This window comes from Arachis hypogaea, chromosome 17, assembly GCF_003086295.3.
Source record: "Arachis hypogaea cultivar Tifrunner chromosome 17, arahy.Tifrunner.gnm2.J5K5, whole genome shotgun sequence".
Lineage (NCBI taxonomy): Eukaryota > Viridiplantae > Streptophyta > Magnoliopsida > Fabales > Fabaceae > Arachis > Arachis hypogaea.
In genome coordinates, this window is record NC_092052.1 from 81,624,678 (window position 1) to 81,696,766 (window position 72,089).

The window sequence follows — 72,089 nt, forward strand, 5'->3', positions numbered from 1 at the left end:
GGAACTCCTGTGCTCTCCTCTTGATGGGTTCGTCCTGCACTTGTTGTCCTTCCATAGACTTTTTGGTGATTGGTAGCTCAACTGGGATGTACTCATCTACTCCCATTTTTATTCCAACATCTTTACATAACAGAGAGACCAAGCTTGGATAAGCCAATCTGGCATCTTTGGAGTTCTTGTTTGCAATTTTGTAAAGCTCACAAGCAATCAGGTGATGAACTTTCACTTCTTTTTCCAGCATAATGCAATGAATCATTACTGTTCTTCTGATGGTGACTTCAGAGCGGTTGCTAGTGGGCAATATAGAGTGCCCAATGAAGTTCAGCCAGCCTCTGGTGACTGGTTTGAGATTTCCTCTTTTGAGTTGGTTCGGGGGACCCTTTGTGTTGGTTGTCTATTTAGCTCCAGGGAGACATATGTCCTCCAGGATTTTGTCTAAGTTCAGGTTTGATCTCATCATTCTCCTATTAAAGGAGTCTGGGTCATCTTGCAGTTGAGGCATCTTGAAGATCTCCCTTATTTTATCAGGGTGGGTATGAATAATCATCCCTCTGACCAGAGTTCTATAGTCATAGAATGCGGTTCCCGCTATTCTCTACCTGTCCATCTGCCACAGATTTGCGTAGAATTCCTGAACCATGTTTCTTCCCACCTTTGTTTCAGGATTAGCTAGGACTTCCCAGCTCCTGTTTCGAATTTGCTCTTGAATCTCCAGATATTCGTCTTCTTTCAGATCGAATTTAACTTCCAGGATCACTGACCTTAGACCCATTATTTTGTAGTAATGGTCTGAATGTTCTTTGGTTAAGAACTTCCGTTGATTCCAAAGTGGTTTTGGAATACTCTCCTTCTTGCCTCTTGAGTTGGTTTGTTTTCCCTTAGGAGCCATGATCTTAGTGGGTATTGGCTTAGTGATCATGGATAAACACACCAAACTTAGAGATTTGCTTGTCCTCAAGCAAAAGAAAAGAAAGGAGAGGGATATGAGGAGAGCCAAGTCCGAATTGTGGAGGTAGGGGGGAGGCCGAACTAGGATTTAATGGGAAGGGGGGGTGGGTTTTCGAAAATTTTGAAGAAGATATGATAAAAGATATGATTTGTAAAAGATAAGTATGATAGGAAAAGGATGCACTTTAAAATTTAAAAATATGAATAATATGGAAGATATTTGAAAAAGATAACTTTGATTTGAAAAAGATGTTGTGAAGATTTGGAAAAGATATTGATGAGTTGAAAAGATTGTAGAAGAAAAAGAGATAGATTTGTTTTGAAAAAGGATTTGAAAATAATTTGAAGAGGATTAAAAAAAAGGGTTTATGAATTAAAATACATTCGATATCTTTTGAAAAAGGATTAGAAAAATTAGGATTTGTAACATGTTTGTGCAAAAAATCATGAATTGAAACATAAAAAATAGAAAAAATTTGAATTGAAAACGAAATTGCCTACTCCCCTACAATCCTGGCGTTAAACGGCCAACTGTTGCATGTTTTGGGCGTTTAACGCCCACTTGGTGCTTGGTTTGGGCGTTTAACGCCCAGCTGTTGCTTCTAGCTGACGTTAAACGCCAGAAACTCCTTTGTCACTAGGCATTTTTCTGAATGCCCAGGATGCTGTAAATCTGGCATTAAACGCCCAGAAGTTGCTTCTTTCTGGTGTTTAACGCCCAGATGGCTATTTCTACTGGCGTTAAACGCCCAGTAGATGCTCCTTTTGGGCATTTAACGCCTAATTGTGCCTCTTACTGGCGTTTTCTTGCCAGTGAGCTCCTTTTTCCTGTTTTGTGCTTTGAATCCTTCTATAGCCCTGTGATATTATGCAATTGATTCTTTACCTTGTTAATATTGACCTTATATGCTTTAAAAATAAATAAAATGAAGAATAGAATAAAATAAAATAACAGAAAGAGTTTTGCTAATGACTGGGTTGCCTCCCAGCAAGCGCTTCTTTGTTGTCTTTAGCTAGACCTTGCTGAGCTTTTTAATCTAGCCTCAGCTTTGAGCATTCTTGCTCAACATTGCCTTCAAGATAATGTTTGATTCTCTGTCCATTAACAATGAACTTCTTATTAGAATCAGTGTCTTGAAGCTCCACATAGCCATATGGTGACACACTTGTAATCACATATGGTCCCCTCCCCTGGGATTTCAGTTTCCCAGGGAATAGCCTGAGCCTAGAGTTAAATAGCAGAACTTTCTGTCCTGGTTCAAAGACTCTAGATGACAGCTTTCTGTCATGCCATCTTTTTGCTTTCTCTTTGTAAAGCTTGGCATTTTCGAAAGCAGTGAGTCTGAATTCCTCTAGCTCATTCAGCTGGAGCAATCTTTTTTCTCCAGCTAATTTGGCATCAAAGTTTAGGAATCTGGTTGCCCAGTAGGCTTTGTATTCCAGTTCCACGGGCAGATGACAGGCCTTACCATACACAAGCTGGTATGGAGAGGTCCCGATGGGAGTCTTGAATGCTGTTCTGTAAGCTCACAGAGCATCATCCAAGCTTCTTGTCAAATCCTTTCTACGGGTACTTACAGTCCGTTCCAGGATTCTTTTCAGTTCTCTGTTAAAGACTTTAGCTTGCCTATTTGTCTGTGGATGATATGGGGTTGCCACTTTGTGGCTAATTCCATACCGGACCATGGCAGAGTAATGCTGTTTGTTACAAAAGTGAGTGCCCCATCACTGATTAGTACTCTAGGGACACCAAACCTGCTGAAGATATGTTTCTGGAGGAACTTCAGCACTGTCTTAGTATCATTAGTGGGTGTGGCAATGGCCTCTACCCATTTAGATACATAGTCGACTGCAACCAGAATATAAGTGTTTGAGTATGATGGTGGGAAAGGCACCATGAAGTCAATGCCCCATACATCAAACAACTCAATCTCCAAGTTCCCTTCTTGAGGCATGGCGTAACCATGAGGCAGATTGCCAGCTCGCTGGCAACTGTCACAGTTATGTGCAAACTCTCGGGAATCTTTATAAAGGGTAGGCCAGTAGAAACCACATTGGAGAACCTTGGTGGCTGTTCGCTCACCTCCGAAATGACCTCCATATTGTGACCCATGGCAATGCCATAAGATCTTCTGTGCTTCTTCTCTAGGCACACACCTACGGATTATTCTGTCTGCACATCTCTTAAAGAGATAGGGTTCATCCCACAAGTAGTACTTTGCATCAGTAATTAATTTTTTCTTTTGTTGCCTGCTGTACTCCTTGGGTATGAACCTTGCAGCTTTATAGTTTCCTATGTCTGCAAACCATGGTGTTTCCTGAATGGCTAACAAATGCTCATCCGGAAAGGTTTCAGAGATCTCAATAGGGGGGAAGAACGCCCCTTCTACTGGTTCTATTTGGGACAGGTGATGAGCCACTTGGTTTTCTGTCCCTTTTCTGTCTCTTATTTCTATATCAAACTCTTGCAGAAGCAACACCCATCTTATGAGCCTGGGTTTTGAATCCTGCTTTGTAAGTAGATATTTAAGAGCAGCATGGTCAGTGTACACAATCACTTTTGATCCTACTAAGTATGATCTAAACTTGTCAATGGCATAAACTACTGCAAGCAATTCTTTTTCTGTGGTTGTGTAATTTTTTTGGGCATCATTTAAAACACGACTAGCATAATAAATGACATGCAAAAGCTTGTCATGCCTCTGCCCCAATACTACACCAATGGCATGATCACTGGCATCACACATCAATTCAAATGGTAGTGTCCATTCTGGTGCAAAAATAACTGGTGCTGTGACCAGCTTAGCTTTCAGAGTTTCAAACGCCTGCAGACACTCTGTGTCAAACACAAATGGCATGTCAGCAGCTAGCAGATTGCTCAGAGGTTTTACGATTTTTGAAAAATCCTTTATAAACCTCCTATAGAATCTTGCATGCCCCAGAAAGCTTCTGATTGCCTTAACATTGGCAGGTGGTGGTAATTTTTCAATTACTTCCACTTTAGCTTGATCCACCTCTATCCCCTTGTTTGAAATTTTATGCCCAAGGACAATCCCTTCAGTCACCATAAAGTGACATTTTTCCTAGTTCAAAACCAGGTTAGTCTCTTGGCATCGTTTCAGGACTAGTGTCAGGTGATCAAGACAGGAGCTGAATGAGTCTCCATATACTGAGAAGTCATCCATGAAGACTTCCATAAATTTTTCCACCATATCAGAGAAAATAGAGAGCATGCATCTCTGAAAGGTTGCAGGTGCATTACACAGCCCAAATGGTATTCTTCTGTAGGAAAATACTCCAGATGGACATGTAAATGCAGTTTTCTCTTGATCCTGGGGATCTACTGCAATTTGGTTATAACTTGATAGCCATCCAAAAATCAGTAAAAATCATGACCTGCTAGTCTCTCTAGCATCTGGTCTATGAATGGTAAAGAAAAATTATCCTTTCTGGTGGCTGTATTGAGCCTTCTGTAGTCAATACACATGCGCCACCCTGTAACTGTTCTTGTAGGAACTAGTTCATTTTTTTCATTATGAACCACTGTCATGCCTCCCTTTTTGGGGACAACTTGAACAGGGCTCACCCAGGGGCTATCAGAAATTGGATAAATAATCCCAGCCTCAAGTAACTTGGTGACCTCTTTCTGCACTACTTCCTTCATGGCTGGATTTAACCGCCTTTGTGGTTGAACCACTGGCTTAGCATCATCCTCCAATAGGATCTTGTGCATGCATCTAGCTGGGCTTATGCCCTTAAGGTCACTTATGGACCACCCAAGAGCTGTCTTGTGTGTCCTTAGCACTTGAAGTAGTGCTTCCTCTTCTTGTGAATTCAAAGCAGAGCTTATGATCACTGGAAAAGTGTCACCTTCTCCCAAAAATGCATATTTTAGGGATGGTGGTAATGGTTTGAGCTCGGGTTTAGGAGATTTTTCCTTTTCCTGAGCAGTTTCCAGAGGCTCTTTCAATTCCTCTGAATCCTCCAGATTAGGCTGAACATCTTTAAAGATGTCTTCCAGCTCTGATTCGAGACTCGCAGCCATGTTGATCTCCTCTACTAAAGAGTCAATAAGATCAACTTTCATGCAGTCTTTTGGTGTGTCTGGATGCTGCATGGCTTTGACAGCATTCAACTTAAACTCATCCTCATTGACTCTCAGGGTTACTTCCCCCTTTTGGACATCAATGAGAGTTCCTAAAATCAGAGTAGCACTCTTGTGCTCCTCTATTTCCAACACTACAAAGTCAGTGGGGAAGGTGAATGGCCCAACACTGACAATCATGTCTTCAATCACGCCTGATGGGTATTTAATGGAGCCATCAGTAAGTTGGAGACATATCCGGGTTGGTTTGACTTCTTTAGTTAAACCAAGCTTTCTGATAGTGGATGCAGGTATTAGATTGATACTCGCCCCATGATCACATAAAGCTGTCTTGGTGCAATTACCCTCTAATGTGCATGGTATCATGAAGCTCCCAGGATCTTTAAGCTTTTCTGGGAAGCTTTTTAGGATGACTGCACTGCATTCTTCAGTGAGGAGAACTCTTTCAGTTTCTCTTCAATCCTTCTTATGACTCAAGATCTCTTTCATGAACTTAGCATAAGAAGGTATTTGCTCAAGTGCCTCTGCAAATGGAATCTTTATTTCAAGAGTCCTGAGATAGTCTGCAAAGCGAGCAAATTGCCTATCCTACTCCTCTTGGTAGAGTTTTTGAGGATAAGGCATTTTTGCTTTGTATTCTTCAACCTTGGTTGTTGCAGGTTTATTTCCTACAAAGGTGGTTGAAGAGGCCTTTTTAGAGGGGTTGTTATCAGCACTTGTGTGTGTCTGATCCCTCACTGGCATTTGAATGCAAGAGGTGGAAGCTGGATTGGCATTGGACGCCAACTCCTTACCTGTTCCTGGCGTTTGAACGCTAGAACTAAGCTTCCTTTGGGCGTCTAGCGCCAGCTCCTTGTTTGTTTGTGGCATTTAAACACCAGAACTGAGCATGGGTTAGGCGTTTAACGCCAGCTCTCCATCCTTTTCTGGCGTTTGAGCGCCAGAATCATTCTTCTCTGGGCTCTTACTGTCCTCAGAGGGATTTTGGATGATATTTTGCTCATCCTCTATCAGTTGTTCTTTCCTTGGCTTTCTGCTGTTCTGAAGCGAGGTATTTAATGTTTTCCCACTTCTTAATTGAACTGCCTGGCTTTCTTCTGTTATCTGCTTTGATAACTACTGTTTTGTCTGATTCAATTATGCCTCCATATTTTTATTAGCATTTTTAAGGTCTTGTAGCATCTCCTTGAATTTTGCTAGCTGTTTTGTTAGAAAGCACAATTGTTGATTAAGTTCAGCAACTTGTTCTGGAGGACCAAGTTCAGTAGATACTGCTTTGGCTTCTTCTTTTATGGAGGACCCATTACTTATGTACAGATGCTGGCTTCTGGCAACTATATCAATAAGCTCTTGAGCCACTTCAATAGTTTTCCTAATGTGTATAGATCCACCAGCTGAGTGGTCTAGCGACATTTGAGCTCCTTCTGTAAGCCCATAGTAGAAGATGTCTAACTGCACCCACTCTGAAAATATTTCAGAGGGGCATTTCCTTAGCATCCCTCTGTACCTTTCCCAGGCATTATAAAGGGATTCATCATCCTCTTGTTTAAAGCCTTGGATATCCAACCTTAGCTGTGTTATCCTTTTTGGAGGGAAATATTGATTTAGAAATTTGTCTGATAACTGTTTCCATGTCCTTATGCTTGCTGTGGGTTGGTTATTTAACCACCTTTTAGCTTGATCTTTTACAGTAAACGGAAACAATAACAGTCTGTATACATCCTAATCTACCTCCTTGTCACGTACTGTGTCAGCAATTTGCAAGAATTATGCCAGAAACTCAGTAGGTTCTTCCTGTGGAAGACCGAAATACTGGCAGTTTTACTGCACCAAGACAATGAGCTGAGGATTTAGCTCAAAACTGCCTGCTTTGATGGAGGGTATATAGATACTACTCCCATATGCAGCAGTAGTAGGGTTAGCATATGACCCCAGAGTCCTTCTGGACTGTTCATTTCCACTTAGATCCATGACGGAGAAAGGGAGATGATGTGAATTACAAGTAAAATATATTTTTTTTGTTTTATTTAATTAAAAATATCCAAAAAAATGAAATAAAATAAAGTAAAATAATTAGAAAATAAAGTATAGATTTCGAAAATTAAAAGGGAAAGAAAATAAAAAGAAATTTGAATGTTGAATTAACTAGTTAATTGAAAAGATTTGCAAATTTTTGAATATGATTTTTGAATAAGATTTTGAATTTTGAAAATATATGATTTTTAAAATAAAAATATGAATTTTTAAAGGTGATTTTCGAAAAATCAATTAGAATAAAGGAAAAAGATATTTTTGAATTCAATGAGAAAAGAGAAAACCAATAAAAAGACACAAAACATAAAATTTTTAGATCCAGTGCTCCTTATTTTTGAAAATTTTGGAGGGAAAACACCAAGGAACACCAAACTTAAAAATTTTAAGATCAAAACACAAGGAAGACTTAAGAACACCTTGAAGACTCACAAGAACAACAAGAACATGAAGATAGAACACTAAACTTAAAATTTTTAGAAAACCAAAATAAAATTTTCGAAAACTAAAGAAAAACCAACAATAAAACACCAAACTTAAAGTTTGGCACAAGATTTATTCAAAGAAAAATTATTTTTGAAGAAATTTTAAAAAGAAGATAGCCAATTACCAAGAACATAAGCACAACGCTCTAGCCAATTGAGCTTTTAACGTGTTTTAATAAGGTATTTAATAAATAAAGATTTTTTTTGAAAACTGATATTTTGAAAAAGCACAAGAAAAACAAGAAAAGACACAGAACAAGAAAAACTAAAGATCAAACAAGGAAAATAAACAAGAATAACTTGAAGATTAGGAAAGAACAATGAACACAAATTCGAAAATTTAAAAGAAAATAAAAACATGCAATTGACACCAAACTTAAAATGTGAAACTAAACTCAAACAGAAAAACTCAATTTTTAGCTTGTAAAAATTTTCGAAAACATTTAAAAAGAGAATATAAGGATTTAAAAAAAAATTCAACCAAAAACAATAATAGAAGACTCTAAACCAAAAAAAGAAAAATTTTTCCTAATCTAAGCAACAAAGTAAAGCGTTAGTTATCCAAACTCGAACAATCCCCGGCAACGGCGTCAAAAACATGGTGCACAAAATTGTGATTCACACTTTTCACAACTCCGCACAACTAACCAGCAAGTGCACTGGGTCGTCCAAGTAATACCTTACGTGAGTAAGGGTCGATCCCATGGAGATTGTTGGTTTGAAGCAATCTATGGTTACCTTGTAAATCTTAGTCAGGAGATTAATTATGATTATTAGTTTGAATTGCGAAAAATAAAGAAACATGAAATAAATACTTGTTATGTAGTAATGGAGAATATGTTGGAGTTTTGGAGATGCTTTGTCTTCTGAATCTCTGCTTTCCTCCTGTCTTCTTCTTCACACACGCAAGGTTCCTCCTATGGCAAGCTGTGTGTTGGTGGATCACCGTTGTCAATGGCTACCATCCGTCCCCTCAGTGAAAATGGTACATGTGCGCTGTCACCGCACGGCTAATCATCTGTCGGTTCTCACTCATGCTGGAATAGGATCCAGTGATCCTTTTGCGTCTGTCACTACGCCCAACCCTTGTGAGTTTGAAGCTCATCACAGTCATTCAATCCCTGGATCCTACTCGGAATACCACAGACAAGGTTTAGACTTTCCGGATTCTCAAGAATGCTGCCAATGGATTCTAGCTTATACCACAAAGATTCTGATTAAGGAATCCAAGAGATACTCATTCAATCGAAGGTAGAACGGGAGTGGTTGTCAGGCACGCATTCATAGATTGAGAATGGTGATGAGTGTCACGGATCATCACATTCATCATATTGAAGTGCGAATGAACATCTTAGATAGAAACAAGCGTGTTTGAATAGAAAACAGAAATAATTGCATTAATTCATCGAGACACAGCAGAGCTCCTCACCCCCAACAATGGAGTTTAGAGACTCATGCCATCAAAGAGTACAAAGTTCAGATCTAAAAATGTCATGAGGTACAAAATGAATCTCTAAAAGCTGTTTAAATACTAAACTCGTAACCTAGGTTTACAGAAAATGAGTAAACTAAGATAGATAGTGCAGAAATCCACTTCTGGGGCCCCCTTGGTGTGTGCTGGGGTTGAGACTTGAGCTTTACACGTGCCTAGGCTATTTCCAGAGTTAAACGCCAGGTTGTAATCTATTTCTGGCGTTTAACTCCAACTTGTAACCTGTTTCTGGCGTTTAACGCTAGAATGCAACATGGAACTGGCGTTGAACGCCAGTTTACGTCGTTTATCATTGAGAAAAGTATAAACTATTATATATTGCTGGAAAGCCCTGGATGTCTACTTTCCAACGCAGTTGAGAGCACGCCATTTGGACTCTTTTAGCTCTAGAAAATCCATTTTGAGTGCAGGGAGGTCAGAATCCAACAGCATCTGCAGTCCTTTTTCAGCCTGAATCAGATTTTTGCTCAGCTCCCTCAATTTCAGCCAGAAAATACCTGAAATCATAGAAAAACACACAAGCTCATAGTAAAGTCCAGAAATATGAATTTTGCCTAGAAAATAATAAAAAAATACTAAAAACTAACTAAAACATACTAAAAACTACATGAAATTACCCTCAAAAAGCGTATAAAATATCCGCTCATCAATAGCTTTACCCTTGACTTACCTCATAAGGAAGGAAGTTCCATTTGAATGGATAAAAGAGTGTAAAGAAAGTTTTGAAACTTTAAAGGAAAAGTTGATGACGGCGTTAGTTTTGGGGTTACCAGACCCACAGGAATCTTTTGAGGTGTAGTATAATGCTTCTTTTAAGAGATTTGGATGCGTATTGATGCAGCATAGGAATATAGTGGCATATGCTTTGAGACAGCTGAGACCTCATGAAAAGAATTATCCGACACATAATCTAGAATTCGTGGCAGTGGTTTTTGTACTCAAGATCTGGAGACACTATTTGCATGGAGCTCAATTGAAAGTTTTCTCCGATCATAGGAGTCTGAAGTATATCTTTGATCAGAAAGACCTTAATATGAGATAGAGGCGACGGATAAATTCTTGAAAGATTATGACTTTAAGTTAGGTTACCATTCTGGAAAGGAAAAAGTAGACACAGATGATTTAAGTCAGAAGAATCTGGGCATATCCTGGATGATGATGAAGGAAGAAGAAATGATCTCAGCCTTTGAAAGTTTAAAACTAGGAATAAGAGAGACAAAGTTGCATTTTAGTAAAACATAACACATACAGATTGATGAGTAGATAGAACGAACAATTTGTACTTTGGAAGATATGTTGAAATCTTGGGTGAAAGATCAACAAGGTAACTGGGACAAATATTTGTCATTTGTTGAGTTTGCTTATAACAATAGTTATCAACAAAGTATCGGAATAGCACCGTATGAAACCCTATATGGGAGAAAGTTTTAATCACCGTTATGCTGATATGACAAGGATGAAGGTAAGATTTTGGAGCCAAAATTAGTACAAGAGACTGTTGAATGGATTAAGCACATTCGAGAGAAGATTCAAACTGCTCAAAGTCGACAGAAGAGCTATGCAGATATTAGGCATAGGCCTTTAGAGTTTAGTGACGGTGACCATATTTTCTTAAGAATGACACCTACAATTGGAATAGGTAGAGCTCTTAGAACTAAGAAATTGAGTCCACGATACTAAGGTCATTTTCAAATTCTTAAAAGAGTCAGTCCAGTAGCATACCAAAAAGCCCTTACTCCTTATTTGTCAAACCTTCACGATGTTTTCCATGTTTCACAATTCAAGAAATATAATCCCTACAAAAGCCACATTTTACAACCAAAGACAGCACAACTACGAGCTGACTTAACATATAAAACTTTACTAGCCAGAATTGTGGAATGAAGTGACAAACAACTGAAAGGGAAAACAGTACCATTGGTTAAGGTGGTGTGGGAACAAACTAGTATTGAAGAGTACAAATGGGAACTAGAAGACAAGATGAGGAAAGACTATCCATTTTTCTTTAGAGGTAATTGAAATTTTGAGGACAAAATTTTCTTTTAGGAGGGTAGAATGTAACGGCCTAGCCTTTAGCCCAAAAGAAACGACATTTTTTCGGGATCAAATGGAGATTTTATGGAATTTTTAGTAATTTTAGTGCATATAAGCACCTCCACTGCACAGGTGCTATGTCATCAAGCTGCTGAATCAGCAACTTGACTGCACCAGACACCTCTCCTACTCTAAGCAGGCACGTCGCGAAAAGTTGCATTTTTGAACCACTTCGGGTCCGAATTTCAAAATTCTGATTTCCGTGGTTAGTCTCTATGTGATGAGCCGGTCTCAAATTTTGAGAGAAAAAATATACTAATATAATACTCATATATTATTATTTTACTTGGAATATTATGTTATTATTTTCTCTAATGTGGTTAATGTTGATCTGTGTTTAGTAATATAATAACTAAGCTAGAAATCTACCGGTAATGGGTAATACCGGCATTCTTAGATGAACTTAGCAATGCTAATGCTTCATCATATATCTTTTATTCTCATGATTATTATGTTACTAGTATCATTTATACTAGTAATGCTCATGCTTATACTTAAGTAGTATAATCTGATGTATCAAATTTTTGTAATTATCTTCAGAATGATATTTTATTATTAAACTCTCATGAATCAGCACCCTGTGACACGTGGCTCTCCCAGAGTTAGCAACCACATGATTCCTTTCTTGCTCTCAAGAAAAGGTTTCTTAAGGGAAAAGTAAGAAACGCTTGTATTCTAATACATCTAGCTTCAGTAATTATCTTTTCTTGAGATATTTTTACACCAAACTTTAGGATAATGCTTATCCTAACCCCATGGGTCCCAAGACTCATCATTAACATCACCTTTTCTTCCAAGACAAGCCGAAATTCAAAAATTCCATGAGAGAAACCAAGAGAACTTCCATGAAAGCTTGAAGATTCTTTCTTCGTTCTTTCTCAAACTAAAACCCTATTAAAAATCTAATCCGACCAAAATGATCACCTCTTCCTCCTCTTCATTTCTATATCAATTTTAATGGACTAAATCAAGGCATGATGGCTGCTCCTCCTCCTTGAAGTTTCAGCCATGGTGGAAACTCAAGCTGATGATGTTTTCTCCATGTTTTCTCTTAGGATCTCTTGTTCAATCACCATAGGCTCTAATAAAATGTGATTTCTAGCTCTCTTGAGGTGAGAAAAACCTTATTTTCATCATCATGAAGCTTCAGCCTTCATGGTTCATATGGTTCTAAAGTTGTTATTGATGTTAAAATAGGCGTAAAAGTGCTTTTGGAAGCTGTAAAGGAGGTAAGGTTTGATAAATTAATCAATAATTGGTTGTGTTCTTAAAGTGTTAAATCAGATCTTGTTGCTTGAGGCTTGATTTTGAGTATTTGTGTGGTGGTTTGATCATGAAATCTTGTTGTTTAATCCTTGAAAATCAAGTTATTGATGGTTGTGAAGTTGCTATTGTTGCTGCTGGAAAACGTGGCTTTCCAGCCATGAAATTCATGATATTTGATGCATCTTTGATATGTATTTGATGGCTGAAACGTTTCTCTTTGTTTTGGTCAAAATCAGGTAAAAATCGGTTATCAAAAAGATTGAAAAACTGGTTGAAAATCAAGCTGAAATCTGATGAACTTTTGGGAAAATGTTTTTAGTTTTTGAAGGACAAGAAAAATGTTGGTTTTGATAATTTTGGGGTCAAATTATAATTATTAAAAATTTTGGGGTTGAAAGTTAATTAATAATAAGTTAAGGGGCCAAAGTGCAAATATTAAAAGTTAAGGGGTTAAAATGCAAATTCCAAAAAGTTCAGGGATCAAAATGCAATATTTGAAAGATGAATAAAATATTATTATTTTAATATTAAAATATTAAATATTATTTTATTGTTAATATTATTTTATTAATAATATTATTTTATTAATAATAATAAAATATTCATAAAAAGACAGTTTTTCCTAAAAGCCTCAGGAAGTTAGTTTTGAGTCCAGAATTCTTTAATTCTCTTTATTAAACACCTAAGAAAAAGTTCAAGAGAAAGTATTGAGGTATGTATGGTAATGAAAAAGGATTTAAAAACTTTCATACATGTTAGAAAGAAAAGGAGTTAAGCGTTGTATGGCAGTGCGCTTGACCTTACAGAGTAAGCAGAGAATTGTGAAGTGAGCTCACTGTGATGTTGTGATGCTTGATTTATGATTGTGGAAAGATGATGAAGATGATTGCTAAGTGATGAAAAGTATGGTTATATGTGACTTATGAGCCTTCGGGTGATGCTTGTGAATATTATGCGGGCACGCCCGTATTGTGATGTTGCTTCCCAGACAGGCTACGGTACAGAAGTACCAGCCCTGCAAGCTGAATGTTTGGTAGAGGCCTGATTCGCATACCTACGGTATATTGAGATTTGAGTAAATACCAGCCCTGCAAGTCAAGAGTACTTGGTAGAAGGTATGCGATACTTAAATCTAGGATTAAGTTCTGGGAAGGCCTTATCTAACCTGGAGGGTCGGATTGCGTCAGGTGCGGGTCGAAACCGACAAAAGAGCTCATTACCTGCAGTAGGACCAGACATGCATCATACTTGTTTGTGCATATTTTAATTGGTTTGCCTATGTGAACAACTCTGTTTAATTGCTAACTGCTATACTTGACGTAACTGCTCTTCATTGTGTTTGAACCTCATTACTTGGATTGTGGTGATTGGATGTTTATTGAGTTGTTTGGGCCTGAGGCCATGGCTGGTATGTTTGAGGTTTAGTTCTGTATAAAGTATCTGACTGGTTCAGCATAGACTTAATGAACCTATGCTTGGAACAGGATGATCATTTATACCGCGTAGGTAACTTCTTTTATGTTTATGGTCTAGTAAAGTATGAGAAATCAAACTCTTACAGCATAGACTTAATTGAACCTATGCTTGGGACAAGTTGATCATTCATACTATTAGGAAACCTTTAAGATTCTTATATTTGGAAAAGGGGTTTGGATTTCTGGTTATTTAACTGCTTTCTTTTAAAAAGGTTTTGAATATTTGATTATTAAACCATTGATTTTCAAGGGATTTAGAAACTTGTAAACGGACATTATAAATGGACCTAACTAAAAATCCCGACCTTACTAAGAACTCCCCAGTTCTTACCCCTTACACCTCTTCAGATGGACACGGGTGTCCTGCCCTACGAGATTAATCATCCGTACATCCATGATGACCCAGTGCGCAACTGCGAGTATTACATCCGTTGTGCGGCACCTTGTGTACGTAATTATATAGTAGGTGACCCTGAGATCGAGGATATCTCTTCTGGAAGCAATGAGCCAGATGGGGCACCAGCGAGGAGGCATCATCACCTACCCAATGGTTTTCTGTGAGGGGCTTTTGGATTGCAGACGAGGAGACCTTTGAGGCGTCCACTCTAACCACGGTACCTTAGAGTGTCTCCCTCACTTGTACTAGCATGCTTAGAGGGAATAGGCATGTCATAGAGTTAGCCTAGCCTGGGTGCCAGCTTAGGGGCTTTTGGACAGGCCAGGCCCCGAGATGTCTTATGTATATATGTGTATATATTATATGAGTCACTAACCGAAGGATGCTGTGTTATAATTCCTTACTGGTATAACTGAGCTGCTTCTATATTATGATGTATATTATGGTGTGATATTCTATGTATTACCTTCTACTATTCTTTGAATGTCTGTACTCATGTTTCATTGTTATACTATATGTATGCGACTCTAAACTACTATTGTTTTAAAAAAAAAATTACTCGAACCTCACGAGGTGTTAACAACGAACAGGCTTATATTTATTAAATATTACTTAAGTTGGAAAAACAAGTTGGTAACGTTCAACTTTTAGTATGATCATGACATGCTGGAAGTTGGGCCATTACACCAAGTATAAGTTCATTAAGTCTATACCAAAACAGTTTAACTTTTCATATAATACCTAACTCTAGTCGCAACTCAATGACTAACTATGTTGCCCTAATTCGTTCACTGATATCTATCTGTTTTTCTGTCATTAAAACTTTACAGACTATTCTTTGGTTTTTATCTTTTCTTTAACTTTTTATCTTTCATTTATCTTTGCCTCACTAATATGTTATTACCACTCCCTAAGTGTTTTATGAAGGTAATTATGAGATTCTGCGCTTAAAGTTGTCTTTCTAAAGTTTTTACGGAAAATTGCCTTTTTCGTATTATTTTATTATTTTTATTAAAATATTATTTTTAATTAAATATTATTATTCAGTATTTTATTATTATTTATTATTTTATCATTAAATTTTAAAAAATTAACCCACTTTAACTTTTAACCTTTAAAATTCACTTTTTACCACCCATAACTTTTAATATTTCTACTTTAACCACCCTAACTTTCAGAAATTACCAAATAACTCCCAAACACCATAAATTTTACTTCCTTGCCCTTTTCAAGATCTAAGGCCTGTTCTTCCATGTTCTTCATCACACTCAAAGTGTTCTTCATATTCTTCGCAAATTCTTCAGATTCTTTCTCTGTTTTTACCCATTTTTCAATCTTTTCAGCAACCGATTTTTACCATAGTTCAAAATAAATTTCCAGCCACTAAAACCCCATCTTTTCTTCATGATTTTAACAATAATTGAACCCCAATTTAGAGCCTAGGGTTTCGTTTTTACAGCAGCCATGAAGAACATAAGTTCAAAGTTGAATATCATCAAATTTCATCAAATTTTCACCAAAATTTCAACAAGAATCACTCATATAAACCATCAATTTCAAGCACAGCCAAACCATATCATAATCATATAACTCAAAAACAAATCAATCAAGATTAATTTTGTCAAACCCTACCTGGTTTTGTTGCTCCAAATTCGGTTATACTTTCAGGTGGTCCTTAAGCAATTTTTACTCCTAAATCACATCAAGAACAACTTTAAATTCAAAAACCCTCAACTGACCAAATCGCACTCATCACGTTAGGAAGGCATTTCTTGCCCCTCATGTCAAGTTAAGCATGATTCCTAAGGAAGAACATCAAGAAAACACATGTTTAAGCATGTTTCCTTGAAACCAAAGCAAAAGGGAGATGGTGTAGCCAACTCACCTTAATTCCAGACATGATAAGTCATATGATCATGTAGAGAAAGAAGAGTGGATCATTTTGGTCCAATTAGAATTTTGATTTGAGTTTTAGTTCAGCAGAAATCAAACTTTGAAGATTTGGAACTAAGAACTTTTCTTTCTTTTTCTTTCTTGGAAATTTTGTCCACAAAGTGAAAATGAACCAGCCTTGGGGTTTTTGGGGTGTAGGGTGAGTTGTGATTGGTTGGTTTGGAGGTGGATTAAAATAATATTAAAATATCTCAGGTGTATAACTACTAAAACTAGATGTATCGGAACACTAGCATAAATGACACTAGTAACATATTTATTATGAGAATAGAACATGTACGAAGAGGCCTTAGCATTGCTAAAGTCATCAGAGAGTGCTGGTGCTAAGCTGCACTAATAAACTATGAACCCGGTTAAACCAATTTTCTGTTTTTAACTAAAATTGACCAGGTAACCTTATAATATCATTCAAGACGCTTCAAATACTCATATAATGATGATATTATACTATTATATCTCTTTTATCTTGAATCGAGTCCGGTTCATCAAACTGAGACTATTTACAAAAACCAGAATCAAAACTCCTAACCAATACAGTTCAAAAACTAGGTTTTTCGCGATTGCATTGTTGAGCTGGCCGCAAAAGAGGTTCTAGCTTAAAGATGACATAATGACAATGAGGCTTGAGATGCTTGATGATACATCAGAGGTGTTCTCTTTATTGATCTTCCGGAGAAATCCGTACTTTCAGAAAAGATCTCACGTACTCGAAAATCAGGGTTGTTACAATTGCTCATATGGATGTGGCTCCCTTCTCAAGAATTCATCTTTCCCATAATATTAGCCATCATTAAATTTTTCATCACCTACAACATAGTCATAACCATATCCAAAACCACAAGGATGAGAATTCATATGGAAAAGAGGAAATCAAAACAAAAATCTCAAAATGGCAAAGAAAAAGTAAACTCCTAATTACTAACAAGTCCTAGAAATAACCAAAAAGCTAAATATTCACAATATGAACATATTCACAATAGCCAATAACATAACACCATTGCAATTCCCTGGCAACGGCGCCAAAATTTGATTTGGGATTTTATGTCGGTAAAGAATTTTCACAAAAAATGGTTACGTTGCAAGTATAGTTCTAAACCAACAATGAATCCTCACATCGAAATTTAATATGGTTGTCACTAGTTCAACCCCAATGAAATATCTGAGTGTATTAATCCCGGGTCGTTCTCCCTAGGAATTGCAATGAAGTGCTCAATTATTGGCTATGAAGGAATATTTTGGGGTTTTTGAAATAAGGAACAAGGAATGTAAATTGCAAAAGAGATAAACTAACAACTAAGAAGGCTCTTGGCAAGGAATGAGAACTAGAAGTCATATCCTTATTATCCTCATCAATTGTGACAAGAATTGTTTATTGCTCCACTTAGTCAACCTCTAACTATGAAGGTAAGTCAAGTGGATATCAACTTCAGTACACAAGTCCTAGTTAAATCATAGTGAAAGACTAGCTTTAGTGGCATTCAAGTCAACTAGCAACTTCCAATTACTAATCAACAAAAGAGTTTGATAACTCAAGAGTCTCCCATTACTCAACTCAAGCCAAGAGGAAAAAATCTACTCTAAAATCCAACCAAGCATTTTATCAAACACTTGGAAGGCATAAAAGGAAAGTATAATAAAACAAGAAATATAAAATTTAACACTACCAAATGTAAGAAAATAACAATAACAAAGTAATTAAACAATAAAGGAACATAAAACACGAAATTGCATTAAAGAAAATCAAAATCAACAAGGTGCTCATAGACATGAAAGTAGTAAAATAGAAGAAATTAACAAGAAGAACTAAGAGAGCAAATGTAACATCCCGCGTTTTTGGAAACCTAAATATGAATAAATTGTGAGTTTATCTTATTAAGTTTAAACTTTATAATTTTAGAAATTATTTTAATAGAACTAATTAAATAGATTCGGAGATAGTTTTATTTTGAATCAATTAATATTCTTAAGTAATTTTATTATAACAGAATATTTTGTATAAATTTAGTAATTGAAAAATAAGAAAGAATTGTATAATTTAATTCAAGTAACTTTTATTCTGAAAAGGTTACGATTTATTTTATTAATTTGATATCTTATTTTATAAATTAATTAATTAAGAGTAATTAAATTAGTTTTATTAATATTTGGAGTTTAAGTTAATTAATATATTCTTATGTAATTTTTATAATTGGTTATTTTATATAATTTCAAATTAGAATTTAGTAATGAAAGTATTATATAATTTAATTTAAGTAATTTCTATTATGAATGAATTATGGTTTATTTTATTAGTTTGAGCTTTTAGAGATTAATTTATTAGGAATGATTAAATGGATTTTTATAAATACTCAAAGTTTAAGCAATTTTATTATAATTAGATATTTTGTAAATTGAAATTAAAGTTTTGGTGATAGAAAAATAATGAAAAGTTATATCATTTAATTTGACTAATTAGTATTGAGTTTAAACTATATTTTATAAAAATATGATTAATATGCTTATCTTATAATTTAAATTAGAAATAATCAATTCAACTTAGCAATATGTTGATAAATAATGTTCTTAAATATTTTTAAGAGAGTATATTTAGTTTTAAAATTACTCTACCTTTCAATTTTATCAAAATATCTATTCATATCTATCTATATTCTTTTATAAAATCTTAATTTCAAACCCTAATTCCCAAATTAATTGGGAAACCCTAACCCTAGCTTCCCTCACCACACAGCCACAGCCTTACCCTTCCTTAACGTAACAAACACACACACGCGCAGAGAGGAGATCGGAGGAAGAGATAGCGCCGGCGGAAGGGAAGAAGAGCGTCGCCGGCCCAGTACCACCATCGCCGTCGCGTCCTGCCATCATTGTCACCATGAAACTGCCGAATTCAGCTGAGGAAGAGAAAGATCGAAACGGGCTTCGAAGGAGAATATCGCACGAGAAGGAAGAGGGAGAGTCGTCGCGGGCTGGCCGTAGGGGGAGCCGCTGCTGCGAGCACGCGTCGTCTGCACCGTTGCACCCTGGCCGTCTCACTGTCGCTGTTCGCGGAGGAAGAGAAGGCAAGCGCGCCCGAGGAGAGCGAGAGGGGAAGACCGTGACGGGATACTTTGCCACCGTCGTGTATCGCGAACAGAGGAGGAAGGAGAAGTCTTCTGTCATCAACGCCACGTCTCTTCACCACCGCCGCCGCCGCCGGAATCTCTGGTTGCCGCCATGATTAATGGTGAGTCAGTTAAACCCTAGCCATGAGAACTACCATCTCTGAACCTTTATTGCTCTGTAAATACCCTGTATCTGCCTCTGATGTCCTTGGTTATATGATGTTTGCTGGAGTTTGTCCCAATTGGAGCCACTGGCGAAGGTGTTGCCGCTGCCGGAAGCCAACGCCGGGCTGTTGCTGGTTCTGATTCTATTATCTTGGTACTAGTCTAATCTTTTCTTTGGGACTTGTCCATTTGCACGCTCTGTTTTGGCATTGTTATAGTTGTTATATTCTTGTTTTAATTCAATTTTAGTTTTTACTTTGTCGTCAATTCCCAGGGCTATTTTCTGCCCTTGACTACATTAGATTCAAATTCTTGTTCTGCTGCAACCATCATCATTGCCGCGAAATTAAAGCTGTTGCTGTTCCAGTTGACGCGGTGTCCTTGATTGCATTAGGATTGTTGTCACTGCTGTAAATTAGAAACGAAACGGGGGCAGTTGTGTTCAAATTCTGCAATTGCGACATCGATGTAGGGGGTTTAAAACGATTTTAATTTAAGAATGCCTACAAGGTTTATTGAATAACTGCAAATAGATTTAATAGCTGTGAGTAATTGATTAATTATATGAATGTTGAATTGTGGCTGAAATTATGGTTGGAATGATTGAGATTTTGATTGGGACTTTGGTTGAATTCGTTGATTTTTGTGAAATTGAATTATGAATTGTTTGATGAGAGATTATTGTGATTTCTGTACTTTGATGGATCAAATTGAAATTGTTGCTGTTGAGTTGGTTTACTGTAACGGACTTAGTTAGTGATTAATTGAAATTGGGTTTAAGGAATAATTGGAAGACTGAATCTTGAAATACTGAACTAATTGCTGAAAATCTGATTTTTGAAACTAAGACAACTTTGGAAGTGAATCAGTTATTCAATAATGATCGAAATGATATGAGAGTAAAGGCTGAGTAAACTATGATAAAAGTTGTTATTGGAATTCAATTTTGAGAAGTTTGAATTGACGATAGAACTAGTTATGATTTTTCAGAGTTAAAATGTAAAACTTGATTTTCTGCATTGCTTTCAAACGAAGCTGGAAACTTTGAAAATCTATAACTAATTCTATGATGATCGGAATTGCGTGGGACCAAGTCTGGATTTAGCTTGGGGATATAGGAAGCTGGACTGGTGAATTTGATACTTTTTCATTAAGTTTATGATTTATGGTGAATTTTCGAATTATGGATGTCAAATCTGGTTTTTCTGCAGAATGTTTAACACAGCAGCAACTTGTTTACTTTATTGGAAATTCTTCAGTTTGAATTTTGAAATGGAACCAATATTAAATGAAACTCTGGTCCTAATACTTTAATTTCATAAAAATTTAGAATTTTTAGAGTTGTGGTTTCAAATATTTAGATTTTTAAAGTAAGATGTATTATGCAGTAAAAATCAGGTTTTGTTTTCTAAGTCAGTCACTTTGAGACTTTATAATTTTTAATTCTGGAATGATATTGAGATGAAACCAATTGGAGGTGAAAGTTGAGTATGTTTAGTATATATGATTCAAATTTCAGGGTTTTCCATGTTTTAATAAGTGAGTTATGGGACTTGGAAGAGGTTGTGTTCAATGATTTGTAAAACAGAATTCCTGCAGAAAATTACCTAACTTCCAAGCTACGTAACTCCTTTATTAAAAATGGTATGACCCTGGGACTAATTGAGAAAGAAATTTGAATAAGTTATGTTTAACCATATTAATTTTCAAGGTGGTTGGATTTAATTTGGATTTTATATGAAATTTCGAAGGTTGTATGCTGCTGCTGTCTTCTGGTTTTAAAACACTGCAGAACAATCACGATTTTGCTTATATTCCCGAAGCTAGAGCCAGTGAAAAATTATGATTTTTGATTTAATAGAAAGCTTAATCTGAGATGGTCGTATGGATATAAAGTTTGCGTGATTCTGAATTCATTTGTAATTTTAAAAACAAAATGGAAATCAGGTTGCCAGGTTGTGTTGGCAATTATTTTGGATATGGAATTTAAGAAATAGATTTTCTATACTATTATCAAATGTTTTTGAGAATATATATTGTTGTGGCAACTGCTGAAAGAGGCTGATGAAATGTTAAGAAAGAAGGAACCCGTAAGGGTGGCTAAGTCTTATTTTTAAAGGAGATTATGTCCAAATTTTTATAAAAGTATAAGGACTTAATCAAAATCAATATTTAAGGCTTATTTAATGATAATAACTTTAATGATTCTTTTAAGAAAAGAATATTTGGTATACGAGATTGTTGACAAGGGCGTGGGTCTTGTCCCGCTTGCGTACTTGCAATTATGAAAGAAAAAGGAAAGAGTAAAGTACTTATTGTATGATTATCTGTTGCTTGAGGCAACCCAAGAGATATTTGTTTATTTGTTTGTTGCTTGAAGCAACCCAAGAGATGTTTGTTTGTTGCTTGAGGCAACGTAAGAGATATTGTTTGCTTATTTGTTGCTTAAATGCAACCCAAGAGATAATATTTATTTATCTGTTGCTTAAAGCAACCCAAGAGCTTCTGTAGGGAAACTAGGATACCGATAGCAATTTTCTGTTCCCAAGAGTATATTTCCTGCGAGTAGAAAGCAGAGGCTGTCTCAATAGAGCTGCTAATAATTATATGCGCATTTATTTGAACGGAAAATTATATTCGAGATATCATGAACTCATGACCGGATAAATGTCGGGAATGTAGGTGCTAACCGACACATGAGCTCATGGCCTGCACTAAGACTAGACATTCATTATATGCATCTATGTGACATTGTTTGGGTGTGTATATTGTAATTGGTTTGCCTAAGTAAATAATTCTTTTTAATTGCTAATTGCTATACTTGATGTAATTGCTCTTGGTTGTGTTTGAACCTCATTACCTGTGTTTGTAACTGATTGTTTGGATTGTGGTGATTGGATGTTGATTGAGTTGTTTGGGCCTGAGGCCGTGACTGGTACGTTTGAGGTCTAGTTCTGTATAAAGTATTTGACTGGTTCAGCATAGACTTAATGAACCTATACTTGGAGCAGGATGATCATTTATACTGCATAGGTAACTTCTTTTATGTTATGGTCTAGTAAAGTATGAAAAATCAAATTGGTTCAGCATAGACTTAATGAACCTATGCTTGGAACAGGTTGGTCATTCATACAGTCTAGGAAACTTTTAAGAGTTTTCTAAAGAAAATATGGGTCTAGGATTTTGAATAATTAACTAATGCTTTTAAAGGAGGTTAATTTTCTTTTAGATGTCTCCGAATGAAATTAACTATTTGCGCTTTATTTTTACTTTCACGGCATTCTCGACCTCTACTGAGAACATGTGGTTTGGTTCTCACCCCCAAATTTTCCACCCTTTCAGTGACACAGGTTTGAAGACGCAATTTGAAGCTGCAAGCGATTACTAGGTTTTCTTTATGGTTTTAATTGCTTTCATAGAGTCCCCTCGCTCTTGTCCTTTGAGGTTTTATTTTAACAGAGGGGTAGGTGTTGTTTTTGGGTTTATATGACTTCTTATGTATAAGATTTACTATTAATAATACTTATATGATTGTTATTATTATTTGCAATGCTTATCTTTGATACATGTCTTGAATGAATAAAAATAAAATTTTCTGGCATTTTCTTAAAACTGAAACGCGAAATCGATACAAAGGCTCAGTAATTAAGTAGTTAATATTAGAAAAGGTCACGTAACGTTCTTTCTAGTAGAAATACCCTGACTTAAGCAAGGTATTTTGCTGGAAGGGATGTTACAACAAAGATGTAGCAATAAAGAATTGAAAGGAAAAGTAAATGGAAACAACAATTAAAACTAGATCTAAGAAAATCTACCCTAATTCTAATCTAAAATTTAGAGAGAAGAGAGAGCTTCTCTCTCTAGAATTCTAGCCTAAAACATGATGAAAACTCCCACTAACACTATTTGGTTCATTCCCGTTCAATCCTTGGACTTAACAGCATCAGAAATGAGTTGGATTGGGCCCAAAATGAGCTAAAAATTGCTGGCCACGAGTTGCTAAAAATGGCCCACGCTGATCCTGCGATGCGCACGCTTGGGCGACGCATGCACGTCATTTAAACGCCAGGCAACTATGACAAATTTTATATCATTTTTAGAACCGTCTCATTTGGACCTCTATAACTCAAGTTATGATCGATTTAGTACGAAGAAGTCAGGATTGACAGCTTAGCAATTCCTTCATTTCTTCATGAGTTCTCCATTTTTACATGCTTTTTCTTTATTCCCTCAGTCCAGTCTTTGCCTTCTAAACTTGAAATCACTTAACAAACATATCAAGGCATCGAATGGAATCAAGGTGAATTAAATTTAGCTATTTTAAGACCTAAAAAGCATGTTTTCACACTTAAACACGAATAAAGAAGAATTTACAAAAGCATGCTATTTTAGTGAATAAATGTAGTAAAAGTTGATAAAATCCTCTAAATTTAACACAAGATAAACTCGAAAAATACGGTTTATCATTTCTTCATATTTCCTCCCTCTTGCATACTTCTTTTCCATTCTTACCAAGCCATTCCTACCTATTACATCTAAAATCACTCACCAAAAACATCAAGGTATCGAATGGAATGCAAATAGAATAAAATTGATTAAATTAAGCATGAAAGAGCATGTTTTCACAATCAAGCACAATTTAGGAGGAAAACTCAAAGGCATGCTATTTAAGGGAATAAATGTAGGTTTACATGATAAAATCCACTCAATTCCAACCAAAAATTACCACCAAATATGGATTCATCAATTCCTCCACACTTAAACACTAGCATGTCCTCATGCTAATCTCAATCAAAGGAGAAGGGTAAAAAGGGCAACACTCATTTAATGTACTAACTACATGCATGTGAAAGAATGTTACCGTCGGCTTAGAATTTATTCTCGGTAAAAGAAATCACTTTGTTGCAAGTATAGTTCCAAACCGACAAATAACACTCAATCAAAGTTTAATTTTTGGTTGTCACAAGTTTATCCCAATAAAAATAACTTAGAGTATTAGTCCCGGGTCGTTCTTCCTAGGAATTACAATCGATTGCTGAATATTGGTTGAGGTTCAGGGGGTGGGTTGATAAAGAAGCAATAAATTTAAATGACAATAAAAGTAAATCAAACACTTAAAGATAACAATCACTAAAAAGAGGCATTCATGACAAGGATTGAGAATCAAGGCTTTCTATCCTAGTCATTAATCATAATACAATAATTACCACGAGCTAAAGCCTATTACGTCATCTTCACATCAGAAGAAAGTCAAATATGCCTAGTTAATCTCAATCCATAAGTCCTACTCAACTTAATAATTGAATTAGTAAGAGATTAGAGTCAATGAAAACAATGTTAACTAACAATTCTAGATCAACAACATAAGTTGAGTATTAATGACTCAAGAGCACCTAACCAAGCATTTTGTCAAAAACTTGAAAGGCATAAAAGGAAAGCATAGTAAAATTGCAAGGAATAATAAATTCTACAGTATGGAGTGTAAGAAAATAACGATAACAACTCAATTAAACATCAAAAGAACATAAAACATGAAATTGCATTAAAGGAAATGAAAATCAACAATAGTTCATAAACTAAAGAGAGGCATAAAAGGGAAATTAACAAAAAGAACTAGAAGAATAAAGATGTAGGAACAAGAAATTGTAATAAAAACTAGATGAAAACAAGAATTAAGTCTTAAATCTAAGAGAAATTAACCTAATTCTACCCTAATTCTAGAGAGAAGATGGAGCTTCTCTCTCTAGAAAACTACGTAAAGCATGATCCTAAGCTACACTAATTGCTCCTCCCTTGACCCTTCTTGATTTCTGCATCAAATAGCCTCTTAAATGAGTTAGATTTGGGCCTGTATGGCTCAAAAATCGCCCCCATCATATTCACTTTAATGAGGTCACGTGACCAACGTCATGCGTGCGCGTGGGTGACGCGTGCGCGTCGCCTGGAAAATGTCCTTCTCGTGTGTATGCATGGGTCACGCGTGTGTGTCGTCTTTAGTTAAGCAAATCCTCATTTCTTCATGAATTCTCCACTTTGCATGCTTTTCTCTTCACTTCTTCCACCCTGTCCATGCCTTATGAACCTAAAATCACTTAACAAACATATCAAGGCATCGAATGGAATTAAAGTAAATTAAATTTAGCTATTTTAAAGGTCTAAAAAGTATATTTTCACTCTTAAGCACAAATTAGGGAGAATTACAAAACCATGCTATTTCATTGAATAAATGTGAGAAAAGTTGATAAAATCCACCAAATTCAATACAAGATAAACCACAAAATTGGGGTTTTTCAGCATGCAACTATGCAAAATATTAACTACATATGTCTATACTATAGTTTCCTATTGACTTTGGTAAAAAAGACAAACAAGAAATTTTCAATTAATCCAAGATAGATCATTAGGGCCAAGACAAGGAATTAATGCAATGTGAACAATATCCCAAGATTTGATTTGAAGTTTTCAAAAATTAATTCCAAAACTTGCAAGAAAACTCAAGGTAAAAGATGGAAGCATAGAATTGAGCAATCGAACCCCTCACCCGATGTGTATACACTCTAATGACTCAGTGTGTAGGGTTTAATCACTCCATGCTCCTTTAATCATGTTATTTTTGGATTTGCTAATCATCTAACAATCAACAAATATTGATGCATGAATACAAATTACATGAGGTCTTTGGAGGGTTGTAACGAGGTTAGGGTAAAGGTAGGATTAATATGGTTAAGTGGACTAGTAGATTGGATCTTTGATTAGCTCAAGTAACCCACCTGATCCTATATCATCCCATGTACACATAAGGAAAACAACCTAATTTCCCATTTATCTCCTTTCTCACATTCACTCATGCATTGTCTTTCCAAGAAACATACATATGCATTCTTTATTTAACTCTTTATTTCATATGCTATTATGCACAAGATTGATATTAAAATTTTATTTTTTACAATCAAAATTTCTTTGTTTTTGTCAACAAAAAGAAATGCATATGTTTTAAACTATGAATGCATGAGTGTTCACCCATTTTCCAAAATTTTTCTCGATGAAAACCCAATGTTATTTCATTACTAATATTTCCCAACAAATTTCCCCTACACTTTGAATAACACACACCACTCAAACCAAGCTAATCAAAGAAATAATCCATGGACATTAATGGGTTTTTGCTTTAGGGAGAATGATATGCTTAAAATCAAACAAAATGAGAGTTAAAATGCACAAAAGTGGGTTACAATGGTAATTGTAAGGGTTGGCTATATGGGCTAAGTGAGTTCAATTTCAAAAATATTCTCAATCATACTAAATGCATTCAAGACATCAATTATAGGACATAAAGATTTAATAGATATAAAATCACAATCATAAAGGAGTATAGCACACAAGAACAAAATTTGTGGTTGAAAATGTGCAACCACACAATTAAAGCTCAAATCTCAATAGATGTTTTGTTCTAGCTGTTTCTATGTTCCCTAAGAAGTATATTTCAAGCAAGTTAAAAAATAAATTTTCAAATCTAATTAATGGAATACCCTAAGAGATTCCTAGAAAATGTCCTCATTGTTACCTTAGAACTATAAGTAACTAAGATATATGTATAGGGAAAACTAAGTAAAGTGCCATAAAAATGAAATTCTAACCAATATTCACAAAAGACCTAATTCTCTTAAGAGTAGAAAGTATTGCAAAGTATTTAGAAAGAGAACTTTACATCCCCAAAGTTGCGGATCTTCCCCCACACTTGATCATTGCACGGTCCTCTGTGCATGCATGCAATCTGAGAGATGAGGATCTAAGAAGCTCCACCTTCAGCTGGTGGATACTGGGGCTCGGGTTGTTCATCTTCACCATCGTCCTCCCAAACCGGCTCAGGCGAGGCTGCTGGAATTGGGCCAGGATCTCTTCCCTCTAGCTTTACCGCGACCCATTTGAAACGCTTGTGCTTAAGGTACTCAATGTGGCAGATGTCATGCAACAAGTCCTGGATCAAGTCTAGAAGAGACTGGATAAAAGGTGATGGTGCCAATGATGATGGCTCAGGTGCTTTCCTCTTGGAGGGTGTCTTCTTTGTGGACCCATCTAAATCTCCATTTGGAATGAATTGGTTACCAATTGGAATCTTGAACATGATGTCTGTAGGTCGCCTCTCTACCCCCGCTAGTATAGCAAATCTCATCACAAGTGATGGAAAGAGAATGTTGATTTTTCTTCTTTGGATTACATTCCACTTCGATGTGCGAATCAAGGGCAAGACAGTTATCTTATTGCCTTCCATAATAGCTCAAAGCAATACAACGGTTTTAAGTCGGATATGGGTACCATGGGTGTTGGAAAGTATATAATCTGCCACTATTTGTTTCCAAATACGTGCCTCGGCGGTCAAATCAGAATCAGCAATGCTAATAGGAATAGCTTTTTTTCTCTTGCTATATTCCCAAGATGCACCGGGACGGCCGATTTTCTTCAGAATTGGAGCGAAGGACATCCTCTCCTTAAGCACATCTTCTTTGATTCTTGAGTATGGATCCATAGTAGCTGGAATGTGGGGAATCTTCAATAGAGCTTCGAAAGCTTTGTTGGAAGTATCCAACATCTTCCCTCAGAGGAATACGGTCTCTATTTTCCAACCTTTATATTTTTTACATAAAACTCCCGCACTATAGACTCATTAATTTCAATGAGGTCTTGACTAAGAAATTCTTAATAAAGTGAGGCAATTCTTTTATGGATGAGCACCGCATATTTGCTTGGAACCTTAAGCTTCCGCTCCCAATGGATTGACCTCTTTTCAAGCTTGGCATATTAGAGGTCAGCTCTTTTATTGGCAAAGGTGTTCAGTTCTATGCTCCGACAATCGGAGGGGTACAGAAGAGTATTTTCTGGGTCTACCGGTAGTGGAACTGGCTCTTTGCCTTTTCAGTGCATCCTAAAAAGGAGAGATAAAAGAATAGATTTTAAGATCATATGGTAACAACAAAATAAGGACAATTAGGAAGCACAAATAATATGAAGAAACTTTAAACTCCTAATTGGGGATCTTGTCAAAAATGGGTATTGGAGTTGTGGAAAAGAAGGCTCATTGATGTGAATATGCACAACAACAATAACCATTTAAACCAAGTTGGATATCATTTGTTCATCCAGAAAATACGAGAATCACATAGACAATGTGCTTGAGTTAAAGCAAAAGATGTGTGATCAAGACATCAAGAAATGAACACTTGTAATGTGATTACTTAAATTCAATTGCTTAGATGAACAATGAAAAATTGAACCCAATTAAGATCAATGTGTTCCTAAACAAGTCACCCATTAACAATAAGGGAAAATTATGCAACTCATGGGTGTTTGAAACTTGAAGTTCAAGAACAGGGAAATTCATTGATAAATTCAAGTTTAACATCATCAAGAACCATATTTGATGTTGCACAAATCATAGAATATGCCAACCAAGAAGATGTTGAAAATATATGATGGCCATTTCATATTAATCAAACAAGAATTTCACTTAGGCATTTCATCAAACACTTAATGTTCATTGTGCAAACTTATCACATTCAAGCTCAAAATTAATCAATAATAACCTAATAATTCAGAGAACAAACACTTGCAATACAATGATAATTAAACCAAGCAATAAGATTGATCTAGTTCATTCAACTAAATTTGAAACAAGCTAACAAATCAACATAAAAATAAATAAAACCTAAAAATAAAAGGATGAAGAATGCAAGAGGAGAATATGAAACAGTGGCACTTGTGATAGCCACTGCGAGGTCACGGCGGTCAGCTTCACCGGAGACACACCGGAGCTCCATAGAGGATGGAGAAGCTCGCCGGTGAAAGGGAAAAAAAGAGAAGAAGAAGAGAGGGAGAAGAAAGAAAGAGGGTAGTAGCGGCGGCTGAACGACGGCAGTGCGCGCTGGCGGCAGGGTAGCCAGAAGGGGCTGGAAGGGGCTAGAGCACAGCAGTAGGAAGAAGAAGAAAGTGATGGAAGCTGCTGGCTCGACAGGGTTTTCTCCCTGATTAACGTCTAGACCGATGCTTCTGCATACACACATACGTTCGCGCGTACTTACAAGAAGCAAGAACAAAGGAGATGCGGACGCACAAAGGCATGCGAGCACTCCTAATAGAGGGGGAGCGAGCTGGTGTGCGAAAGCACAAGGCTCTGCGCTCGCGCAGTGGACAAAACACCATTTTTTATAACTTGGGGAATGATCATGTGTGCATGCGCACGTAGGTGTGCACATGCACAAGAGCAAAAATTGGTTGGGGTTCATACGCATAGGGGCATGCGAACGCTCCCAACAGAGGGTGTGCAAGAAAGTTAGCATACACACAAGCGGGTGCGTTCGCACAGTGTGCGTGAAAAAAGGATGGTGTGCGTAAGCACAAAAGGGGTGCACATACACAGAGCATAAAACATAAAGAGATGCACACGCATAGAGAGGTGCGAGCGCTCCTAACAGGGTGGTGTGCTCGCACAAGATGCAAAATTTTGTGATTGTGTTTGTACGCACAAAGGTGTGCACACGCACGATGCCCTGTTTTTTCCAAAAATATTTCTTTCCAAATCTATGGTGTTGAAGCTTAGCTCAGTCAAATTTCAACCCCAAAAATCTAAAAATTCATACAATCATGATCCATATGCAAATTAACCTATCTATGCTCAAAGATTAAACTAATCCTAAGTAAACCAACATAACAAAAAGTAACTAAGTCAAAATATAAACTAAAAGAGAAGGGTTAGAACAATATTACCATGGTGGGGTGTCTCCCACCTAGCACTTTGGTTCAACGTCCACAAGTTGGATGTGCATGAATTCATTGATCAACATTTGGAGCATCTCCAAGGAGGAAGATCTCTAACTCCTTGGCATGCTTGGATTGTGTCTGCTCCAATGACTTAGGCTCCTTGACAACCTTTTCTTCTTCATGCTCCTCATTAGACTCAATCACTTGTTCTTCAATTAGGTCACAACCAAAGATAGAGTATACTTCAACGGTGGATTTCTTGGATCCATCCAAAGTGAATTTCACTACTTCCCCCTCGGCTTTAAATGAGTAATCTCCCAAAAATGCATCCAACTTGAATTAAGATGTCTTCAAAAATGGTCTCCCAAAGAGAATAGAGGATGGCTTGTCCGAGTCAATTGGAGGGGTCTCCAAAATGTGAAAATCCACCGGGAATAGCAAATCTTGAATCCTTACCAATACATTCTCTGCAATTCTCACAACTGACACAATACTTTTGTCTGCCAACACAAATCTTGCTCCGGACCGCTTCAATGGTGACAAGTTTAACTTTTCGTAGATAGGGAGGGGCATAATGCTCGCACAAGCTCCCAAATCACACATACAATCCATAAACTCAATCTCACTAATCACATAAGTCACCAAACAAAGGACTGGGATCATTACACTTCTCCGAAATGAGAGAAGAAATAGAGTCATTCACCGGACCTTTATCTAGCTCATCAATCTTCTCCTTGTGAGTGCAAACATCCTTTAGAAATTTAGCGTACTTTGGAACTTGTTAGATGGCTTGAAAAAGAGGGACGGTAACTTCTATATTCTTGAAAATATCCACCACATTGGGGTCAAAGCCTTTATGTCTTTTAGCCTTTTTAGCTACCGTTGAAAAAGGAATTGGTGTAGGCTCTTCGAGGGAATTTTTCCTTTTGGGTTCCTTGGCCTTCAATAGATCCTCCATTTCTCTTGTAATATCCTCCATCTCACCTTCAACCACCTCCACTTCTTCTTCCATTTCTTCATTGTGGGGTTGCTTGGTCAAACTTGTAGGCTTAATACTAACTTCATCTAGCTTGGTACCACTCCTTAGGGTGATAGCATTAATGCTTCCCTTGGGGTTTGGTTGAAGTTGAGAAGGTAGACCACTAGAGGTGGAAGCTTGGTGGGTATTGTGAGTGTTTGAAGGTGAAAGAGTCAAATAGGATAAAGTTTCGACAATGGTTGTCATGTATGTTTCTTGCTTCTTGTAGAACTCTCTTTTCTCATATATGAAGCTCTGAAGTGCATCATTCATATGAGGTTGGGTTGAAGAGGAAGTGTTATTATTTTGAGGGAAGGTAGGCCTAGTGTGTGGTGGTTGATACCTTGCTTGAGGTTGGGAATGTGATTGTTGATTGGGTTGGGAATGAGGTGGGCTTTGGGGTTGATATGATTGGTAGTAAGGTTATGGTGGTTGATGGTAAGGTTGTTGGATTTGAGAAGGTTGATGATAATAGGTTTGTTAGTTGGAGCAATGTTGAGCTTGAGAAGGTTGATTCCACTTTTGATTGGAGTTGTCTCTTTACCCTTGACCTTGGTTTCCTCCATAGTGATAAGATCCTTGATTCCCTTGGTTGAAATTGGACCTTCGTGGATAAGGGTTTGCCACCGTCAATGTGTTGTCCTCTTGGATTTGAGGACACTCATCGGTGTAGTGACCATTGCAAGCACAAATACCACAAGATCTAGAAGGCCCATCAATTCTAGGAGGTTGGGGAGGAGGTAGCAACATTTGTGGGATTTGATGACCTTGAGTAATTTGCCTTAGCAAGACCGTCATTTCACCAAGCGTCTTAGTCAAGATAGCATCACTGGAAGGTGAGACTTCTCTTATGGCCTTCGGTTGGGTATTCCTTGTCCTTAAATGTTGAGCTGAATCAGCCAAATCTGCAATGACCTCCGAAGCCTTTTCTGCGGTTTTGTTCTTAGTAAGAGATCCTCCACTTGAGGCAACAATAAGGAGCTTGTCTTGAGGAACGAACCCTTGGCAAAAATAGCTTATGAGCACCAATTCATCAATGTGGTGGTGAGGACAAGATTCCAACAACTTCTTGAACCTTTCCTAATATTCATAAAGGGTTTCTCCATCTCTTTGCATAATGCATGTGATTTCCTTCCTTAAACAATGTATCTTTTTCGGTTGGAAAAACTTCTCAAGAAACTCCTTGCGCAACAAATCCCAATTAGAAATCACTTCTTCAGACTGGGTGTAAAACTATTCTTTTGCCTTCCCTTCCAAAGAGAAAGGGAAAGCAAAGACCATGACGGCTATCTCATCCGAGCCATGCCTTCTTGCAGTAGAGCACACAACTTGAAAATCTTTCAAGTGCTTGAGGGGGTCTTCACCCGGCAACCCATGATATTTCGGAAGCAAGTTGATCATACTCATCTTGAGCTCAAAGATGACATCTAGATCCGGGTACTGAACTTGTACTGGTTGCAAAGTGATGTCCGGGGCTCTGGCCTGCCTTAGAGTAATCCTCCGAGGTGGTGCCGCCATATTGTTGTAACCTAATTCACTCACAGAAATTTCAGCACTTCCAACAGAAGAATACAAGGTTCCTTCTTTTATTGAAGAATGAGAATCACGGTTAGAAGGTGATGGTGAATCGGGTTGCTGTTCAAGAGAATCTGATTCACTATGCACAAATGCTAACCGCTGCCGAGCTTGCCTAAGATGTGTTAAAGTCCTTTCTATTTCAAGGTTTAAAGGGGCCAAGCTTGGGTTTGGAAGTGACTGTGTCAATCAACTGAGGAGTCAATGGAATCATGCAATCATCAAAAGCAAAACAAGAATAAGAAAATGAACTAAAAGGATCTAATAGTCTAGAACTACCAAATATACTTAGATAAAGGTGTTAATGTCAAATGACAAAGAAAAATCAAATATTCACACCATTCACATATCCACAACAACCGAAATTATAGCACTTATTGCACTAATGTCCCCGGCAACGGCACCAAAAACTTGGTGCTCGCCGGATCGTCGGTTAGGAATTCTCTTTCTCACAGGGGAGGAAAAGTGGGTTTTAACGTTGCATGTATAGTCCCAACCATAAAACTAATTTAATTCGGGAGTAGAACCCGGGGTCGTCTTCCCAAGGAATTAATGACTACAAGTGCACAATTTTGGTTGTGATAATCAATGGGGTTTTTAATACAGAAATTAACAATTAAAGTAATAAAAGAACAATCAAAACTACACCAAAGCTAAGGTTAAGCTAGGGAATCCTTTTCTTGTTGTAACCACAACTATGACACTTATGATGGATTAATCTCACCTAGTTATCCCTTAACATCAAAGAGTAGATCAAGTGAGTATAATTGTTCTTAATCCATAAATCCTAGCTCACTTATTAATTGTCTTAGTAAAAAGCTAGCGTTAGTGAAAACAAGAACAATTAACAATCTAAGAATTATCACTAAATATTGGACATTACAACTCTAGTATCCCCTATGCTCATTTTTCCCAATCCAAGAGGTGGAAATTTACCTCATAATCAAAATTGACATTTCCACAAATACTTGGTTGGCATAATCATAAAACATGGCAAAATTAGAAAAATGCTTGAAACTATAAGCAACAAATGATCAAAACCAACATTAGTAACTCAACCAAGCATATAATAATCATCAATCATCAAATTCATCACCAAGAAATCAAAATTGCAAAAAGTATATATATTAACAATATGTCTTTAACTACAAGAAAGAGTATCAAAATTGTAGCAATAAAATAGAACAACTAAGAAATACATACAATGGAGGTAAGCAAAAATCCAAGATCAAAAATGGAAATAGCATTTTGCAATATAAACCCTAGTGAAAACCCTAAGAAAGTTGAGAGAAAACTTAGAGAAGAAAACTAAACTAAAAGCTTCCTAAAACTATCTACTACTACTCCTAATCATATGCTATGTTTCCTCAAGTGTTGCCCCCTCTATATTAGCTCTAGGCCATCAGATTTGGGCCTACAATCCCTTCAATTCGCAAGCCATGTGACTTTTTAATGAAATCACATGCTGGTACCTGTGCGTACGCACAGGTGTGTCCGCACGCACACTTCGCAAGGCTTTTCTCCTTTGTTTCATCATGTTTCCTCCCTCTTGTATACTTTTCTTCCATTCTTACCAAGCCATTCCTACCTATTACATCTAAAATCACTCACCAAAAATATCAAGGTATTAATGGAATGCAAATAGAATAAAATTGATTAAATTAAGCACAAAAGAGCATATTTTCACAGTCGAGCACAATTTAGGAGGAAAATTCAAAAACATGCTATTCAAGGGAATAAATGTAGGTTTACATGATTAAATCCTCTCAATTCCAACAAAAAATAACCATCAAATATAGATTCATCAGAAACCCCGATCCACAACTAACTTTTCGCATCGACGCACTCGCTAGCATCCTTGCAAGGATTGAATAGCGTCTTGATGACATGGATTCCAGAATCAATTCTTTTTCCCATGGTCGAAGAGTGCGGTCCCAAGGATCTATTCATAATCATTCTGTGGAGTCTGAGAAGGGGACTTCGCCCAGATGTTGATAGTAACCTCAATGCTACCAAAATGTGCATCCTAGAATTTAAAGGCCGAAGTGACCCTAAAGCTTACCTAGACTAGAGCTCCTATTTCGGTGTCACAACTACTCTACTGTGAAAAAGGTAAGACTAGCGGCTGTGAAATTCTCAGATGGCAAAAAGAGAAGATGGAATGGCAAACCACCAATTCAATCTTGGGAGAAGATGAAGAAGGTCATGCGACAACGATTTGTCCTTTCTTACTACTACAGGGAGCTACATCAACAGCTAGAATGGTTATACCAAGATTTTAAGTCTGTAGATGAGTATCATAAGGAGATGGAGATGCTGCTAATCCAAACAAATATTGAGAAGGAGTTTGAGGCTACTATGGCACGTTTCTTGAGTGGGCTGAACCGAGCCATTACAAATACTGTTGAACGTCACGCATTTGTAAATATGGAAGACCTGGTGAATCTGGCTATCTGTTCTGAGGGTTACCTGAAACGTTGAGGTCGATCTCGGACGAGATCTTTTGGTTTGGTTGAGTCTACCGCGTCTGACTTGCTGGAGCTAAGGTGCCGCGGGTCTCGGTCTCTACGAGAGGGGTGGTGTTATATGCAAGAGACTCTGATGCTTAAGTCAGTACGGGCTTTAGGCAGGTTTTTTGTAAAATTGGAGTATGAGTTATACCTGGGTGCTCCAGTGTATTTATAGTGGTGTTTTGTCGATCTTCCTCGAGATAGGTTTGTTATCTTATCTTATCTTTTGTGGGTGAGATCATATCTTTTGTCAACTGCTTCCCAGTAGGCGTGACTCTTCGATTTGGGCCTCTTTGGGCCTCTTTGGGGGTCTTCCAAGCTCTTTGCGAAGAGGTCGGTTAGTAGGCCAACCTTTCATGAGGTCGGTCCTTTTGTCTACAGCCAATCCAGCCCTATAACTCGGGCCGAGGTATGAACAGTGCCTCTGCTTGAGCTTCAACATCTCCACGAGGTTGTGCTCAAGCATCTTCTTATTGGTTGTGTCCCGGTTTGTTGTCCTTCTCGGGTAAATTTTGCATCTTTAATTCTTCCAAAATGCAAAGCGTTTTGCTTTTAAATGCTGCACCATTTTCGAGCGTAGCAGTTTTTTAGATATGTGAGAGCGCTTTTAAAGCCTATTAATTGGGCTTTTATTCTTTTGCCATTTCGCTTTCCCTCTCTGTATTTTGTTTAAAATTAGAGCGGCTTTGCTTTCTTCATTTTTGCTTCCATCTGCTTCCATTTGTTCTCTGAAAAAAGAAGCTTTCTTTCGTTTTGTTCTTTGGTTTGCCCCAAGTTTTTCTTCCCTTTGAAGTTTTGAGGCGATTCGTTAGTGTGGATCATTCGTGAATCTGCCACTTGTTCATCGCCATTTCTGCCTCTTCTTTTCAGGTTGGTGCTCGCTTTATGCATTTCATGTTTTTGTTGTTTGATGGCAGTTGTGATCCTTCTTTCTTGTTTTGTGTTTGCTTCTGGTGATGTTGCATGCTTTTGTTTCCTCTAAAGTTTTGATCTTTTTACTGCTACTAAATAGCTAGGGCTTTTGATCTTCTTTGATCTTTTGCATTTTTCTATCTTGTGCCTGTACTGCCTCCAAAGGGAGTCTCTAGGTTGTGGTGGTAATTTGTTTTTGTGAACCTTGGGGCGCCCTTTGCTGTCTTGTTGCTGTTTGCTAGTTATTTCTTCATTTTTCGTATTTTAGCCGAGTTGTTTGGTAGTGACGCCTTTTCATTTTCTTGCTGTAGGTATAGTGTTTATATCTCATGAAAATATTATTGAAATGTCCACAAAGGTTCCTCTTGGTATGGCTGACTGGTTAGATTCTGTAGTATTAGGTTGTGTTACTGTAGCAAATCAGAAGTACTGCGAGAAATTTAGGAGATATCATAGGATTTGATGGAATAGGGAGGATGAGAAGGAATATATGTTAGTGTCACCCGACCTCGAGGAGAGGGTAAATTTTCCTCCAAACCTACTGACAGCTTCCCAAGTGACACAGAGAAAAACCCGAGAGGTGAAGCAAAGAAAGTAAGATGGGAAGAGTGCAAGATGGTCACTATAAGTGATAAGGGGACTGAGGAAGAGCTGAACAAACCATTCAAACACTCTGGAGATACTTTAGCAGAGAAACAGAAAGATGGTCACCAAGAAACCAAAACTACACAAAAGGAGATTCTGAAACTCTCTGCACGTTTTCCCCAAAGACTCAAGGGTGGTGTAGAAAAGAGAATATACTCAAAGTTCCTCGACATGTTTGCATCCCTTCATGTGAACATACCATTCATCAAGGCACTTCTACAAATGCCCTCATACATTAAGTGTATGAAGGAGCTGCTGACCAGGAAAAGCTCACTCAAAGGAGGGCAAACAATAGTGATGAATAAGGAGTGCAGTGCTCTCATTCAACTAGAGTTGCCTATAAAAAGGACGGATCTAGGGAGTTTTCACATCCCCTGTGCCATAGGAGAAACAAGGTTTGATAAAGGACTCTGTGACCTAGGAGCAAGCATCAACTTAATGCCTTTATCACTCATGAAGAAGCTGCAGATCAATGAGCTAATGCCCACAGACGTAGTCATCAGGCTGGCTGACAAAACTCAAAAACAAGCAGTAGGAGTGGTTGAAAATGTGTTGGTGAAGGTTGGGAACTACTTCCTTCCTACAGACTTTGTCATATTAGAAATGGAAGAAAGTAACCTCCATCCAATCATATTGGGAAGACCATTTCTGGCTATAGCTAGAGCGCTTATAGATGTGGAGCGAGGAGAGCTAATACTGAGGATATATGATGAACAACTCGCATTCAATGTCTTCAAACCCTCACAAGAAGCAGATCAAGAAAACAAGGAACCAAGAAAAGAGCACGACAAGGCACTGGTGGAAGAAACAAGCATTGAAACACAAACTGTACACCTGGGAATCCCTTTGGCTGGTATGCAAAACAGTCAGAAGGTACCACAGCTAAAGGAAATCCATGAGGAACCAAACCCACCAGAGTCATATGAGACCAGCAACAAAATTTTCCTGGGAAAGGAGGCCACAAAGAGCAGGGTAACATTAAAAGAAACAAAGAAGAAGTCACCAAGGAGATGGAGGAACAAGAATATCCCTACAGAGGATTTCTCTCCATGGGATAAAGTGGTCTCAGCTTATCTCCCAGTTATCCCACCTCATCTCCCCACCATCCCATCTCAGATGCCTAAACTTTTCACCGTCAGTAGAATTCTCTCCTTAGAACATGTGGAGATCCGTAATAAAGCCAATGGAGATAGATTCACTACTAGGGGGAAGATTTGAAGCTTTACCAACCACCTTGACAAAGGCAGAACATCAAGATAGTGACACTAAAGAAGTGCTTCATAGCATGCAACCCATGTTTTATGTGTTTTTAAAGTAGTTAATAAAGCAAGGTTCATGAATCCCAAATCAACTTTGACATACACTTAAATGAATCCTTGTATGCAGAACATAGTGAACAATAAGTTTGGTGTTCAAGGCACACTAAGAGAACATAAATGCAATTCATATCATGTTACTCTTAGAGCCTTAAACAAATCTTTTTTTTACACCACATGGCCACAAACTAAGTTTGGTGTCACCAATGTTACATACATGGACAATTAAATAGTCAGTTGGTTTGCATTCATGAATAGCACTTAGTCATTTAAAAACAAAAATTTTAAAAAGTATTTATTCTTTCTTTTTAAATTTTACCGCCATTATCCAAAAAGTTATTAATTGCATTCCTTTTTTTTTGTAAGAGAAATGAAAGGAAGATTGGAAGGAATTGATGGGACACTTGAAGAAGGAGGGTTCGGCCACTTCACAAAAGGGTACTATACACATGTCTTCAAGGGGAGTGCATTGGAAAATGTTGGTTTGCAACATTGGAAGAAGAATACCCTTAGAGACCGAACCAACCCCATCATAAAAGTGATGATCCTTGTGCCCATCCCATGCTAAACCCCATCCGTTCATCATAGGCCTACACCATCAATCCACACCTTTCATTTACTCACCACTCTTCTATATAAGTGGTTCCTAGTCCGTACCTCTTTACATTCCAATTCCCCTTTCTTTGTACCTTTCATTTTCAGAACTCAACACTTCTTACCCCCATTGAAAGTACTCTCATCAATCATCCATACTTCGACAAATTCAAATTTAAAAGTCACTCATGGCCTCGTCTAGCTCTAAAAAAAGAAAAGGGAAGGAACCTATGGAGCAACGCCCTTTTGATGAGAAGAAGTTCAAAACCTTTCAGCATGCATTACAATTTGGGTGGATGGCCGATAAGGAGATCATATATGAGCTAGGCTTTCAAATCAAGAAAACTGAGTGCCCCGAAATTGCAGAGAAGGTGGAAAAGAGAAGATAGGAGCTCCTCACTGATCCGGTAACAAAAGTAAACGCAACTCTTGTGAGAGAGTTTTATGCAAATGCAGTCAGGTATGATAAGGCAGATGAGTCCTATATAAGCTTTGTAAGAGGAGTGACCGTGGATTTTAGCCCCATGAGTATCATGAGGGCGTTAAAGCTACGAACCATAACATTTGCAGAAGAGAGCTATCAGTCCAAAATAGATAGCATCCCCAATTATGACTAGATTGCACAAGATATTTGCATACAAGGAGCTGATTGAGTATGAGATTCCCAGAGGAAGCCCATGTTCATCAAGAGAGGGGATCTCACTCCCGAAGCAAAGGGGTGGTTCAAAATTGTAAGGAGATCCATCCTCCCCACCGGAAACAACTCAGAGGTGAATCTTAAAAGAGCAACAATGGTGCAATGTATACTTAAAGGGGTAGAGATCAAGGTGCATGAACTCATAGCCCAAGGCATTAGGAAGATGGCTGAGAAAAGTAATTCTGGGTGAAGGTTAGGCTACCCCAGCACTATTTTCCGTCTGTGTGACATGGCTGGGGTGGTGTTCGAAGATGAGAACCCCGAATGGATAAAAGCCGGCATCCCAATTACTGTTCGACGGATGCATGCTGTTACATCTCCCCTACCTCAACAAAGGCTAAGAAAGAGGACAGCCCATCAAGTTGTAGAAGGACAAGACCCAGAAGAGCAAGCCCCAGCCACTTTGGACATGCACTATTTATAGGAAGCCATTGATGGCTTATCTAGACAATACGTGGAGAATCAAGGGGCACAGAAAGAACTTCAACTACAAATGATGAACCACCAAGAAGAATCATTCTCCAGATGGATGAATCAACAGGAGAAGTGGCAAAAGCAATTGATGGAGCAGCAACTGGAACAAGGGAGACAATGGGATGAATCTTTCCAAAGGATAAATCAAAAGCAAGATCAACAATAAGAAGCCATCCAAAAGCTAATCAACATCCAAGCATATCAAGGTGCACACATACATGAGATGCATCAAAAACAAATAGAATAGGCAGAACTCTTCGACGAATACAGGATATTTTCAGAAGGAGTTTACATGAGTGAGACTGGACATCATGTGAACACTCAAGCCAGGCTCGGATACTTAGCCGGACAACTGCCTATATTGCATCCGGGAATCACAAGATATGAAGAAGTGAAGGATGAATTAGTACGAGAAGAAAGAGAAAAAGTCGAAAGGAGTCATGAATCAGTAAGGAAAGCACTTGAGGATTGGAAAAGAGCCAGAATGACACGGATACAAGGAAACACAGGTGGACACAAAGAGGACAAGCAAGAGAGAGAGCATGGACATATCCATGAGTAAAAGGTGGTGGAGTTCCCTCTTCGTTTTATCCTTTTCAAGTCTAAATAAGGAAAATCATATATGAAATAAAACATGCTTCTATAGTAGCTTAGGAATTTTCAATTCTGTCTCTAGCATTTTCAGTTATTAAGTCTATGTGTGCTGGTCCAAGTTACCTATTTTTATTTTCATCTTACTTACTTGTGTGCTTGCCCTTTGAATTTAATAAAAAAGAATGTTATGAAAAGAAAAACCAGAGTGGGATTCATATTGTGGAGTAAGTTCTCAAGGTTTGTGGTGTGGTAATAGGTTAGCTAAGTTGGTACACCTGTAAGGTATAATAAGAACTTGTTTCTCTTGTTCTTTCATTCATCATTCTGATGTTTCAGTACTTGCTTAGGGACAAGCAAGCTTTAAGTTTGGTGTTGTGATACCAGGGTATTTTGGCCAGTTTCACTGACCTTTTCTTTACTGTTTTAGGGTAGTTTCATGCATTTTCTTAGTAAATAAGCAAGTTTTGGGTAGAAATTTACTTACATCTTGATTCAAGCAAACATTGTGAACTTTACATGATTTCATGAGAATTATGCATGAATTGAATGATAAAATGGATGATGCATGATCTCATGATCTATAACCAAGCTTTGATGCACTTTATTTGCTTGATTTCAGGACAAAGGAAGCAAGGAAGAGCCACGTTAGTAGCCACGTTAGTATAACTAAAGTGACCACTAACGTGGAATGGGAGCTAGCTTGCAACGTTAATAGAAAAAGTGATCACCAATAACGCCTTCGAAAGCCATCGTAGCCCACGTTAGTGGCCATGTTAATTACATTAACGTTGAAGCTAACGTGTAGAAAAAGGAAAGCCCCAACGTTAGTGGTAAAAGCGAATACCACTAACGTTCCAAAAGAGCACAATTGGCCACGTTAAGAGTCACGTTAATTACATTAACGTGAACTCTAACGTGGGAGGAGCAAGGAGTCGCCAACGTTAGTAACACTCACCTTTGTCACTAACGTTGGACTAAGCCAATATTGCCCACATTAGTTGCCACGTTAATTATATTAACGTGGAAGCTAACGTGGAGGAAAGAAATGATGGGCCAACGTTAGTGACACTCACCTTTGTCACTAACGTTGGACTAAGCCAATATTGCCCACGTTAGTTGCCACGTTAATTATATTAACATGGAAGCTAACGTGGAGGAAAGAAATGATGGGCCAACGTTAGTGACACTCACCTTTGTCACTAACGTTGGAGATGTCAATCACCACCACGTTAGTGGTCACGTTAATGCAATTAATGTGAGGCACTAACGTGGGAAGGGGCATTTGGAGTGTTAGTGACAAAGGTAAGTGTCACTAACGCTCTCGAAGCTTAGGCATGCCCACATTAAGGGTCACGTTAGTTATACTAACGTGAACTCTAACGTGGGGAAAAGGGGCAATAAGCAACGTTATTGGAAAAGGTGAATGCCAATAACGTTTGCGAAGGACCAAGAGGCAACGTTAGTGGTCACGTTAGTGCCACTAACGTTGAAATTAACGTGGATCATTTTTGGCTTGGAACGTTAGTGAAAAAGGTGATCGTCACTAACGTTCTCGAACCCATATTTTCACTTAACGTTAACACCAGTAATGTCCTAACTAACGTCCATGCCTAACTCACACTTTTTCTACAAGCAAAGCTGAGCCCACTGAAGACTGTAACTGCTTCAACTAAAGATCCAAAGGCCCATATCCATGACTTGAAGAGCCAACTAGAAGATCAGAAGAGTAGTATATATAGGAGTAGTTTTGAACTAGTAGGGAGCTTTTGGCTTTTTGGAGAACTACACTCTGTATATTTTACTTTCTCTGCAACTTCTAGTTTTGGTTTTCAGAATGTACTTTTCATTTAAGCTTTCCATTCCCAGAGCGATGAACAACTAAACCCCTTTCATTGGGTTAGAGAGCTCTGTTGTAATTTGATGGATCAATACTAGTTTTCATTATTCTTCTTCTTTCTTTTCTCTTGATTTTACTAGAAAGCTTTCAATCTTCATCCAATTGGGTAGTTGTCTTGGAAAAGAAGCTATTCATACTTGGATCCCTTCGGAACCTTGGAAGAGGAATGAAGAGATCATGCTAGAAATGCTTTCTCATGTTGGACCAAATTGGGGTTTGCATGGATATAGTGACATATAATCCTACTAACACTTTGATTTGGGAATACATGTGGTATAATCAGTGACCAAACTTCATCTCTTCTCATGAGCAATTAGACCAAAGAATTGGCTATTGATCAAGATTTGAGAGATTGAATTACCAAGGAATTGGAATTCAATCACTTAAGATTGCCAAGGAGATCAATGAATGCATTGATTAAGGAAGAGATGAGAATAAATTTGATCCGGAGAATACAACATCTCCTGAGCCTAATGAATCCCGCATTTCTGATCTTACCCATTCTCTTTACTTTCTGCCATTTACTTTTATGTTCCTTTCCCAAAATTCCCATTTAAGATTCTGCAATTTACTTTCTGCCATTTACATTTTGCTATTTATTTCCAGCATTTACACTTTCTGTTATTTACTTTCCCGCCATTTACGTTTCTGCAAATATCAACTCAATTTCTGCTTAGCTTAACTAGAACATTCCTCTGATTAAAGTTGCTTGACCAATCAATCCCTGTGGGATTCGACCTCACTCTATTGTGAGTTTTTACTTGACGACAATTCGGTATACTTGCCGAAGGAAATTTGTAGAGAGACAAGTTTCCGTGCATCAGAAGGCCAATTCAATATTTGGAGCTCAGTTATGGTGCAAGATTCAATTTAGTGGATTCCGGGGAGTGTACAAGTGTTCTAATGTTAATTTGAGACAATGTTCATCTAAGTGCAACAATGAAGATCAACAAGAAGATGAATAAGAGACAAGAGTATGGGATTCGGTTAGTTTCAAGAGTCAACACTTATGGGTCCTAGTTGCTAGCTTGGAATTTCTCTAGAGTTTGATGCAATTCATTTGGGACCCCGGAGGTCAAATCAAGAGCAAACTTGGGTGGAGATTCAAGGAGGAGTGGAAACATAAGCCGCCCTAACAAGAATCTCCTCAAAAAGTTCAACTTAAGGACTTTAAACCAAAGTGCTAGGTGGGAGACACCCCACCATGGTAATATCCTTCCAACTTTTTCTCTTTTAGTTTTTATTTCTTGAATAATTGGTCATTTTGCTTGGTTAGGTTAGTTGCATTTTGATGTTGGTTAGGTAATTTTAGTGGAATAATATGTTGTTTTGACATGTTTTGGGACTTGAAAATCTATTTTGGATGCCATGTTTGGTGCCTTAGAGGAATAATTTTTGTTGCAAGAACAGAGTCCTATGCGTACGCACAGCATCATGCATGCACACATTTCCCTTATTTTTTGTTACCTGTGCCTACGCACAGAGTTGTGCACACACACACTCCTTAAACACCTACTCTGTTCACAGTGCTCGCACGTCTTGTGCGTCTGCACCCTAATCTGTTTTCTTCCTGTGCGTATGCACACACATTGTGCACACGCACACTTCACCTTCTCTTCTCTAAAAAAAAAGAGCGCCATCTGTGCATGCGCATAGCAGTGTGTGTACGCATAACTTTTGGCAACCCCTCTGCTCGCAGCACACGCACACAGTGTGCGTGGGAACACCCCCTCTTTTCCCTTCTGTGCACCCGCACACGCCCCTTTACGCCCGCACAGGCCGCGGGACCCCTTCTGTTCGCAGCGGCCACACGCTGCTGTGCGCGCACATACCCCTCTTTTTCTCCTGTGCATCCACACACAATCTTGTGCATACGCATAAGTTTTTTTCGAACGTTAATTCAAAAAGAGAACCCTCTCGTGCTTCAGTTTCTTCCAAACCCTTTTCTCTTCTTCTTATCTGAAGCATCACTGAACACAAACCCGGCCCAGACCAGTCCGCCGCACCTGCGTCCGACACCACCACCGGCGACCACACCACCGTCGCCCACCCTCTCTATTCCTTCTCATTCTTCTCCATTTCTCCATCTCTTTCTGCACTGCGCCAAGCCCCTATTCTATGCGCCACCTCCGTCGTGTTTCAAGCACCGGGGAGCAACCACCAGCGGTGGTGAACTTCTATGCCGTGCCACCCCTCCCTTCCATTCTATTTCTTCTTCAATCAACGCAGGTTCTACTCCCCTATTCCCTACCCCTGTTCCAGATTTCTTTTATCTGTTTTTAACTGATTTTAATTCTGCTTTTTAGTATTAGGAGGTGTTAGGATAGATGATTTCTTGTATTTCTGGATTGAATGTTGTTGTTGGCTGATCTTTTTGTAATTTCTAGGTTGATTGATGCTGAAACTGAACGAGAATTACTGTCTGAAATTACTGCATGCCACATGTTCGGTGAAATGCTTGAATGAAAATTTTTTATTTGATTCTCTTGTCTGATCAACTTGAGCTTTGAATTTTGTTTTTATTATGCATTGTAAATCATACTTGTGCAGTTTTCTGAAATTTTGGATGATGATTGAGCTTGAAATTTGATTATGCACTCAATGTTGTTCTTACTTAAACACCAAACTGACTTTAAACTTGTAGATTTTGTAATCTATTTGGTAAATTTTACAGCAGTGCATACCATATTTTGTTTAGTAAATTGATTGAGTTGCTCACTCATGTGTTCTTGAACATAAATGATCATATATAATAACTTGTTCTTTGAAATTCTTTTTGAGCAACACAATCTGATTTTAATCAATTATTGCTTTTGAAGAATAGTTATGTGTGTGCGATTATTTTCTGTCTTTTTAACATAAGTGAGCAAAGGCTTCAATTGTTGATTGATTATTGCCTTTGTGCTAATTTTTACTAATCCTTCCAATTTCAACGCACAATTGCAATAGCCAATTCTCTTGATTCAATCCACTTGCATTACTAAACCTATGTTAATTGCGCTTTCTTGTTGTTCATTGCCTTTAATTGTTACTTAGGTTCCTTGACTGTGGAAAACTATTTTTTCTTTTGAACATATGACTTGTTTTGAACATATTTTCATCGATTAAGTGTCTGTTTAATTTATTGGCTCTAATTTGCATTATTTGACTATACCCTCTTTGCATTATTTCCTAAGTTGTATTCCATTTTTGTTCTCTTTCAGGATGCGTCGTAATGGTAAGGAGAAAGACAACCCTCTGGCTCCTCCTCCTGCACGTTCGAGCACTCAGCCAGACATTTTTATCAATTAAGAAGCCCAAGAGGAATATAAAAAGCTAGAAAAGAAAGCTTTCTACTATGAGGGGAAGCTCAACGTACCATAGAAATATGCGAAAGTCATGCATAACCGACTCGATTTCTACCAGTGGAAATTCGTGGAATTCGACCCTGTGGAAACTAATGAACACCAAGCAAAAGAATTCTACGGAAATCTATTGAAGAGAGAGGCCACCACTGTTTTTCTGAGAGGTGTCACCCTAGACACCTCTGATCATGCTTTAGAGGCCCTCTTACAGATTCTGCATATTCTTCCGGCCCGTAATGCTTACCCTAAGATAGTGGCGGACTTGATATCAGGAAAGCTTTTCTTGGACGTTGTTCTGAAGAGGATTGGCCTACCAGAGGCCCGATGGGAATACAGCAGAGGAGAAAACACGGTCCCACAGAGCATTGTATGTGCTCATCTCTATCCTGAGGCGAGGATCTGGCAGCAGATCATTGCCAACTACATCTTGCCGAGCACGCATGCTACTCACATTAGGGTCCGTGTGGCAGTTCAACTTTGGGCCATTTTGGAGGGGAAGTGGATCTCTGTTCTTCCCATCATCGGAAATTCGATGTGGAAGGTGAACCAATAGCAGAAGTACAACATTCCCTTCCCTTCGATGATCACCCGCATGGCTACTTTATCTAGGGTGGAGAGACGTCTAATAGACCGGACGTCTGTCTCTATCAGCAACTAGCCATTCCTACCATACGGAGAATATGATGGACCACCACCGTAGAAGAAGAGGAAGACCACAGAGCCACCATCATCATCAGAGCCATCAGCGCCTCCAACACCTTCAGCACTTGCACCTAGACTTCAGACACCTTATGAGCTGGGTCAGGAGATTCTTCAGGCCATCCATCGCTTTGAGCGCCACAATGCGTGCCGCTTTCAGTGGATTGTAGCGAGGTTTGAGGGTAGAGACCCTGGGCCACCTCCTCCGAATACACTAGAGACTGAGCCCGAGCCTGAGACTGAGCCCACAGCAGAGGAGCAGACAGTCGAGCCAGTAGCAGAAGCTGGGCAGGCAGTCGAGCCCGCTGAGGAAAGAGCTGAGGAGAGAGCTGAGCAGCCAGTAGTTGAGAGAGCTGAGGAGAGAGCGGAGACAGCAGCAAAGCCAGCTGATCAGGCCGTTCAGGAGCCGGCAGTTGAGACCACTACAGAGCCGACCCGTGCGATCATTGTGTATCAGCGACATCAGCACCTACTGCCGCCAGACAGTGGAGCTTCTCAGAGTTAGCCACCCCCGGTCCAATTTTTTGGCACGGAAGACCGTGCACCATTTAAGTGTGGGGGAGGATCTACGATTTTTTGGGTGTAAACATTCTCTCCCGAACACTCTTTATATAGTTTAGTTTTAAATTTAACATGATCTTGTGGATACTTTTAGTACTTTGTCTTCTGCTACATACTTCTATTTTGATCATTTGTGTATATATTAGTTGCTTCTAGTTATCTTTAGCATTGCACTTTTATTTTGGTATATAAATATATTGCACTTTATTTTGCTTGATACATATAGTATAGATTTTGGTTGTGATTGGATGATGTGAATAGCATATGCTTTGTTTAATTTTGATTCTAATTGTTCATGTTAGTTTCTGGTTGTTCAAAATTAGGAAAAGAACTTGGAATTTTGAAAAATTTGCATCCATCACAACATACATACATACATATGGGAAATAATTTTGGTGAAAAATAACAAAGATTTCCAAGAATTTTGTTTTAGGGAATTCTATTGAATTGATTTGGAAAATTATTTTTAAACTTGCTTGAATGACTTTTATGGAACATAGAAGAGGAAAGAATAAATACCTTGTGAGTTTTTGGGCTTATATTGAGTGCTTACACATTTTAACCACTAATTTTGTTCATTGTGTGCTATATCTCTTCTATGATTGTAATCTTAGTTTTGCTTGATTCTTTCTTTCCAAGGATTGATGTTTTGAATGCATTGAGCATGATTGAGGCCATCTTTGATTAAAGCTTACTTAACCCATATGGCCTACCCTTTGCATCTACCATTGTTAACCCCTTTGAGTTGTATTTATCCATTGTTTTTTATATTAGCATATTACAACCTTAAGCGGAAAACCATGATTTACCATGGATTGTATCCTTGATTAGCTTAGGTTGAGAAGTGTGTTACATTTAAGTGTGGGAGGGGGGGAATTTTGGGAAACATTGGTAGTGAATGAAAACATTTGTTTTGGGTACTTCATTGAAAATTTTGGAAAATGAGAGCACTCATGTATGAACTACTAAACCATATGCATTTATATTGATTAAAAAAAAAGTCTCATTAAAAGGGGACAAAAGTTACCCCAAAGAGAAAAGAAATGAATAAAGAATGCATATGTTATGTAAATGAAAAAGCATACATGAATGTTTGTGAAAAAGAAATGATGGGAAGGTTAGGATTGCATGTTTTTGCTATTGGGCCAATAAAGGTTGAGTTGGATACTTAAACTAATTAAGGATTCAATTGAATTGGTCCACTTAGCCATATTTATCCTACCATAGCCCTAACCTCATTACAACCATATGAAGTCCTCATGATAATTGCATTCATGCACCACATATTTGTTGATTGTTAGATGAAATTCAATTCCTTGAAAGCATGACTAGAGGAGACTTATGTGATTAAAACCCTACACACTGAGTGATTAGAGTGTATACACACATAGTGAGGGTTCAATTACTCAATTCTATGTTCCCATGCCTCTTATCATTTATTCTTGCAAGTTGCTTCATTTTGATGAGTTGAATCAATTCTTTAGATTTTGCTTGCACTGGATTATTTCCTTGCTTAGCTCTATATGTCTATACTCTTGCTTAGAAATTTGATTATTTATTTTCACCAATTCCATAGGAAACTATAGCATAAATAGATAGATATAGATAGTATATAGTATTCTTGCATGCATATAGATAGTTGCATTCAATAAGTTGTTTACCCCTTTGATCATTCTCCTTGTTTGGTTAAGCATGAGGACATTCTATTGTTTAAGTATGGGGGAATTGATGAGTCCATATATGCTGAGATATTTTAGCTTGATTTGGATAGATTTCATCACATAAACCTACACTTAAGCACCAAAATAGCATACTTTTGTGATTTCTCCCTAATTTGGACTTAAATGTGAAAATATGTGTTTTTGTGCTTAAATTAGTCATTTTAATTCCACTTGTATGCCATTCGATGCCATGACTTGTTTGTTGAGTGATTTCAGGCACTAGAGACAAGATTGGCTTAGTAGGAAGTGGAAGAAAACAAAGGAGAAGCACACACTAACATGTGCGTGCACACAAGCACCTGTGCATACGCACAGGTAAACATTTAGCAAAGTGTGTGTACGCACACATCTGTGCGTACGCACATGTACCTGCGCGTGGTTTCATTAATGAAACACGTGATTTGCGATTTTGGAGGTCTTTGGCCTAGTTTTGGAAGGCTTGATGCTGAATAGGAAGTGCTATATCAAGGGGAATTGAAGACATATGAAGGGAGCTCACTTCAGATTAGGTTTTTATTAAGTTTTTTTAGTTAGAAAGCTTCCATAGGAGTAGGAGTAGTATAGATAGAATTCTCTCCTAGGGTTTATCAATTTCCATTGTAGCATTTTATAGTAAGCTTTGATTTTGGATTTTGCTTCTTTAACTGTAAGTACTCTCAGTTTCCTCTTTAATTACATCTCTTTTATTTTCACTTTTCTTGGTTCAAGTTACTTTGTTCATATTTGTAATTTTGAGTTTCTTGAAGTTTTGATTGATGAATTTACTGTTTTATGGTTTATATTTGCTTTATTGCTTGTTTATTGTGTATATTGTGAATAGTTGGATATAGTTTTCTATTTTCCTTTGCAATTTCCCATGTTTTGGTTTTGTGCCCACATGCTCTTTGTGAAAATGCCAACTTTAGATTTTGAGTAGATTTTCACACCTTGGCTTGGGGTTTGAGTTCCTAGGATACTAGAGTCATAATGTCCGACATTTAATGGTAATTCTTGGGTAGTTAGTCAACTCTTGTTTCCATTGACACTAGCTTTTTATTCACTAATTTGGTAAGTTAGCTAGGACTTATGGATTAATGTCAATTATGCTTGCTTGACTTACTCCTCGATGTTAGAGGTAGACTAAGCGAGATTGACTCATCATAATTATCATAGTTGTGGTTATGGCAATGATAGGATTCCTTAGACTCTCATTCCCAAGTCAAGGCTCTTTTATGCATTTATAGCATTTTTACTAGTTTTGATCTTGCTTCCTTTTTAATTACATTGATTCCAATTTTGATCATTCCTTAGTTCTTTAATTTCTTAGTTCTTTTAATCTTTTGTTCTTTAATTGCAAACCCCCTTTTCTCCTAACAACCGAAAGCGTAACACTTCGATTGCGATTCCTAGGGAGACGACCCAAGTTTGAACTACTCTCGGTTTATTGTTTTGTATTGGAAAATATTTAAAGTTTGATTGTGAGAGTTTATTGTTGGTTTGGACTATACATGAAACGAAGAAATTCTATTTTGAGAAAATTCTGAACCCACGATAAATCCTTATCTATCAGAGGTCGGGCGATTTATCCCCTTCTCCAATGTGGTATATCTCTTTGAGGTGCCTTTTGCGGGATGACTTTGAGATCCCTCCCCTAGCGAATCCTCTGTTGATCATGTGAATGTGCCTCTTCGGGGTGTGAGAGGGGCGTTCGGTCCATCCTCCCTCTACGTCCCGCATCTTTTTCCTAGGATTGTCCGATCTGCTAGCTAAGAATCGATCTAATCTTCCTTCACGGGCCAACTTTTCTATGATGTTCTTTAAGTCGTACCATTTGATGGTAGGGTGCCCGTAGATTTTGTGGTATTCACAATATTCGGTCCGACTTCCTCCCTTTTTTGCTTGATTGGTCAGGGTCGGGGGATCTTTTCTGTGTTGCATATTTCCCTTTAGACGTCTACTAAGGATATCCGAAGGGGGTATAGTTATGGTACTTTCTAGGTTTCTCTGTATGTTGATCCTCCGTTTTCTTTGGCTCTTTGTCCTTGTCCCGGGAGGTGTAGGAGAAGCCGGTTTTGGAGGTTTCCCCCAATCGGGAGTTTTCTTCCTTGTTAATGTACTTTTCGGCCCACTCTTGTACTTCGTTCAAGGATGTAGGGTGTTTCTTGGATTTGGATTGGCTGAAGGGTCCCTCTCGTAGGCCATTGATAAGTCCCATGATTGTTGCTCCAGTAAGGAGATTTTTTATGTCGAGACATGCTTTATTGAATTTTTCCATATAGTTTCGGAGGCTCTCCCGGTCTCCTTGTCTGATTTCGAGTAGGCTTGGAGCGTGCTTGGATTTGTCTTTTTTAATGAAGAACTTGGCTAGGAATTTCTTGGTGAGATCATCAAAGCTGGTAATCAACCTTGGGGGTAGGCTGTTGAACCACTTTACAACCGTTTTAGTGAGGGTAGTTGGGAAGGCTTTGCAGCGAGTTGTGTCTGAGGCGTCCATGAGGTACATTCGACTTCTGAAGTTGCTGAGGTTATGGCTTGGATCAGATGTTCCATCGTATGGGGTCATGTCAGGGGCTTTGATGTCGTTTTGGACCTTTGCCTTCATGATCTCTTCCGTGAATGGGTCTTGTTCTATGTGAGGACTAGTTTCACGGTTGGATCGAGTGGTCTTGGTCTTGAGGTCGGCTTTAAGCTTCGGTAGTTTTTCTTCTAGCTCTCTGCGCCGTATGGTTTCTTTTTGCAGGTCTCGCTCGGCCTCCCGTTGTCTTTCGGCTTCTTGTTCAAGCTGTTTGAGGTGATGTTCTTCGCGGAAGGCGTCTAGGATCTCCGTGTTTTGATTTTGTTATTCCCACTTGGAATGGTATGATTCCTTTGGTGATGGGGGAAGGGGTACGAAATCCGTATTCTTTGTCGGCGTACCGACGTCTAGTCCAGAGGTGTGGTCGTTGTTACGTGGATTGCTTGTTGGTGCGTGTGTACGCAAAACCCACACTATTTCGTACAGCAGCAGTACGAGCAAGTAATACCTGTCTGAGTCAGGCTCGATCCCATGAGGATTGTGGCTTGAAGCAAGCTATGGTTGCCTTGCAGGTCTTAGTCAGGTAGAATCGAAAGGTGGTTGGATTAAGTTAGCTATTAGGAATTATATGCTGGGAATAGAGTTGAGAGTTGGAGTTGCTTTGTCTTTCTGAAGTAACTCTGGTACTACTATGTTCTTTGCATGAGAATGATCTTCTTCTATGGCAGACTATAAGTGATCAAAGTCGTTGCCCGTGGTCATTGATCTCCTCTGCTACAGAATGAACACGGCCGTGGCCATTGGCCATGGTTACTTGATAAACCCCGTTTTTAGGGTTTATCTTGTGTTGGATTTAGAGCATTTTGATAATCTTTCCTCACATTTATTCAATGAATTAGCATAGTTTTGTGATTGTCTCCGTATTTGTGCTTAGATGTGAAAATATGCTTTATAGAACTTTAATTTGATAGTTTTAATCTTCCTTTGATTCCGCTAGATGCCTTGATGTGTTTGCTAGTGATTTTAGATTGAAAAGGGCGAGGAAAGGATCAAAGGAGTGAAATAAAAGTGTACAAAGTGGAGAAATCATGAAAAGCCAAAGATTTGGAAAAATCTCATGGACGCGCACGCGCACTATGGTGGATTAATCAGGATCATAAGCTTCTGTTTCATAAGAAGCTTTCTTATTACTGCCAGCTGCAGTTTGCATCCCAGTAAGATGTTGAAAGATCATGTTGGCCTCTTGGGTAAAGATCTTATTATGAGCCAGAATGGCATTCAAAGTCTTAACTTTATGAACTCCTTTCTTTTGAGAGGTACCATTGTTTACAGGATTCCTCTCAGAGGTGTACATGAATTGGTTGTTTGTAACCATCTCAATGAGCTCTCTTGCTTCTGCATGCGTTTTCTTCAAGTGGAGAGATCCACCTCCAGAGCTGTCCAATGAAATTTTGTACATCTCAAAAAAACCATCATAGAACACGCCTATGATAGACCACTCTAAGAGCATGTCAGGAAGACATCTCCTGATCAGTTGCTTGTATCTTTCCCAAGCTTCATAGAGGGATTCACCTTCTCTTTGTCTGACGGTTTGAGCTTCCACTCTAATCTTGTTCATCCTTTGAGGAGGAAAAAACTTGGCCAGAAAAGTATTAACTAGCTTTTCCCAAGAGTTAAGACTCTCTCTAGGTTGGGCTTCCAACCATAGCTTAGGTCTGTCTCTTACTGTAAAAGGAAAGAGCATTAACTTGTAAACTTCAGGATTGACTACATTAGTCTTTATAGTATCACAGATCAGCAAGAACTCAACTAAAAACTGATGTGGATCTTCCATTGGAAGTCCATGAAACTTCCAATTCTATTGTAGAAGAGAGACTAACTGAGGCTTAAGCTCAAAATTGTTAGCTCCAATGGCAGGTACAGCAATGCTTCTGCCATAAAAGTCAGAGGTAGGCATGGTGAAGTCACCAAGGACCTTTCTAGGCTCCTCCTGTGGTTCAGCCATATCCTCTATTTCTTGTTCAAAACTTTTTGAAAGGTCTCATCCGAAGTGTTGTGCTTTAACTTGCTGTAAACGCCTCCTCAGAGTCTTTTCAGGTTCAGGATCAGGAGACAAGAGGGGTTCTTTATCCCTGTTCCGAGTCATAAAGAGACTTCCAATAGACAAGAAGCTCCTCCTTAAAGTCAGAAGTAAAGAAAGAAGAAGAAGATAAAAAATAAAAATAAATAAAAGAAGTAGAAGAAGTGATGAGCAGATAATTTATACGCTTTTCGACATTGTTTTTACATTGTTTTTAATATATTTTAGTTACTTTTTATTATATTTTTATTAGTTTTTATGCGAAAATCACATTTCTGGACTTTACTATGAGTTTGTGTGTTTTTCTATAATTTCAGGTATTTTCTCGCTGAAATTGAGGGACCTGAGCAAAAATCTGATTCAGAGTCTGAAAAAGGACTGCAGATGCTGTTGGATTCTGACCCTCTTTCACTCAAAGTGGATTTTCTGGAGCTACAAAAGCCCAATTCGGGCACTCTCAATTGCGTTGGAAAATATACATCTTTGGCTTTCCAGCAATATATAATAGTCCATACTTTTCCCATGATTTGATGGCCCAAATTGGCGTTTAAATGCCCACTAGAGACCCTTTTCTGGCGTAAAAAACCAGAATTGGCACCAGAACTGGAGTTAAACGCCCAAACTAGCATCCAAGCTGGCGTTTAACTCTAGAAATGGCCTATGCACGTGTAAAGCTCAATGCTCAATCCAAGCACACACCAAGTGGGCCCCGGAAGTGGATTTCTGCACTATCTGCACTTAGTTACTTATTTTCTGTAATCCTTATTAGTAACTAGTTTAGTATAAATAACACTTTTTACTATTGTATTCATATCGATGGTTGGAAACCCTCTTTTCACTTTTATGTTACATTTGGGAGGCTGGCCATTCGGCCATGGCTAGACCTTTTTCTCTTATGTATTTTCAACCGTGGAGTTTCTACACCTCATAGATTAAGGTGCGAAGCTCTGCTGCTCTTCATGAATTAATGCAAGTACTATTGTTTCTCTTTCAATTCATGCTTACTTCTTCTCCAAGATATAATCTCGTACTTAATTTAGTTAAGTCAGAATGAAGGGGTGACCCGTGACAATCACCCACTATCTTCGTTACTCGCTTAACCAAGATCTGCGTGCCTGACAACCACAAGCGGTCTACATGATGTTCAACGTAGTCATTAGACGATAGCCGGAGTATAATCTCTTGGGTCTCTAATCCACGGACCAAGTCCAGGAGATTAGAACCTTCGTGGTATAGGCTAGAATTAATTGGCAGCATTCCTGAGATCCAGAAAGTCTAAACCTTGTCTGTGGTATTCCGAGTAGGATCTGGGACGGGATGACTGTGACGAGCTTCAAACTCGCGAATGTTGGGCACAGTGACAGTGTGCAAAAGGATAGAGAGATCCTATTCTGACACAAGTGAGAACCGATAGATGATTAGCCGTGCAGAAACCGTACTTTGACCATTTTCACTGAGTGGATCATACAGCTTGCCATGGAAGGGAGCACGCATGATTGGAAGATGACAATAGGAAAGTAGAGGTTCTGAAGCAACAAAGCATCTCCAAACTCTTATATGAAATTCCAACCAATGGTTAGTTGTGCGGAGTTGTGAAAAGTGTGATCAGAATTCCGTGCACCAAGTTTTTGGCGCCGTTGCCAGGGATTGTTCGAGTTTGAATAACTGACGGTTCATCTTGTTGCTTAGATTGGGTACTTTTATTTTATGTTTAAGCTTTTTATTTTTATTTAAAAAAAATCATTCAAAAATTTTTAAGAATGAATTCTAGAGCTTCATGAGATATGTTAATGTCTGGCTGGCTGTTAAGCCATGTCTAATCTTTTGGACTGAGGTTTCCACTTTCCATTGTAGAAAGGACATGTCTGTATTTATTATGCTAAAGCTTGGCTGGTCATTTGGCCATGTCTAATTCTTTTGGACCGAAGCTTTAGACTAACATTGCATGAATCCTGGAATTCTTATTAAAAATTTTGAATTTCTTTATTTTCTTTTTCCAAAAAAATTTTTCAAAAAATATACAAAAAAATTAATAAAATCAAGAAACCAAAAAAAATTTTGTGTTTCTTGTTTGACTCTTGTGTCAAATTTTAAGTTTGGTGTCAATTGCATTCATTTTCGAATTATTAGTGTCTAAAGTTTAAAAATTTCAAAGTTTGGTGTCTTGCATGTCTTTCTTTCCTTAAAAATTTTCAAAAAAAAATATGTTCTTGATGTTCATCATGATCTTCAAAGTGTTCTTTTTGTTCATGTTGACATTCAAAGTGTTCTTGCATGCATTATTTGTTTTGATCTTAAATTTTTATGTTTTGTTTCATTTTGTTGGTTCTCTCTTTCTTCATTAATTCAAAAAAATCAAAAATAATATACTTTCCTTATTCTTCTCATAATTTTCGAAATTTTGAGTTGACTTGGTCAAAAATTTTTAAAATTTAGTTGTTTCTTGTTAGTCAAGTCAAAATTTCAATTTAAAAACTTTAGCTTTTCAAATATTTTTCAAAAATAAAATCTTTTTCACTTTTCTTCTTAATATATTCGAATTTTTTAAATAAATTTTCAAAATCTTTTTCTTATTTTTACTTCATATTTTTGAAAACTTTACTAACAATTAATGTTTTGATTCAAAATATTTCAAGTTTATTACGTTCTTGTTAAGAAAGGTTCAATCTTTAAATTCCAGAATCATATCTTTTAGTTTCTTGTTAGTCAAGTCATTAACTTTAATTTTAAAATCAAATCTTTTTAATTTCTTTTTCAATTATTTTTCAAAATAAATTTCAATCATATCTTTTTAAAATTTTAATTTCAAAATCTTCTTCTAACTTCTTATCTTTTCAAAATTTATTTTCAAATCTTTTTTAATTAACCACTTGACTTGTTTGTTTTAATTTTAAAAAAGTTTACTATTTATTATCTTTTTCAAAATCACCTAACTACTTTTCTCTCTCATTAATTTCGAAAACTAAATAACAAATTTTTTAAAATTCTTTTTAATTAATTAATTTATTTAGTTTTCAATTTGCTTTTATTTCTTTTATTAAATTTTGAATTCTAACTTAATTAATTAAATAAAAATAAAAATATTTTTCATCTCCCTCTTCTTAAAATTCGAATACTCTCTCCCTCATCTCTTTCTATTTATTTATTTATTTACTAACACTTCTCTTCTACTCAAAATTCCATTCTTATACTCACATAAAGGAATCTCTATACTGTGACATAGAGGATCCCCATTCTCCCTTTGTTCTCTTCATTTTCATATGAGCAGGAACAAGGATAAGGACATTCTTGTTGAAGCTGATCCTGAACCTGAAAAGACTCTAAAGAGGAAGCTAAGAGAAGCTAAAGCACAACACTCGGGAGAGGACCTTACAAAAAATTTTGAAAAGGAATCAGACATGGCAGCCGAACCCAACAACAATGGTGGAGATGCAAGGAAGATGCTTGGTGACTTTACTGCACCAACTTTCGACTTTTATGGAAGAAGCATCTCAATTCCTGCAATTGGAGCAAACAACTTTGAGCTTAAGCCTCAATTAGTTTCTCTAATGCAGCAGAATTGCAAGTTTCATGGACTTCCATTGGAAGATCCTCATCAGTTCTTAGCTGAATTCTTGCAATTCGTGACACTGTTAAGACCAATGGGGTTAATCCCGAGGTCTACAGACTTATACTTTTCCCTTTTGCTGTAAAAGACAGAGCTAGGATATGGTTGGACTCACAACCAAAAGAAAGCCTGAACTCTTGGGAAAAGTTTGTCAATGCTTTCTTGGCCAAATTCTTTTCACCTCAAAAGATGAGCAAGCTTAGAGTGGAAGTCCAAACCTTCAGACAGAAGGAAGGTGAATCCCTCTATGATGCTTGGTAAAGATACAAGCAATTGATCAGAAGGTGTCCTTCTGACATGCTTTTAGAAAGGAGCATCTTATGTATATTCTATGATGGTCTATCTGAATTGTCAAAGATGTCATTAGACCACTCTGCTGGTGGATCTCTTCATCTGAAGAAAACACCTGCAGAAGCCCAGGAACTCCTTGAAATGGTTACAAAAAACCAGTTCATGTACACTTCTAAAAGAAATCCTATGAATAATGGGATGACTCAGAAGAAAGGAGTTCTTGAGATTGATACTCTGAATGCCATATTGGCTCAGAACAAAATATTGACTCAGCAAGTCAATATGATTTCTCAGAATCTGACTGGAATGCAAGCTGCATCTGGCAGCACTAAAGAAGCCTCCTCTGAAGGAGAAGCTTATGACCTTGAGAATCCTACAATGGAAGCGGTGAATTACATGGGAGAATCCTATGGAAACACCTATAATCCTTCATGGAGAAATCATCTAAATTTCTCATGGAAGGATCAGCAGAAGCCTAATCAAGGCTTCAATAATAATAATGGTGGAAGAAATAAGTTTGGCAATAGCAAACCTTTTCCATCATCTTCTCAGCAACAGACAGAGAATTCTAAGTAGAACCCCTCTGACTTAGCAACTATAGTCTCTGATCTATCTAAGATCACTCTCAGTTTCATGACTGAAACAAGGTCCTCCATCAGAAATTTAGAGGCATAAGTGGGTCAGCAGAGTAAAAGAGTTACTAAAACTCCTCCTAGTACTCTCCCAAGCAATACAGAAGAGAATCTAAAGAGATAGTGCAAGGCCATCAATATATCCAAAGTGGCCGAATCTATAGAGGAGAAAGAGGCAGTGATTTCCAGTGAGGAAGACCTTAATGGACGTCCACAAACCACTAAGGAGTTCTCTAATAAGGAACCAAAGGAATCTGAGGCTCATACAGAGACTATAGAGATTTCACTGAACTTACTGTTACCATTCATGAGCTCTGATGAGTATTCTTCCTTTGAAGAGGATGAAGATATTGTTGAAGAGCAAGTTGCTCAATATCTAGGAGAAATCTTGAATTTGAATGCCAAGTTATTTAGTAATGAGACTTGGGAGGAGGAACCTCCATTGCTCATCAATGAACTGAATGCCTTAGCTAAGCAGAAATTACCTCAGAATAAACTGGATCCCAAAAGGTTCTTAATACCTTGTACCATAGGCACCATGACCTTTGAGAAGGCTCTGTGTGACCTGGGGTCAGGAATAAACCTCATGCCACTCTCTGTAATGGAGAAACTAGGGATCTTTGAGGTACAAGCTGCAAGAATCTCACTAGAGATGGCAGACAAATCATTGAAAAAGGTTTATGGACTTGTAGAGGATGTCTTAGTGAAGGTTGAAGGCCTGTACATCCCTACTGACTTCATAATCCTAGACACTGGGAAGGATGAGGATCAATCCATTACCCTTGGAAGACCCTTCCTAGCCACAGCAAGGCTGTGATTGATGTGGACAGAGGAGAGTTAGTCCTTCAATTGAATGAGGACTACCTTGTGTTTAAGGCTCAAGGATCTTCTTCTGTAACCATGGAGAGGAAGCATGAAAAGCTTCTCTCAATACAGAGTCAAACAGAGCCCCCACACTCAACTTCTAAGTTTGGAGTTGGGAGGCCACCATTAAGCTCTGAGTCTCTGTGAAGCTCTCTAAGAGCTCACTGTCAAGTTGTTGACATTAAAGAAGCACTTATTGGGAGGCAACACAATGTTATTTAACTATATTTATTTTTATAGACATTTGTTTTCTATTGTCATGTTATGTTTTCTTTAGGTAGATGATCATGTGGAGTCACAAAAACAGCTGCAGAATTAAAGCAGAATAAAAAATAGCATCAAAAATAGCACACACTGGAGGACAGGCTTACTGGTGTTTAAACGCTAGTAAGAACAGTAGAATGGGCATTTAATGCCGAGTCTAGAAGCATTCTAGGCGTTAAACGCCAGAATTGGCAGACAGACTGGTGTTTAACGCCAGAAAAGGGTGTCTGGCTGTTTGGCTGGCGTTAAACGCTAGAAATTGGTAGACAGACTGGTGTTTAACGCCAGAAAAGGGTGTCTGGTTGGCGTTGAATGCCAGAAAAGGGCATCAGCCTGGCATTTAGTGCCAGAAAAGGTAGCAGAGATGGCGTTAAACGCCAGAAATGGCACATAGAGGGCGTTTAAACGCCTGAAAGGTGCAGGACCAGAATTCCTTGACACCTCAGGATCTGTGGACCCTACAGGATCCCACCTACCCCACCTATCTTTCTCTCCTCTTCACACCTTTCCATAACACTCTTCCTCAATTACCCTTGACCAATCACATCAACACCTATTCCCCAAACACCATTCACCTATCAAATCCGACCCTCTTCCCCATAATTTTTTCATCACTCATATCAATCCACTATCCCCCAAAAACCCATCATAAAACCCCACCTACCTCACCATTCAAATTCAAAACATTTCCCTCCCAAACCCAACCCCTTCATACATGACTTCCCTCTCTCTCTTACCCTATAAATACCCCTCCTTACCACCTTCAATTTCACACATCATAAACACTTAAACCCCCCTTGGCCGAATCCAATACACCCCTCTTTCTCCTCCATTTCTTCTTCTTCTCCTCCTTTCTTTCTTCTTTTGCTCGAGGACGAGCAAACCTTTTAAGTTTGGTGTGAAAAAAAAGCTCTGCTTTTTATTTTTCCATAACCATTAATGGCACTTAAGGCCAGAGAAACCTTTAGGAAGAGGAAAGGGAAGGCAGTTGCTTCCAACTCCGAGTCATGGGAGATGGAGAGATTCATCTCAAAAGCCCATCACTAGAAAGAGGATGGAGAAAATAAGAGTGGAGCACCAAGAACACTCGATCATCCTCCATGAAATCAGAGAGGACCAAAAGGCCATGAGAGAGGAGCAACAAAGGCAAGGAAGATACATAGAGGAGCTCAAGCACTCCATAGGATCTTCAAGAGGAAGAACTAGCCGCTGTCACTAAGGTGGGCCCGTTCTTTAATTTCCTTATTCTTATTTTTCTATTTTTCGGTTTTTATGCTTTATGTTTTGTCTATGTTTGTGTCTTTATTACATGATCATTAGTGTTTAGTGCTATGTCTTAAAGCTATGAATGTTCCATGAATCTTTCACCTTTCTTAAATGAAAAATATTTTCTGAAAAAGAAAAAGAAGTACATGAATTTCAGATTTTATCTTGAAAATAGTTTAATTATTTTGATGTGGTGGCAATACTTTTTGTTTTCTGAATGAATGCTTGAACAGTGCATATTTTTGATAGTGAAGTTTATGAATGTTAAAATTGTTGGCTCTTGAAAGAATAATGAAAAAAGAGAAATGTTATTGATAATCTGAAAAATCATAAAATTGATTCTTGAAGCAAGAAAAAGTAGTGAAAAACACAAAGCTTACGAAAAAAAAAGAAATGGCAAAAAAAATTAAATAAATAAGAAAGAAAAAGAAAAAGCAAGCAGAAAAAGCCAGTAACCCTTTAAACTAAAAGGCAAGGTTAAAAAGGATCCAAGGCTTTGAGCATTAATGGATAGGAGGTTCCAAAGGAATAAAATCCTGACATAAGCATCTAAATCAAGTTGCCCCTAACCATGTGCTTGTAGCGTGAAGGTGTCAAGTGAAAAGCTTGAGACTGAGCGGATAATTTATACACTTTTTGGCATTATTTTTACATAGTTTTTAATATGTTTTAGTTACTTTTTATTATATTTTTATTAGTTTTTATGCAAAAATCACATTTCTAGACTTTACTATGAGTTTGTGTATTTTTCTATAATTTCAGATATTTTCTGGCTGAAATTGAGGGACCTGAGCAAAAATCTGATTCAGAGGCTGAAAAAGGACTGCAGATGCTGTTGGATTCTGACCCTCCTGCACTCGCAGTGGATTTTCTGGAGTTAACGATACCCAATTGGCGCGCTCTCAATTGTGTTGGAAAGTAGACATCTTGGGCTTTCCATCAATATATAATAGTCCATACTTTTCCCGATATTTGATGGCCCAAACTGGCGTTTAAACGCCCACCAGAGACCCTTTTCTGGCGTAAAACGCCAGAACTGGAGTTAAACGCCCAAACTAGCATCCAAGCTGGCGTTTAACTCTAGAAATGGCCTATGCATGTGTTAAGCTCAATGCTCAGCCCAAGCACACACCAAGTGGGCCCCGGAAGTGAATTTCTGCACTATCTGCACTTAGTTACTTATTTTCTGTAATCGTTAGTAAGTAGTTTAGTATAAATAGCACTTTTTACTATTGTATTCATATCGGTGGTTGGAAACCCTCTTTTCACTTTTATTTTACATTTTAGAGGCTAGCCATTCGGCCATTCCTAGACCTTTTTCTCTTATGTATTTTCTACGGTGGAATTTCTACACCTCATAGATTAAGGTGCAGAGCTCTGCTGTTCTTCATGAATTAATGCAAGTACTATTGTTTCTCTTTCAATTCATGCTTACTTCTTCTCCATGATATAATATTGTACTTAATTCAGTTAAGTCAGAATGAAGATGTGACCCGTGACAATCACCCACTAACTTCGTTACTCGCTTAGCCAAGATCCGCGTGTCTGACAACCACAAGCGGTCTACATAATGTTCAACGAAGTCGTTGAACGACAACTGGAGTATAATCTCTTGGGTTTCTAATCCACGGACCGAGTCCGTGAGATTAGAACCTTCGTGGTATAGGCTAGAATCAATTGGCAGCATTCTTGAGATCCGAAAAGTCTAAACCTTGTATGTGGTATTCTGAGTAGGATCTGGGACGGGATGACTGTGACGCGCTTCAAACTCATGAATGTTGGGCACAGTGACAGTATGCAAAAGGATAGAGAGATCCTATTCCGACACAAGTGAGAACTGACAGATGATTAGCCGTACGGTAGCTGTACTGGTATTTTTTATCCAAGACGAGAAATCCGACAGTTGATTAGCCGTGCAGAAACCGTACTTGGACCATTTTCACTGATAGGACAATACAGCTTGCCATGGAAGGGAGCATGCATGATTGGAAGAAGACAGTAGGAAAGCAGAGGTTCAGAAGCAGCAAAGCATCTCCAAACGCTTATCTGAAATTTCCACCAATGAATTACATAAGTATCTTACTTTATTTTATGTTTTATTTATCTTTTAATTATCAAAATCTCATAACCATTTGAATTCGCCTGACTAAGATTTTTAGGATGACCATAGCTTGCTTCAAGTCTACAATCTCCGTGGGATCGACCCTTATTCGCGTAAGGTATTAATTGGACGACCCAGTGCACTTGCTGGTTAGTTGTGCGGAGTTGTAAAAAATGTGATCACAATTCCGTGCACCAAGAAGATTACCTTGAAAAGAGAAGATAGAATAAAAGAAAGAAGATAAAGAAGTTGAGGTACACCAAGAGTTTAAAGAAGTAGAGTTGAATGAATAGAGATGAGAAGAGAAGAAGTATAAATAGAAAAAGTAAATAAGATTTAAAATTTTTTTTGTTTTTATTTATTTGTTTAATTAATTAATTTTTGAAAATATGGTTAATAATTTAAAAATATTTGAATTTGAATTATTAAATTTTTAAAAATAGAGGAGGGAAGAGAAGAAGAAGTTTTTGAAAATTAAGAGAAAAGAGAGTTAGTTAGGTAGTTTTGAAAAAAAGAGAGAGAAAAAGGAGAGATATTTTCGAAAATTAAGGAAGAGGAGAGTTAGTTAGGTGGTTTTGAAAGAGAAGAGAGAGAAGAAAAGAAGTAGTTTTCGAAAATTAAGAAGAGAGAGTTAGTTAAGTGGTTTTGAAAAAGATGAGAGTGAAGATAAGATATTAATTAAGAAAAGATTTTTAACTTAAAATAAAATAGAAGATAAGATAAGAAAAGATTTGAAATTGAAATTTAAAATTAGAAAAAGATAAGATAAGAAATTTAGGAAATTAGAAAAAGATAAGATCAAATTTTTTAATTTTGAAAAAGATATGATAAGATTTGAAAAAGATATGATTTTTATTTTTGAAAAATTTGATTTTTGAAAACTTGACAACTATGATGTGATAAGATGAAATTTTAAAATTGAAACCTGAATTTATATGTAATTTTTTAAAATTATGGTTATAAATTAGTTAGAAAAGATATTATTTTGATTTTTTTTTTGAATTTTATGATGAAAGAGAAAAACACAAAAAAGATACAAGACTTAAAATTTTTAGATCTAGCACCCTTTTATTTTCGAAAATTTGAAGGGAAACACCAAGGGACACCAAACTTAAAAATTTAAGGTCAAGATACAAACAAGACTCGAGAACACTTTGAATACTAACAAGAATACGAAGAACAAAATTTAAAGGCTCAAAGAACTCAAGAACACAAAAAAGAACACCAAACTTAAAATTTTTAGAAAATCAAACATAAATTTTCGAAAAACACGAAGAAAAATAACAAGAAAACACCAAAGTTAAAAATTAAAACAAGATTTAAACAAAGAAAAATTATTTTTTGAAAATTGTTAGAAAGAAAGACTCAAAGGAACATAGTTACCTAATTCATAAGCCAACGCTCTAACCAATTCAACACAAAAGAAAATAAAAATATTTTTGAAAAACCTTTTAGAATTTTCAAAAAATAGAAAGGAAAAATAAAATAAAGAAAAGAAAAATATTTTTAAAAAAAGTTTTATTATTTTTTCGAAAAAAAAAGAAGAAGAAAACGAAAAATAAAAGAACTGAAATAAAATAAAAATTACCTGATCTAGGGAGCAAGACAATCCGTCAGTTTGTCCAAACTAAAAAATATCCGGCAACGACGCCAAAAACTTGGTGCGCGTGTACGTAAAACCCACACTATTTCGTACGACAGCAGTACCAGCAAGTGCACTGGGTCGTCTAAGTAATACCTGAACGAGTCAGGGTCGATCCCACGAGGATTGTGGCTTGAAACAAGCTATGGTTGTCTTGCAAGTCTTAGTTAGGCGGAATCAGAAGGTGGTTGGATTAAGTTATCCATTAGGAATTATATGCTGGGAATAGAGTTGAGAGTTAGAGTTGCTTTGTCTTTCTGAAGTAACTCAGGTACTACTATCTTCTTTGCTTGTGAATGATCTTCTTCTATGGCAATTTGTAAGTGATCAAAGCCATTGCCCGTAGTCATTGATCTCCTATGCTACAGAATGAACACAGGCGTGGCCATTGGCCGTGGTTACTCAAGCTGACAAAGGATGAAGTGCATAGCAGTCCATTCCCTTGGCGATCCTACTTAAAACACCACAGACAAGGTCGAATCTTCCGGATCAGAGAACGTTGCTTCTTTGGATTCTAGACTATATCACAGAGACCCTAATCTCCCCGGAAATCAGCTGAACTGGTGTCTCGAGAATTCCCCAACGAAGTCGTGGATTAACCGTCTGAGAGATGTATAAACATAGCTGTTGGCTGGTGCTTTTCTTCCAGGTACTCACACGAACTCAAGTAGATGGGGGTGTTTGTCAGGCACGTTCGTCTTAATGTGATGAACAGAGCCAATTGGTTTGATCATTCGGTTCACCACGATGAAGATCGGGATATACATCTTAGAGATAGATCAAACACGGATCGAAGAAGAAACAATAGTACTTTTTATTAATTCATAGGACTCATTAGGGCTCCTCCCCTCAACTTAGGAGTTTTAGAAACTCATACTGAAGGTAAAATCAATGAAAAATGAAAATATGGCAGACCTCCCTCAGTGAGAGGTGTAAAAGGTTCGGAAAAATCTCCAGAACTCTGAATTACATAAACATAAACCCTTAAATACTAAACAGATGACTAGTAAGGGTAAAGTAGTCTATTTAGTGATAAAATTTACTTCTGGGGCCCACTTGGTAAGTGTTTGGGCTGAGCATTGATGAGATCCACCTGCATTGAGGTCTCTTGGGCGTGGAACGCTAGCCAGGGTCTCCTCTCTGGGCCTTTGGATGCTGGGCTCTGCTCTCTGGGCGCTGGATGCCTAGAAGGGGGCAGCAAGCTGGCGTTGGATGCCAGTTTTGGGCCTTTTAATTCGAAGCAAAGTATGAACTATTATATATTGCTGGAAAGCTCTGGAAGTCATCTTTCTATAGCCGTTGAGAGCACTCATTTGGACTTCTGTAGCTCTAGAAAATCTCTTTTGAATGCAGGCAGGTCAGATCTGGACAGCATCTGCAGTGCTTTCTCTGTCTCTGAATCAGACTTCTGCTCCAGCTCCTCAATTTCAGCCAGAAATTACCTGAAATTGCCCAAAAGCACAAAGACCTATAAAAAATTAATAAAAACTAAACAAAAACTACTAAAAACTATATGAAAATAATGTCAAAAAGTGTATAAAATATTTGCTCATCACTTGCCATGATGGTGGGATGACTTCCAGGTCCCCGGCAACGGCACCAATGTTTCAAGGGTTACCTAAAACGTTGAGGTCGATCTCGGTCTCTAGGAGAGGGGTGGTGGTACCTGCAAGAGACTCCGATGCTTAAGTCAGTACGGGCTTTAGACATGTTTTTTGTAGAATTGGAGTATGAGTTATACCTGGGTACTCTAGTGTATTTATAGTGGTGTTTTGTCGATCTTCCTTGAGATATGTTTGTTATCTTATCTTATATTTTGTGGGTGAGATCATATCTTTTGTCAACCACTGCCCAGTAGGCAGTGACTCTTCGATTTGGGCCTCTTTGGGCCTCTTTGGGGGTCTTCCTAGCTCTTTGCGAAGAGGTCGATTAGTTGGCAAACCTTTCATGAAGTCATTATTTTTGTCTACGGCCAATCTGGCCCCATAACTCCAGCCGGGGTATGAACATTATCAAAGTGGAAAAACAGCAAAAGGTGAGAGGATTGCGTACTTCTTCCAACCCTACTTCAAGGTCGGATTCTAGAGGTGCTAATTTCGGGGAAAAGACTGGATCCAAACCTACCGAATCGATGAAGAAACCTACAGACCAGCACAGAAAGATGCACCTGCCTAATTCCACTTCTAAACCTCTTGCACAGCATCGTGATATTGCCTGCTTTAAGTGCCGTGGATTAGGCCATTATGCTTTTGAGTGTCCAAATAAAATGACCATGATCATTGAAGTGAATGATATTTTCTCATAGTCTGATAACTCAGATGGGTATGAGGACATGCTACATGTGGATGATGCTACAGATAATGATGATATAGAGTATGTTGTTAGTGGCGAGGCCCTTGTTACTAGGCGGATCTTAAATGTACAAGCCAAGGACAATCATCTAAAACAGCATGAGAACATCTTTCATACAAAGGTTTTATTGGGAGATAAGGTTGGACTTATGATCATTGATGCTAGAAGTCATACAAACGTTGCTAGCTCTACATTGATCACAAAATTGGGGTTGAAATGCACCAAACACCCTAACCCTTACAAACTAGAGTGGCTAAGTGATGTTGGTGAACTGAAGGTTATAAAGCAAGCCCGCTTATAGTTCTCTATTGGGAGATATAGTGATGAGGAACCTTGTTACGTGGTTCACATGTAGGCTTCTCATCTACTCCTAGGGTGTCCATGGCAGTATGATAGGAGGATGGTCAATGATGGTTTCACAAACCAATACTCCATTACTTACCTTGGGAAGAAGATTACCCTTGCACCTTTATCCCCTAAAGAAGTGTACCTGGAGCAATTGAGCATGTGCGAATCCACAAAGGAGTCTTTAGGATGTGAGAAAATTGAAAAATAAAAGAGTAAAGAGAGGGCTCTGAGAGACGAAAAGAGTGAGAAAAAGAGTCAGGGTCTGAGTCAAAAAGAGAGTTGTAAAAGAGAAAAATTTGTAGAGAGTGAGAGTGCTCACAAGATGTGTTTTTATGAAAAAGAGAGAGATCTAAAGCATGCTAGTTTAGGAAAAAGAGTATTGGTGTTAGTGAGATTTAGAGAGTCTTTACTTTCTACCATTCAAACTAACAATGAACTGTCTGGGGCTTTTATTTCACTCTTGCAGGAATTTAGAGATGTCTTTCCGGGGGGAGATGCCCCCATTTTTACCTCTGTTATGAGGCATTGAGCATTAGATTGACTTTGTCCCTGGATCCAGCATTCCAAACCGGCCAGCTTACCGGACCAATCCTGAGGAGACAAAGGAAATGAAACGGCAAGTTAAGAACCTTTTGGCAAAGGGTTTTGTGAGAGAAAGCATGAGTCCTTGTGCTGTTCCGGTACTATTGGTGCCCAAGAAGGATGGCTCATGGAGGATGTGTGTTGACCGCAGAGCTGTAAACAAGATTACAGTAAAGTATCACCATCTTATTCCTAGACTTGATGTTATGCTTGATGAATTTCACGGTTTTGTTATTTTTACTAAAATAGATTTAAGAAGAGGTTATCATCAAATACGAATGAAACTTGGTGATGAATGGAAAACAGCTTTCAAAACTAAATATGGTTTGTATGAGTTGTTAGTTATGCCATTTGGTTTGACTAATGCACCTAGTACATTCATAAGATTAATGAATCATGTTTTGCGAGAACTTTTAGGTAAATTTGTAGTTATTTATTTTTATGATATTCTTATCTACAGTTAATGTCTTGATGATCATATTTTGCATGTTCAATCTCTTTTAGAGGTATTTAGAAAGAAAAAATTGTATGTTAATCTCCAAAAGTGCTTGTTTTGTTTGAGTAAAGTCGTGTTCCTAAGTTTTGTGATAAGTTCCGAAGGGATTGAGGTAGATGACGAGAAGGTGAAGGCTATTGGAGAATGGCCCACACCTCAAAGTGTCTCTAATGTTAAAAGTTTTCATGGTCTTGCAGGTTTTTATAGGAGGTTTGTTAAATGGGATCAAGAATAAGAACTTGCCTTTAATTACATGAAAAAAATATTGTGTTCTAGCCCCATTCTTATTTTACCAGATTTTTCTAAAACTTTTGAAATAGAATGTGATGCTTCGAGAATTGGTATAGGTGCTGTTTTGATGCAGGAAAAGCGAGCAATCGCCTATTTCAGTGAGAAGTTGAATGGAGCCCATCTTAACTACTCAACTTATAACAAGGAGCTTTATGCCTTGGTGAAAGCTTTGGAAGTGTGGCAGCATTACTTGCTACCTAAGGAATATGTGGTGCATACTGACCATGAATCTCTCAAACACTTGAAGGGCCAAGGGAAGCTGAACAAGAGATATGCAAAATGGATAGAATTTCTTGAATCCTTTCCATACATAATCGCCTATAAGCAAGGTAAAGAGAATATGGTTGCTAATGCATTATCTAGAAGGTATTCCTTAATCACAACCCTTACTTCTAAGCTATTAGATTTTGGGTGTATGAAGGAATTGTATGCAACCGATTCTAATTTTGCCTCTATCTATGCTGCATGTGAACATGGTTCACATAACAAATTCTATAAACATGATGGTTTTCTTTTTCAGGGTAATAGGATTTGTGTACCTACTTGTTCTATTAGGGAGCTACTTGTTCTAGAATCACATAGTGGGGGTTTGATGGGTCATTTTGGTATGCATAAGACTTTGGATGTATTATCTGAGCATTTTTACTAGCCCCACATGGGTAAAGATGTTAAAAAGTTTTGTGCTAAATGCATTGCATGTAAACAAGCTAAATCTAAGTCATTACCACATGGCTTGTATACTCCTTTACCTGTTTCTATGCATCCATGGGTTGGTATTTCTCTGGATTTTATTATTGGTTTGCCTAGAACTAGGAGAGGTCGAGATAGCATTTTTGTTGTGGTAGATAGATTTAGTAAATTGGCTCATTTCATTGCTTTCCATAAAACTGATGATGCCACAAATATTGCTGACCTATTCTTTAGAGAAGTTCTGCGCTTACATGGTATTCCCCAAACTATTGTTTCTGACCGTGACGTCAAATTCTTAAGTCACTTTTGGAAAGTTTTGTGGAGTAACTTGGGAACAAAATTGTTATGCTCAACTACTTGTTACCCTCAAACTGATGGTCAGACTGAAGTGGTAAATAGGACATTGCGAACCTTATTACATGCTGTTGTTGGTAAGAATTTGAAAACCTAGGAAGATTGTTTACCTTTTATTGAGTTTGCTTATAACAGGACAATCCATTCTTCCACTGGTTTTTTCCCCTGTGAACTTGTCTATGGTTTTAATCTTTTAACTGTCTTGAATTTAATGCCTTTAACTTCGAGTGATATTGTTAGCTTTGATAGATCAAGCAATGCTAAGAAGATTAACGCAATACATGCAAAGGCTCGTGACCTAATTGAGAGGAAGAACAAAGCCACAGCTGAAAAGATTAACAAGAGCCGAAAGCATATAGTCTTCGAACTAGGAGATTGGGTTTAGGTACATTTGAGGAAGGAGAGATTTTCTACTCAGAGGAAGTATAAACTTGATGCTAGAGGGGATGGCCCGTTCCAAGTGCTTGAGAAGATCAATGATAAGACCCACAAGATTGACCTCTCAGGTGAGTATAATGTCTCTGCTACTTTTAATATTTCTGATCTCTCTCCTTTTGATATGGACACAGATTTGAGGATAAATCTTTTTGAGGAAGGAGGGAATGATACATGCTCAGAAAGACAACTGGGACATTCTAACACAAAAGGGAAGAATGAGAATTTCACACTTCCAGAGGGCCCCATCACTAGAGCACCTACAAAAAAACTCAAGGAGAGCTTTGGAAACTTGGCAGCACTTATGCATAAGGAGTTACATTGAATCCTGTAGTGAGTATAGTCTAAACCAAGACGCAATCCTCACGTCAAATTTAGAAAATGTGTCACCACAATTCCAATCAATAACCGGGAGTAGGATCCCGTGTCGTTCTCCGTAGGAGTTGCTCTAAGGTACACGTCATTGGTTAGGAGTTCTCTTGGTGTTTTGGAGTTGAATACAAGAAAAGTAAATGGACATGAATTGAAACAATGAGCAATTAGCAATTGGAACAAGGAACCAAGAAATCAAGCTAATAAAGGTGAATGACAATTAATCAATGTAAAAGCCTTGGCTAGGGGGTGAGAATTGGAAGTCCTATCAACATAGTCTCCATCAAATGTGACCATAATTGGTTATTGCCCCACTTAGTCAACCTCTAACTATGAAGGAAAGTTAAGTGGAGATAATCAATTTGAGTCCACAAGTCCTAGACAAATCCTAAGGAAGGACTAGCTTTAGTGGCATGCAAATCAATTAGCAATTTCCAATTATGAATCAACAAAGGACATTGACAATTCAAGTGTCTCCAATTACCCAACCCCCAAGCTAAGAGTGAAAAGTCTACTCCATAACTATAGTTGACAATTCATTAAACACTTGGTGAACAACATTGAAAGACATTGTGAAATTGAGAAGAAAATTCAAATCAAAGTTATCTACTACAAACAACTAATAATAATCAAGCAATTAACAAAAATGAACATGAAATTCCTCAATGCATTAATAGAAATCAAAGTAATAAGATCCAAATCTAAGATCCACAATAACTAGAGTAACAGGAACACTAAAATGAGAGTAGAAGAAGTAGATCTACAAATCAAAGCAATGTAAAATTGAATTAACAATAGATCTAACCAAAGGATCTAAGAGAAATTCAAATTGAGAAAGCCGAAACGTAGAGAGAAGCAAGAGTTTGTCTCTCTAGAAACATAAACTCCAAAACTAGCTAATAATGTGTAATGTGTGTATTCCCCCTATTCCCTTGGTACTTTTGGGTCTTTTGCCTCAGTATTCCTTCAGATTGGGCCCTGCGGCTCCTGTGAAATCGCCAGCCACGATTTCACTTAAAATGTCACGTGCCGAGCGTCATGCGTATGCGTAGGCCTGATAAATCCCGTTTTTAAGGTTTATCTTGTATGGATTTTGAGGGTTTTATCAATGGTCTTTCACACTTATTCATATAAAAATGCATGATTTTGTGTTCCTTTCCCAATTTTGCCTCATGACTAAAAACATGCCTCTTTTGCATTAACTTAGATATATTTTAATCCTCCTCTATTACCATTCGATGCCATGATCCATGTGTTAAGTGATTTTAGAAGTTATTGGGCAATGATGGTCTAGAAGAGAGGAAGGAAGCATGCATGTAGGGAAGGAGCATGGAAAATAGAGCTTTGGAATTTTAGCACCGACGCGTATGCATACCACACGCATACGCGTGGATGCGCGCCATCAAGATCAGCGTGAAGGAGCCAAAGCTAGGAGCCGGCACATTTATATGGCTAAGCCAGAACCTCATGGACGCGGGCGCACGCTTGACGCATGCGCGTGGATCACAAAGCCCCCACGGACGCGTACGCGTGCTGTGTGCGTACGCGTCGATGCCGCATGTGACTTTTAAAGAGAAAACACGACCAGCGATTTCAGGCAGTTATAGACCCTGTTTAGGCAGAGTTCTGGAGGGAAAGGCATAAGAAGACCAAGGATTGAAGGGATTGGGATCCATTCACTCATTCTTACGCAATTTCTAGATATTTTCATTAGTTAGTTATATTTTGTAGAGAGAGAAACTCTAACTTATCTCTAGGATTTTGCTGTCTCCATTGCAATCCTCCTTTGATTTCTTTGGTGAGATCAATTGCAAATTCACTTTTAATTTGATTCAAGTAGTAGATCTACTCTTCTCCTATTCTCAATTAGTGCTCTTTTGATTCATTCACTTTAGATCTTAGATTTGTGAGTTTGCTACTTTGATTTTGATTAATGAATTGAGGATTTTCATTTAATTGCTTGATTGTTGATGATTGCTTGAAGTAGATAGCTTGAATTCAATTCCTTTTTCTCAATTTCATAATGTCTCTTTTGATTGCTCACCAATTGTTTGAGGAAATGACAACCCTAGCTATGGAGTAGATTTCTCTTACTTGGCTTAGG

General features: G+C 37.8%; 2 protein-coding genes and 1 non-coding gene across 3 annotated transcripts; 2 read left to right on the plus strand and 1 right to left on the minus strand.

Annotated features, from left to right (window-relative positions):
• The first annotated feature begins 32,321 nt into the window (after positions 1 to 32,321).
• LOC112767780 (small nucleolar RNA R71) lies at positions 32,322 to 32,428 on the plus strand. The gene has a single exon (XR_003185221.1). It is a non-coding gene; the product is annotated as a small nucleolar RNA R71 (small nucleolar RNA).
• An 18,332-nt stretch (positions 32,429 to 50,760) lies between these two features.
• Positions 50,761 to 51,405, minus strand: LOC112763460 (uncharacterized). The gene has a single exon (XM_025809119.1). The coding sequence runs from the start codon at positions 51,403 to 51,405 to the stop codon at positions 50,761 to 50,763; it is 645 nt and encodes a 214-aa protein (XP_025664904.1).
• A 14,662-nt stretch (positions 51,406 to 66,067) lies between these two features.
• LOC140180642 (uncharacterized) lies at positions 66,068 to 68,783 on the plus strand. Its single transcript, XM_072221899.1, is given in 6 exon segments — positions 66,068 to 66,269; positions 66,384 to 66,694; positions 66,806 to 66,903; positions 67,232 to 67,764; positions 67,927 to 68,006; positions 68,382 to 68,783. Coding segments are annotated over 6 exon segments (1,626 nt in total).
• The last annotated feature ends 3,306 nt before the right edge of the window (positions 68,784 to 72,089 follow it).

Coding starts and splice junctions, on each gene's coding strand:
- LOC112763460 (XM_025809119.1), bottom strand. CDS start 51,405: ATGAAGGCAAAGGTCCAAAACGACATCAAAGCCCCTGACATGACCCCA.